Source organism: Schistocerca cancellata, chromosome 6, assembly GCF_023864275.1.
Source record: "Schistocerca cancellata isolate TAMUIC-IGC-003103 chromosome 6, iqSchCanc2.1, whole genome shotgun sequence".
In the NCBI taxonomy this organism is placed as follows: domain Eukaryota; kingdom Metazoa; phylum Arthropoda; class Insecta; order Orthoptera; family Acrididae; genus Schistocerca; species Schistocerca cancellata.
Window position 1 is genome coordinate 494,751,040 of NC_064631.1, and position 72,089 is coordinate 494,823,128.

Here is a 72,089-nt window from a genome sequence, read left to right on the forward strand (position 1 = left end):
GTATACTATCTTCTTCTATGAATCTTGAACCAAGTGTTAACTATGATTAAGTTGTGCTCTACCAAGCGGCTTCCTCTTTCGTTTCTTACCCCCAATGCATATTCACCTACTACATTTCTTTCTCTCCCTTTTCCTACTGACGGATTCCAGTCACCCAAGAATATTAAATTTTCGTCTCCCTTAACTATCTGAATAATTTCTTTTATTTCATAATACATTTCTTTAATTTCTTCGTCATCTGCAGAGATAGTTGGCATATAAACTTGTACTACTGTGGTAGGCGTGTTCTTCGTATCTACAGTATCTTGGTCACAATAATGCATTCACTATGCTGTTTGTAGTAGCTTACCCACATTCCTATTTTTCTATTCATTATTAAACCTACTGCAGCATTACCCCTATTTGAATTTGTGTTTATAACCCTGTAGTCACCTGACCAGAACACTTGTTGCTTCTGCCACCGAACTTCACTAATTCCCACTGTATCTAACTTCAACCTGTCCATTTCCCTTTTTAAATTTCTAACCTACCTGCCCGATTAAGGGATCTGACATTCCACACTCCGATCCGTAGAATGCCAGATTTTCTTCTCTGATAACGACATCCTCTTCAGTATTCCCTGCCCGGAGATCCAAATGGGGGACTATTTTACCTCTAGAATATTTTACCCAAGAGGACGCCTTCATCATTTATCCATACAGTAAAGCTGCATGCCCTCGGGAAATATTATGGCTGTAGTTTCCCCTTGCTTTCAGCTGTTCGCAGTACCACACAGCAAGGCCATTTTGGTTAGTGTTACAAGGCCAGATCAGTCAATCATCCAGACTGTAGCCCCTGCATCAACTGGAAAGGCATCTGCCCCTCTTCAAGAACCACATGTTTGTCTGGCCTCTCAACAGATACCACGCCGTTGTGGCTGCACCTACGGTTCAGCTATCTGTATCGCTGAGGCACGCAAGCCTGCCCACCAACAGCAAGGTCCAAGGCTCATGGGAGTGCCCGAGTGATATGTGATCCTTATGCGAGTGACATGGCAACTAAAATAAGAATAAAAGGTTATATACATAATTCGATAAAAAAGGGGAACATGAAACAGTGTAAGGGGAGAAAATGGAGGTAAAAACTGACATAGAGACTTTCATGTGGCACAGTCAAAAAAGTCACCATTAAGTTAAAAAACACAGTTGGCGATTCTTAAAACATAGAGAAGCCACTGAATGGACATGCACAGGTTAAAAGTCGGCCACAGTATTAAAAACACTCCAGAACAACACACTTAAAACCCACTTGTAGCACACACGACGAAGAATAAAACTGCCAGGAGGGACCTGTCGAGAGAAAGGTCAGAGAGGATGGAAAAGAAGGGGAGAGCAAGGAGCACCAGGGGAAGCGGTGGGATGAAGAGAGTAGGGGCGTTGGTGGGTACACGATGAGACAGGACACATATGGGGTGGGAGATGAAGAGGGAAGACAGGGCAGGAGGGAATGCAGAGACACTGAAAGGGGGCACAAGACAGGGAGGGGGAGTAGGAAAGGGAAGCTTCTCAGGAGGAGAGAGGGGAGGAGAGGGAGAACTATGTAGGAGGTAGGAAGATGGGGTTAGAGTTGGTCAGAAGGGTAGATGTCAGGGTGAAGCTCATCATCTGGGAGCAAAAGGAGATAGAGTGTGTGGAGATGGAGAGAGGGTGGGACACAATGGTAAAGCCATGGCAACTGGTTGGGGTTGGAGAGGATGTGAGGGGGATCAAGGTGGCGAACAATATATAGTGTGCGGATGTGTTCAAAGAAAAGGAGAAGGTGGGGGAAGGGGATGAGGTCGTAGAGGATGCGTGTGGGGGATGGAAGGCGGATGTGGAAGGCCAGACGGAGCGCATGGTGAGCTTTGACTTCGATGGTAAGGAGATGGGGAGTCCAGGTGAGGTGGCAGTCGAGTGTGGGGCAAAGGTATTTGAGGGTAGGAGTGAGGTGGATAGGATGGCCATAAATGGTGAGATACAAATCATGGAGGCGGAAGTAGCAGGTGGTGCAGCCTATGATGATCGCCTGAGTCTTGGAGGGATTGATACGGGGGAACAACTGGCTGCCCCAAGCGGTGAATTGGTCAAGGTGGGTTTAGAGGGTATGTTGGGATCGTTGAAGGGTAGGATAAAGGGCTAGGAAGGCGGTGTCATCAGCAAACTGGAGAAGATGAACTGGTGGGGGAGGTTTGGGCATATCAGCAGTGTACAGGAGATAGAGGAGAGGGGAAAGGACAGAACCTTGGGGCACGCCGGCAGGGGGATAGAAAGTACAGGAATTGGAATTGAGGATATTCACATAGGAGGGACGATGGGAGAGTAAGGAAGCTACAAGACGGACCAAGTTGAAGGGGAGAGCATAGGTCTGAAGTTTGAAGAGGAGTCCAGGATGCCAAACATGGTAATAGGCATTCTGGAGATCAAGGGAAAAAAAGATAGCGGAACGACGGGAGTTAAGTTGGGCAGAAAGAGGATTGGTAAGGTTAAGAAGCTGGTCGTCGGCAGAGAAGGAAGGCCGGAAGCCACATTGGGTAAGGGGAAGGAGGTGTTGCTGATTAAGGTGGCGGTGAATATGGTGAGAGGATGGCCTCGAAGACCTTACTGAACACGGAGGTGAGGCAGATGGGACGATAGGAAGAGGTATGAGAGAGTGGTTAGTTAGGTTTTGGGAACAGCAGGACATGGGAAGTCTTCCACAGGTTGGGGTAAAATCCAGTGGAAAGGAGGACATTGTTCAGGGTAGCAAGGACAGACAGGAAGGATGGGGGGGATTCCTTGAGGTTGCAGTAGGTGATGACCTCATGACCAGGGGCGGTGTTGTGTTTGGAGTGGGGGACGAGTGTGATATCTTGTGCAGCGATGGGAGTGTTATTGTCTGAGGGGGGTTACCGATACAAGTACTGGAAGTTAGGGGCGATCGGGGGGACAGAGGTGTCAGTGCATCAGTGCAGTCAAGGACAGTGGGGAAAATGTAGTACTCAAAATGGGGATCGTCAGGATTGGAGAAGACCTTGGATAGGTGGGAAGCAAAATGGTTAGCCTTACTGAGGTTGTCAGGAAAGGATGTCATGGAGGATGGGGTAATGCGGGATGGGATGGCTGCCAGTACAGTGGTGGAAAGCTGACCAGTACTTGGAGGAGTTGACAAGGAGGGTGGAATAGAGGTGCATGCATGTCTGGCGCCAGTCCTGGGGTTTCTTTGCTGTAAGGAGGTTCCGGATGTGTCGCTGTAATTGCCAGTGGCGGATGAGAGTATCCCCGTCACGGGTGCAGAGGAAGGAGCGGTGAGTCTGCAGGATTCACGCAGGAGGACGGCCTGTGGAGGAAGCATAGGGCGGTGAGGGTGGATGGGTTTGGTAGGGACATGAGCCTCCACAGCATCAGTTGTAGTCTTCTGAAGGAAGGAAGAGGCATGGGTGATGTCATCAGGATGGTGAAAGGTGAGGGGCTGGCTTTTGATCTGTGAGGCAATGGATTCCCAGTAGGCATCCCAATTGGCATGGTGGTAGTCATGGACACACTCTGGAGGGGCAGCTGGGTGGGTGGCAGCAGAAGTGGGATGGTTAGAGGAGATGGTGAGAAGGACAGGGAGATGGTCACAACTGATGGGATAGAGGACATCAAAGGTGATGCGACCAAGGAGGTTGGGGGAAGTGAGGATAACATCTGGGGTGGACTTACTTTCAGGATGGGTGTGCTGTGGAAGAGGAACAAGGTCATCTTGGAGGGGTGCAAGGAACTGATGCCACCACCGAAGGGTGGCAGGTTCATGGCTGTGGATGTTGAGGTCAGCGGCGATCACATAGGTGGAGAAGGTACAGTCAACATGGGAAATGAAGTCAAAGGGGAAAGGAGCTGCAGGGCGGATATAGATAGTGGCATAGGTGATGGTGAGGGAGGGAAAAAATAGGCTGAGGAGAAGGTGTTCGTTTGGGTCATTGAAGATGGGTTGTGGCCCAACAGGGAAATGCCTGTGTTGGCCTATAGTGACCCCACCTTGGGCTAGGGGAAGGGGATTGTCAGTGCGGTGAAGGAGATCGGGGGGAGGTGCAGACATCATGGTGGGGTTGGAGGAAGCTTTCATTAATGATGAAGGAGTCAACCTGGTGCTGGGAGAGGGTATGCATGAAGAGGTATTTGTTTGCAGGGAGGGAGCGAATGTTGAGGTAGAGGAGGCGATACTGTTGACGTGGCAGGAGGTTGGTGGTGGGAAAAATGCGGGAGGGTGTTGAGGCGGGTGAAGTTAAAGTGAGCCTGGTTGAGGGAGTACGTGGCATAGGTGTTAAAGTGGAAAACAGAGCAGGCGGCAAGGGAAATCTGCTGGAGTGTGTGGGGTTGCTGGAAGGGGTGGATGTTTTGCAGAATGATGGTGAGGAACCGGATGATGTCTTATGTTGTAGTTGGAATTGTTAGAGTGGATGGTTGGGTCGATAGGGTGAACGGGGACAGTGAGTTCAGGGTTGGTGGGAGGGGGCTTCGCTTTGCATTTGGACGAATAGGTGGGGTGAGGTTCATTGCAGGTGTTGCACGAAGGGGGAGGGGAGGCGAGGTTGTGACACTGTTTAAGGAAGTGGGAGGCTTTACAATGGGGGCAGGTGGGTGGGTTCTTGCAGTTTTGGGTGAGGTGGTCATTGTACAGAAGACAGTGCTGACAGCGGTAGGACAGAGGAGGGGAACGGGACGGGTCAACACGGTAGCGGGGGTTGAATATCAGAGCTACCTGCGTGAGGAGGTGGTAAATGGAGGAGGCGGACTCTGTAAATATATGCATGAGGAAAGTAGAGCCAGAAGAGTTGTAAATACGCCGGGCGAAGCGGACTTCCAGGGCGTGGTGGGCGTTCAGTTCCGCCAACACCTCAGCCTCTGTGACCACAGGGCTGAGTTTAGTGATGATGGCAGTGAGGGTCGGCGGACGACGAGGCGGTTGGGGCTGATGAGGAGAGGAGGATGTAAGGAATGGGGTGAGGGATGCATGGGGCCCAAAGGTGATGCGGGGAAGGTACTGGAGGAGATCAGTATGGAAAGATGGAGACTTGATGAGAACAGAATCTTGGCGAGGGATAAGTTGGGGATGGGTGAACTAGGGATGTACTTCTGGATTTCAAGGGTTAGGGTGTGGGCATCCAGGAACTTCGGATCAGGGTTGGCTACGACGAAGGTATACAGGGAGGGGGCTGGAGAGGAGGGAGGTGGGGTGGTATCCATAGCGGGGTCAGTGGGAGGTGGGGCAGGCCATGGCTTTTTGGATGAGTGAGTTGAGGAGAAGTCGCCACTGAGGTGTTTGGAAGATTTTTTTTGCGGGTGTTGCCTGGGAGCATGGATGAGGGACTGGATGGATGGGGAGGTGGTGGGAGGCAGCGCCCTCCTGTGAGGCAGTAGCAACAGATGAGAGGGCAGGGCGCTCTGTGGCGGCGCCTGTGGCGCAGCGGGCGGTGACTCGGGCAGGGGAAGCAGCGGTAGTTGCAGGGGGGAGAGGGGGGAAAGTCGTCTCGATGGGCGACAGGAGCGGTAGGGGGGTGGGAGCAGGAGCAGGGGCTGGAGCAGCAGCAGGTGCAGGAGCAGGGGTAGGAGCAGGAGTGACATACAGGTGGGGATACAGTGATGAGGACGAGATAGATGGGGAGGAGACTGTGGGTAGGGGAGGTGGATGAGACGGGTTAATCCCAGAGGAAGCACTCTATGATGTTACAGTGGGAGCAGGAGAAGGGGAGGTGTAGGCAGGCAAGCCCCACGGGCGACAGAGACGCCGAAGCACAAAGTGAATTATAAGAAGGGGTTGCGACGGGCACTGGGGGGCGGCGGCGAGAACACGGAGACGGCGGCGGCAAGCAACGGGAGGCGGCGACCAGGCAGCGGCGGCGGCGGCGGTGGCGGCGGTAGCGCCGGCGACCGGACGGCTGGCAGCAGTGACGGCGTGCAGCAGTGACGGCGGGCAGACGGGCAACAACACGAGAGGCACGGTTGGGGCTCTTCCACATCGTAGATACATTCTGAGAGTAGCCCAGACAGTGCGAGGCCTCGATGAGGAAGTGAGGGTATCCAACCATCCAATCGCTAACTCCCGTCGTCCGACTACAAGTACTTAAGAATTCTTTTTCCCTGAATCACCTGAGTACAAACGACAGCTCTGCTGATACACTGCCCTTTTATACCATACGTACATGATATTACCACCATCTGTATAAATGCATTCCCTAACACGTGAATTTTGTCTTCTCAGTGTATTCTGTAAATCAGGGGTGGGAAAACGTTGCACGCGGCTCATGAGCGCACAGCGCTGCATGTCTGCTGCTCGGGGGCAATCGTCGACCGGGCAAGTAGCGACAGCCGGCAGGTTGCGGTAGTGTATTACCAGGCAATGCTGCGGACGTTGATGCGGATCTATCACTACGTAGTGAACGTTGTATTTCAAGAACAGGAAAATTCAGAGTGAATCAAGGAAACGGAGAAGTGGAGATTTGCTATCTTTTAAAAATGAATGGGAAAATAATATTTTCTTTGTGTAAGAACGTGAAAATTCGAAATATTTAATATGTGGCAATATTCGTGCCGGTCAGCGGAAGTTAAGTATTGTACACCATTACAATAAATTTCACAAGGACGAGTACGGCCTCCAGCGGTAATTCGTTAGAATACCGCCCTTCGATTTGTGCTTTCACGGTACCAATGGAAGTGATAGGTGTTCCAGGTGCCAGCCAGCCAGCCAGCCAGCCAGCCCGTCGACGTGCAGCGGTCCAGCCAGCGTCGGTCCTCGCCAGCAGCGGTCACCGCCAGCAGCGGTCTACGCCAGCAGCCAGCGGCGTCCCCGCCAGCGACACGCAGCGGTCTTCACCGGCCCCAGCCAGCATCCAGCGGCTACCAGCGGTCCCCGCCGCCAGCGGTCCCCGCCGCCAGCGGCCAGCAATGGTCCTAGCTGCCCTCACCAGCCGCCAGCAGCAGCAGCAGCAACAGCAGCAGCAGAGGCGTCCCTGCCAGCCAGCCAGCCAGCCAGCCAGCCAGCGGCAGCAGAGTGGGGCTTAGGCCCCAGTCTCCTTCGTCCTTCTCCGTCCATTTCTCCTCTGTGTCTCTCGTCGCCCTGCCCGTCTCTCGTTTGCTCCTTTGTCTTGTACTGTGGTTTTTTCCCCTTATCATAATGTCAATCCCCACCACCTCTTCTACAGCCACCACCACTGCCCCTCCGCTGCTGCCACCACTATCACGTGGTGTGCCGCTAAACCCCCCCTCAGTCAATCCCACCACTCCTCACTCTCTCTTCTCCCTCCCTATTTGTTGCCCCGTCCCCGGCTCCTCCCTCCCGCACCTCCTCTGATCCTTTCCCTCCACTCCCTCCCTCTGCTCCTGCCATTTCTGCGGCCCCCGTCAGGGTGGTCGCCCAGTGGGCTACGGCCCACGCTCCACTCTCCCCTTCACCTTCGTCATCGTCATCGTCCTCGTCATCGTCTTCACCGTCACCTTCGCCATCGCCCTCACTGTCTCCGGCGCCGCCTCCAGCCCCGGGACCTGCCACTCCCCGCCACATTCCAGTTGTTCCCAACCCCCACACCTCCTCCGCCACCGTCAAGCGCCCCAGTGGCACCCCTGCCTCCTCTGCTCCCAAAAAGGCTCCGCCTCGTCACCCTTCCCCCACCCATACCCATGATGCCATTGATGTCTCCCCGCCTCTCCCTGCCCCCTCGTCTCCTCCTCTACCCCCTCCTCCTACCGCTACATCCTCTCCCGTCCTGATCCCTCCCTCCTTGAAGCCAAGAACCTTACCCTCTTCCTTCGCCAGCATTGTCCTGGTGCCCCCATCTCCCTCCTCACTCCTCGCCGTGATTCGGTGCTCATTTCCTCCCCCAGCCCTACCCTCCACACATGTCACCCGCTTTGGCCCTCATGCCTCCCTCACCCCTGCACCTTCCCCACCTCCCTACCGCGAACCCCAACCCCCGCATCGCCCACCGACCCTCACCGCCGTGATCACTCGGCTCAGTCCGGCGATCACGGAGGAGGAGGTGTTGGCGGAGCTTCAGGCCCATCCCCATCTAGAGGTGCGTGTGGTTCGTCGCATCCACAACGCTGCCGGCCCCACCCACCTTATGCGGGTTTTTTCTGAGCACGCCCCCTCCTTAGACCGTCTCCTGCAGGAGGGTGCCATCCTTTTTAACCAACGTTACAAAGTCGACCCCTCCCGTTCTCCTCCTCAATCCCTCCGCTGCCAAAGGTGCTTGCGGTATAATGCGCACCCAACATCTGAGTGCCGCGAGGCTCCCACCTGCCTGCACTGTAGGCAAGCCCTCTTTTTACGGCAGTGCCCCAATCTTCAGTCCCCCCCTCCTGTAATACCTGTAACCTCCCTCCTCCCACCTACTCCCAGAAGTGTAAGGCCCGACCCCATCCTACCACTCCTGAACTCACCGTTCCTGTCCGCCCTCTGGAGGCCCCCACCCCTCCTGGCAACTCCCTTCGCCCACCCCCTACCGCTGAGGACATCATCAGATTCCTCACCATCGTCCTTCAGAATGTCCATCCTTTTCAGCGCCCGCACACCCTCCAACAGATCTCCCTCGCCGCCCGTTCCGTTTTCCAGCTCAAAATGTACGCCACCTACTCCAACAACCAGGCCCATTTCACCTTCTCCCGTCTTGACACCCTCGTTTAAATCCCTATCATGGCGCAACAGCACCGTATCCTTTTCAACAACATACGCTCCCTTCCCGCCCACAAGAACCTCTTCCTGCACACCCTTGCCACCCACCGCATGGATGCCTTCCTCCTCAATGAAACCTTCCTACAACCCCACCACACAGTCCACACTTCGCCCTACCTCCTCCACCGCTCCGATAATCCCCTCCTCATTGCGCGTGGCGGAGTTGCCATTGGGCACGACCGCCAGATCCCTGTTCGGCTCCAACTTCTCCTTCCCGACACCACCAAACACCTGATCCTTAGTCTCTTCTTCCCCAGCCTTACCGTTACCTGCGCCACTATGTATGTCCGCCCGAACGCTCCTATTCCCTTCGACTTCCTCTCCCACATTGACCGTACCTTCTCCTCCTACGTGATCGCCACCGACCTCAACATCCATAGTCGTTCCGCTGCCCAGTTACAGCGGTGGCATCGGTTCCTCTCCACCCTTCAAGGCGACCTCATCCCCATCCCCCAGCACACCCAACCTGACTCCAACTCCACTCCCGATGTTATTCTCTCCTCCCCCAACCTCCTTGGTCGCATAACGGTGGATGTGCTGGAGCCTATTGGTAGTGACCATCTCCCTGTCCTCCTCACCGTTTCAGACGGAATTCGCCCCCGACCCGACCCTCGTAATGACTCTCCCCCTAAGTACGTCCATGACTATTCCCATGGCAACTGGACTGCCTACCGGGATACCCTCTCCACCCAGGTCGATAGCCACCCTTTCACCTACCACCACCCTGATGATGTCACCCATGCTGCCTCCTTTCTCCAGCAGACCTTGTCTGAGGCCGTGGAGGCCCACGTCCCTACTGTCGCCATCCACCCCCACCGTCCTACCTTACCCCCACAGGCCGTCCTCCTTCTCCGTGAATCCTGCCGTCTCTACCATGCCTTCCTCCACCCGCGTGACCCAGACACACTATGACGCCACCGGCAACTCCAGTGACACATTCGTAATTTGCTCGTGGCTAAGAAATGCCAGGACTGGCGACAGACATGCACCCGTTTAAATACTACCCTGCCTATCAACTCGTGCAAGTTCTGGTCAGCCTTCCGTCACCTTACCGGAACTAAACCCTCCCCCTACTATCCTCTTCTCCATGATGATAACCCCTTCCCTGACACCCTCAGTAAGGTCAATCACTTTGCCTCCTACCTCTCCGATGTATTTTCCATCCCCGATGATCCCCAGTTCGATTACTCCCTCTTCCCGGATGTCAGCGATCGAACTGACACCTCTGTCCCTCCCCTTGCTCCTGGTTTCCAGTACTTGGACAACAATGCACACATGGAACTCAATGCCCCTAACACTACACACGATCTCATTGCTACACTCCGCACAAAACGCACCACCGCTCCTGGTCACGATCATGTCACCTATCGTCACCTTCGTGAAGCTCCTGTTTCTTTCCTCTCCACCCTGGCCAGGCTCTACAGTGTAGTCCTGTCTACCGGTTACTACCCCGACCTCTGAAAAACCTCCCGTATCCTCATGTTCCTAAAACCTGGCCAACCGCCATCCGCTGTCTCCTCCTACCGTCCCATCAGCCCTACCTCAGTCTTCAGCAAGGTCCTGGAATCTATCCTCACCCGACGCATCCACCAGCATCTCCGCCAGCACCACCTCCTTCCCGTTACCTAGTGTGGCTTTCGGCCGTCCTTCTCTTCCGACGACCTTCTCCTTCACCTCACTCATCTCCTTTCCGACCAGCTTAATCCCCGTCGCTCCGCAATCTTCCTCTCCCTGGACCTCGAACGAGCTTATGACCGTGTATGGCATTCCGGTCTCCTCTTCAAGCTCCAAACCTTCGCCCTTCCCATCAACTACGTCTGTCTGATCGGCTTCTTTCTCTCCCGCCGTCCTTCCTATGTCACCATCCATAGCACAGACCCCTACACCTTTTTCCCCTCTGCCGGTGTGCCCCAAGGCTCCCCCCTCTCCCCCCTTGTGTACCTTTTGTACACGGCGGACATGCCGCAGCCGTCACCCCCCCGTCCACCTTCTCTAGTTTGCCGATGACACCGCCTTCCTTGCCCTTGCCCCCACCCTGCAGCGCTCCCAACGCCTTCTCCAATCCCATCTTGACCGGTTCACTGCTTGGTGCAGCCAGTGGTTGCTCAAGGTCAATCCTTCCAAACCCCAGGCGATCATTGTAGGCAAAACGACCCCTTCCTTCCGCCTCCTTGATTTATATCTCACCATCTACGGCCGTCCTATCGCCCTCACACCCACCCTTAAGTACCTTGGCGTCACACTCGACCGTCGCCACTCCTGGACTCCCCACCTCCGGACAATCCAAGCCAAGGCATGCTCCCGCCTCAGTCTCCTCAAGCTCCTGTCTGGCCGTACGTGGGGTCTGGACCCCTTCACCATCCTCCACACCTATAAATCCCTCATCCGCCCTATCCTTTGTTATGCCCATCCGGCTTGGGTCTCCACCCCCCCTACCTTTTACAAATCCCTCCAAATCCTTGAACGCCATGCTCTCCGCCTCGCCTATCGCATCTGTCTCCTGTCCCCCACATGGATCCTCTTCGATCTCATCCCCTTCCCCCACCTTCTCCTTTTCCCTGAAAGGATACAGATCCTGTACACCTCCCGTAAACTCGATCCTCCTCACCTGCTCGTCTCCCTGATCCTCTCCCACCCCCACCCGCTGCCACACCTGTATTCCCAAGTCCCACCTGGTCTCCATCTCTCCACCCTCCTTACCCTCTCCCGAGGTGGCTTCCGCCAGCTCCCCCTCCCTGATGATGTCCTCCTCCCTTCCATTTACCCCTCCTATCAACTTTGATCCTCCCCCCCACTTCCTGTTTCCTTTCCTTTAGGCACCCTCCCTCCTCTTTCCATTTTCCCCCGTCCCCCTTCCTTCGCCCCTCTTCCCTCAGGCTTCCCCTCCCCCTTCCTCCCTCCCCCACTCACCCATGCCCATGGCATCTCTGCTCTCCCCTCTCCGTCTCCCACTCCCCTTCCTCATCCTCCTCTCTTGGCAGGTCCCTGGACTCGCACACGCTCAGTGAACATTCGCGCGCCGGAGATCATCGCCATTAGTGTCTCGTGTGTGTGCTTCGTTTTGTGTTTCGCGTTCTTTCGCAGTTACAACTCCACTCTTCACATGTGCCGTCGCCGTCCTCCGTGTTCTGTGCGCCGTGCCAACAAGTGTTAGTGTTTTTATCGTTCAGCATGAACGGCTTCATGTTTATTGTTTTTTGTCTCTACTTTTTTGGCCCGCCATTTTCATTGCATTGTCTATGTCGCCTCTTTGTCATATGATTGTACCACTTAAGACTGAAGAACGGCGTACTATGCTGCTGACAGCCCGCCTGTATGAGGTGCTAAAATTACAATAAAGAAAAAAAAAAAGGACGAGTACAACGACGAAGCTTAAGAAGAGCCATCTGACGATACTAGATGAATCCGACATAAGTTGCTGTTGCCACGAGAGATTTGCGACTTTCTTTGGCTCACTGATTTCAATTTTTCAACGACAACAATGATAGCCCAGCGGTACGTGCAAGTTACAAGATTGTGCTTAATATAGCGAGAGCTGGGAAACCGATTTCTGAAGCTGAGTTTAAAAAATGAGTGCATCAATGACACTGCTGATTTACTTTGCCCACTGAATGCAAATGAGTTTCGAGCTAGCACTTCAAAAAATGTGTGGGATATCTTAATGGACTTAACTGCTTTGGTCATCAGTCCCTAAGCTTACACTCTACTTAACCTAAATTATCCTAAGTGCAAACACGCACACCCATGCGCGAGAGAGGACTCTAACCTCCGCCGGGATCAGCCGCACAGTCCATGACTGCAGCGCCTCAGACCGCTCGGCTAATACCGCGCGGTGAGCTATTACTCTTTCTCGGCGGACTGTAAGTCGTCGTATAAGTGCCATGGCAGGTGACGTTTACCGTCAATTAAGGAGTGCAGTTCAGGAGTTTACTGCAGTTTCCATCGCACTTGATGAGTCCACAGATATTTCAGGCACCGCGCAGTTAGTGAATTATTTTCGCGGCGTGAAAACTGCTCTGCGCATAAAAGAGAATTCTTGAGATATGATATCTTTAAAAAGCACGACCAACGACGCGGACATGCTAAAAGACGTGGAAGAAGTTGTCGATTCGGCTGGCTTAAACTGGGAACGTTTGGTGTCAGTGACAACAGACGGAGCACCTGAAATGAAAGGGGAACAAATGGGGTTTGTTGGGTTCCTAAGAAAAAGCTACAGCGTACAAAAGAATCATTGTACAGCATCCACTGCATTTTAACCAAGAAGTGCTATGTGCAAAAGCAGCAAAACTGGGGGATGTCATGCAAGTGGTTATTCGGACAGTTAATTATTTAAGATACCACCTGCTTACACATAGACAGTTTCACACATATATAGCTGAAATTGGGGAAGAGTACGGTGACATACCATACCAATGTGAAGGCCACTTGCTTAGCCACGGTAACGTACGCAAAAGATTTTTTGAGCTGAGAATACCAGTGAATCCGATTTTAAGGGACAAAGGAAGGTACAATCCCAAGTTAGAAGATCCGGAGTGGGTTGCCGATCTTGCATTTTTAGTGCACATTACCGGACACAAGAATGCATGAATTTTGAATTTTAATGATCATATCTACAGTGATGAAAGTTCTTTATCACTCTTGTACAAAACTGGCATATCCTTAAATTAATTTCGTTATGTGTATCCAAATCACTAAATTCGCAGCTGCAACTGAAATATCCGTAAGATAACAGACCAACAGTCTGAAGGACTGGTCGGTTATAAGACCAAGACCTTGCTAGTTCATGCATAGCACGGACGGTAATTTCAAGAACGGGACGAGAGATTCTACATTTACATGATTACTCTGCAATTCGTAATTAAGTCCGTGGCAAAGAGTTCATCGAACGAGCTTCAAGCTATTTCTCGACAGTTCCACTCTCTAACGGCGCGAGGGAAAAACGACCACTCAAATCTTCCGGTGCGAGCACTGATTTCTCTTATTGTATTACGATGGTCAGTGTTCCGTCTGCAGGTGGACACCTACAGAATATTTTTGCAAGAGGAGGAGAAAGTTTTCTAAGTGGAATTTCGTGACAATATCATGCCACAACGAAAAACGCCTTTCTTTTAATGATTGCCACCTCATTCCACGTATCAAGTACGTTATACTCTTTCGCCTATTTCCCAATAATACAAAACGATCTGCCCTCATGTGAACTTTGTCGACTTCATTCGCGAAGCCCATCCGACAAGGATCGCACACCGTATAGCAGTACTCCAGACGAAAGCAGCCACGCGTTGCGTAAGCACTCTCTTTAGTAGACATTTTTCTCTTCCTATGTCTTCTGCCAATGAGTCGTAGCCTTTGGTTTACTCTCCCAACAACATTATCTTCGTGATCGTTGCAATTTAAGTTACTAGTAATTGTAATCCTTAAGTATTTAGCTGAATTTACAGTCTTTAAGATTGTGTGATTTATGGTACAATCGAATTTTAGCTTATTTCTCTTAGTATTCATGTGGAGGACTTCACACTTTTCTTTATTTAGAGCCAACGCCCACTTTTCGCACCATACAAATATCGTACCTAAATAATTTTGTAATTGGTTTTGACTATCTCATGACGTTTAAGGACGGTAAATGACAGCATAACTTGCAGGCCATCATAGAGGGCTCCTCAAATTGTCTCCTGTGTCGTTTATGTATTTGAGTAACAGCAGAGGGCCCCCATAACACTTCCTCGGGCAACGCCAGAAAATACCTTTATTTTATTCTATGCCTTTCCCTCAGTTACTATGAACACTAGCGCTTCTGACATGGACTCACGGATCCTGTCGCAAAGCTGAGGGGATACTCCGCAGCCAATGTATTTGATCTGAAATTACTTGTGAGGAACAGTGTCAAAAGTCTTCTGGAAATTTAGAAATAAGTAATCGATTTCACATGCCCTGCTGATAGTGTTTATTACTTCGCGAGAATAGAGAACTAGTTGTGTATCACAGAACGATATTTTCTGAATCCGTGCTAAAGGCCAATTAATATTTTTCTTTGAGGTCATTCATAATGATGGAATACAGTGTACGTTCCAAAACCTTACACCAAAGGGACGGTATTAATATATGTCTGTAATTCAGCAGATTACTCCTGTTTCCGTATTTAAGTGGCGTGCAACTTTCCAGTCTTTAGGTACGGATCTTTCGATGAGCGAGTGGTTGTACCCTGTTTGATTCTTAAGCATGGAGCTATTGTATCAGCATACTCTCGAAAGAACCTGCCTGGTGTACAGTCTGGACCTGAGGCCTTGGCCTTTTTCAGTGATTTAAGTTGCTCCGCTGCACCGAGGACATCTGCTTCTAAGTTACTCCCACGGGCAGTTCTTCTAGATTCGAAGTCTAGAATGTTTTACTTCGTCTTTGATGAAGCTTCGGAAAACTGTGTTTAGTAAGTCTGATTTAGTGGCACTGTCATCACTAATATCACCATTATTATCAAGCAGAGAAGGCATTTGTAAGTAGGCTGTTTAGGTTCTTATATTGGTAACGCCACGTAGTGCTCTGTATGAAAATCACTGGCTGTGCTGTATGCAGTCTGTGGCTGGTTGGCATTGTTGGAATATTCCCTAATGTAGTGTTGGGCAGTTGGATGTGAACAGCGCGTAGTGTTGCGCTGTTGGAGGTGATGGAGGTGAGCCGCCAGCAGTGGTGGACGTGGGGAGTGAGATGGCGGAGCTTTTAGAGCGGATGATTTGGACGTGTGTCCATCGGAGAGAGTAAGACTGGATCACATGAACTGATATATATACAGTGTGAGTCACCTAACGTTACCGCTGGATATATTTCGTAAACCACATCAAATACTGACTAACCGATTCCACAGACCGAACGTGAGAAGAGGGGCTAGTGTAATTGGTTAATACAAACCATACAAAAATGCACGGAACTATGTTTTTTAACACAAACCTATTTTTTTTTAAATGGAACCACGTTAGTTTTGTTAGCACATCTGAACATATAAACAAATACGTAATCAGTGCCGTTTGTTGCATTGCAAATGTTAATTACAACCGGAGATATTGTAACCTAAAGTTGACGATTGAGTACCACTCTTCCGCTGTTCGATCGTGTGTATCGGAGAGCACCGAATTACGTAGGGATCCAAAGGTCACCGCTTTCACCCGTTTCATGTGTCGCTACATCAGCAATTACATGGTGATGACTTTAATCATCGAGTGCAATTCTGTCAATGGGCACTAACAGAGAATGCGTTGCAGTTCTACCTGTTTACCGATGAAGCGGGTTTCACAAACCACGGGGCAGTGAATCTACGGAACATGTATTACTGGTCCGTGGACAATCCTCGCTGGTTCAGACAGGCAGAGCGACAGCGACCGTGGACTGTAAATGTATGGTGCGGAATCATTGGCGACCACCTCATTGGTCCTCACTTAATTGCAGGGGCCCAAACAGCTGCAGCATACATCGCGTTTCTACAGAATGATCTGCCGACGTTGCTCGAAAATGTCCCACTGGAAACGCGTCGATGTATGTGGTATCAGCATGATGGTGCACCTGCACATTCCGCAATTAACACTAGGCTGACCCTTGACAGGATATTCGACGGGCTTTTCATAGGACGTGGAGGACGCATAAATTGGCCAACCCGTTCTCCTGATCTTACACCTCTGGACTTCTTTCTGTGGGGTACGCTAAAGGATAATGTGTGCCGTGATGTGCCTACAACCCCAGAGAATATGAAACAACGAATTGTGGCAGCCTGCGGCGACATTACACCAGATGTACTGCGGCGTGTACGACATTCATTACGCCAGATATTGCAATTGTTTGCAGCAAATGATGGCCACCACATTGAACATCTATTGGCCTGACATGTCGGGACACACTCTATTCCACTCTGTAATAGAAAACGGAAACCACGTGTGTACGTGTACCTCACCGCTCATGGTAATGCACATGTGCGTCAGTGAAAAAGACCAATAAAAAGGTGTTAGCATGTGGACGTTATGTGCTGTTCCAGTCTCTTCTGTACCTAAGGTCCATCACCGTTCACTTTGGATCCCTAGGTAATTCGGTGCTCTCCGATACACACGATCGAACAGCGGAGGAGTGGTACTCAAGCGTCAACTTTAGGTTACAATATCTCCGGATGTAATTAACATTTTACAATGCAACAAACGGCACTGATTATGTATTTGTATATATATTCAGATGTGCTAACAAAACTAACAGGGTATGATTTAAAAAAACGTATGTTTGTGTTAAAAAACAGACTTCCGCGCATTTTTTTATGGTTTGTATTAACCAATTACACTAGCCCTCTCCTCAAGTTCGGTCTGTGGAATCGATTCGTCAGTATTTGATGCGGTTTACGAAATATATCCAGCGGTAATGTTAGGTGACTCACCCTGTATATACGAGGTGCATTTAAGTTCTAAGGCCTCCGATTTTTTTTTCTAATTAACTACTCACCCGAAATCGATGAAACTGGCGTTACTTCTCGACGTAATCGCCCTGCAGACGTACACATTTTTCACAACGCTGACGCCATGATTCCGTGGCAGCGGCGAAGGCTTCTTTAGGAGTCTGTTTTGACCACTGGAAAATCGCTGAGGCAATAGCAGCACGGCTGGTGAATGTGCGGCCACGGAGAGTGTCTTTCATTGTTGGAAAAAGCTAAAAGTCACCAGGAGCCAGGTCAGGTAAGTAGGGAGCATGAGGAATCACTTCAAAGTTGTTATCACGAAGAAACTGTTGCGTAACGTTAGCTCGATGTGCGGGTGCGTTGTCTTGGTGAAACAGCACACGCGCAGCCCTTCCCGGACGTTTTTGTTGCAGTGCAGGAAGGAATTTGTTCTTCAAATCATTTTCGTAGGATGCACCTGTTACCGTAGTGCCCTTTGGAAAGCAATGGGTAAGGATTACGCCCTAGCTGTCCCAGAACATGGACCCCATCATATTTTCAGCACTGGCGGTTACCCGAAATTTTTTTGGTGGCGGTGAATCTGTGTGCTTCCATTGAGCTGACTGGCGCTTTGTTTCTGGATTGAAAAATGGCATCCACGTCTCATCCATTGTCACAATCGACGAAAAGAAAGTCCCATTCATCCTGTTGTTGTGCGTCAACATTGCTTGGCAACATGCAACACGGGCAGCCATGTGGTCGTCCGTCAGCTTTCGTGGCACCCACCTGGATGACACTTTTCGCATTTTCAGGTCGTCATGCAGGATTGTGTGCACAGAACCCACAGAAATGCCAACTCTGGAGGCAATCTGTTCAACAGTCATTCGGCGATCCCCCAGAAAAATTCTCTCCACTTTCTCGATCATGTCGTCAGACCGGCTTGTGTGAGCCCAAGGTTGTTTCGGTTTGTTGTCACACGATGTTCTGCCTACATTAAACTGTCGCACCCACGAACGCACTTTCGACACATCCATAACTCCATCATCACATGTCTCCTTCAACTGTGGATGAATTTCAATTGGTTTCACACCACGCAAATTCAGAAACCGAATGATTGCACACTGTTCAAGTAAGGAAAACGTCGACATTTTAAGTACTTAAAACAGTTCTCATTCTCGCCGCTGGCGGTAAAATTCCATCTGCCGTACGATGCTGCTATCTCTGGGACGTATTGACAATGAACGCGGCCTCATTTTAAAACAATGCGCATGTTTCTATCTCTCTCCAGTCCGGAGACAAAAAATCGGAGGCATTAGAACTTGAATGCACCTCGTATATATAATGACTCTTGAACACTATTAAGGTGAATACATTGTTTGTTCTCTGTCAAAATCTTTCATTTGCTAACTATGCCTATCAGTAGTTAGTGCCTCCAGTAGTTAGAATCTTTTATTTAGCTGGCAGTATTGGCGCTCGCTGTATTGCAGTAGTTCGAGTAACGAAGATTTTTTGTGAGGTAAGTGATTCATGAAAGGTATAGGTTATTGTTAGTCAGGGCCATTCTTTTGTGGGGATTATTGAAAGTCAGATTGCGTTGCGCTAAAAAATATTGTGTGTAAGTTTAGTGATGATCAGAATAAGTAAAGAGAGAAATGTCTGAGTACGTTCAGTTTTGCTCAGCTGTTTGAAAATCAAATAACGTTAATGGTTTACAAGCTCAGTAATTCATTAATTTTTTCAAGGGGACATTTCATATTGAGTGCCTCTTGCGCTGGTTTACTTTACATTCGAGCATAACTTCTTTGGGTTATCTGTGAGATTTCGATACAGAGTTTAGTTGTTGAAACTACTAAGGACATCTCGCATGAACGTATGCGCTAAATTTCGAGCTTCTGAGAAACTCCGTTTATCTTGTGCTTTGGTTTTGGGGGGTGATTTTGCATTCTTTTAAACTTGGCAAGCCTTTTTCGTTGCTTCTACAACGGTGTACTGACCCATTTTGTGTACAATTGGGGATCAGTACCACCTCTTATTAATTTATTTGGTATGTATGTCTTGAATGCCGTCAATACTATTTCTTCGAAATCAGACCAACTTTGGTCTACGCTTACATAGTAGACCGGAAGGAGTGGAGACGGTCTCATAGAAAGGCGTCAAGGGAATCTTTATCGCTTTTCGTAAATACCTGTGCCGTTCTGTTGTTTTTGGTAGGTCAGGGTGATACAGTATTGAGTCTCGCTACAACAACCTTGTGGTTAGGAGCCCTTGTATCCGTCATGGTGCTCCCTATTAGCCCAGAATTACATCTTGCTAAAAGGTCAAGTTTGCTTTCAGAACCATTTACACTTCGAAACTTGGCTGGCTCTGAGCACTATGGGACTTAACATCTATGGTCATCAGTCCCCTAGAACTTAGAACTACTTAAACCTAACTAACCTAAGGACAGCACACAAAAACCAGCCATCACGAGGCAGAGAAAATCCCTGACCCCGCCGGGAATCGAACCCGGGAACCCGGGCGTGGGAAGCGAGAACGCTACCGCACGACCACGAGATGCGGGCATTTACACTTCGAGTGGGCTCATGAACTAACGGTATCAAGCGAGGTAACGAGATGGTAAAAGGTACCAATAATTAATTTATTACGGTTGTCATGTATAACCTCTACCCATAGAAAGTCACAGGAACAATCCGCTTCAATTTCGCTACAAGACAGACTTCTTCTGGAAGTAGTAAGCAATTCACCACCGACTGTACTTCATACATCCTTTAGGCTGAATTTAATTCCGCCTTTTGTCAGATTTTCGTACCTGTTACAGTTGGAGCATCAGTGCTTTGTATTAGCACTTGCTGCTCTGGCTCTTTCCTAACATAGCTACGACAGTTTTCAACTGCAACAGCGAGTGCTACCAAGTCTACCTTCTTGTGTTTTTCATGCACCCTTTTGGAGCGTCATCCTTCTTTAGTCTCACGACGGTTTCTAACCCAAAAATCCAGCTAGTCTCAACATAGTCCCCGCTAACTGTGTAGGCGCTTCATGTGTTCCCCTGACCTATGAAGCGGAATCAGGAAACCCACCAGTCGATGGCCCGATTGGAAGAATATGCGGCCTACATGGCTACAACTGTTTTAGCATTTGATTCAAAGGCTCCACACGGCTCTGTATCAAAGTATCATAGTCAGTTCTGTCAGTGATGCTACACATGGTGAGCTCCACCTTCATATTGCAAGCAAAACGCAGTTTTTACCACTTTAACCAGCTTCCCGAAATCAGAGGGAATCGCTTATTATCCTAAGCGATACACATCGTTGGTACTAACATCAACAGCCATCTGCAGTCTGCTGTGCTGTTCATCGCACCCCGGAAGCACCCTTTCCACATGATTGTTGGTGAGCGGCCTTCGGCTGGGTTTTAATATCAATTACATTAATCTTCTTCTCTTTCTCTTAAGGCATCAGATTATTATGCTTTCGAACGGTCCCTCCAGCCCACTTTGCATTAAATGTTTTAAGATAAGACCTTCTGCCTTTAGAATGGAACTCCTCTTATTGCTTAATATGCGACCTCCAGCCTAGTTCCATTAAAATTAAATTGCCAAGGCGTTCAGTCGATTCGATTGAAGATTTAGAAAATATTCCTCGGTCAAAACCCCAAAAGAACATTGTATTTCAATTTTGCTTAAGCATTGTTTCTCAGATTTTGAATGTGGCCTTCGGCCGATTTAAGGTTAACCAAAGCAGCTCGAATAAAGTTTTCAGTGTTTTGCATCCTTGTTGTAACATTGTGTGTTGACATACAAAGATTGTACGTTGAGTGCAACCGGCAGGAACTCATTTTGGCCTCTTTCCACAACCTAATCGTCTCTGTCCTGCTAGCCCAGGCATTTCAAATGAAAAAGGCACAACAAACTCAAAACAACAATTAACCTAGGGCAGAGCGTCATATAAAAGCTTGCTATAGCTGTCACAACTCTTACACGAAAGTGAGCTTGTAATAATGGTACATACAGTGTAGTCAATAAGACAGTTATGATGTACCAATAATGTTACCAGATAGAAGGAATACTGAAGCTACTTGCAAATACTACAAAGGATAAAAACCTTTCACAAGTGTCAAAATAATTTAGATCTCGTACTCAGAACGTATTTGTAACAACTAAATTAATCAGAAAAAGCAAGAGGAAACCAGATCGATGCAAGCACTGTAGCAGGAAATGGTACATTTACATATGATATGACTATAGTTACAGCAACATATGTGTTTCACTGAGTACAAGAGCACGACACCACTGAATAAACGATACGCCACATCCAGAAAAAGCAGCAACTTTGTTTCAAGACTGCGCCTGCGCTCTGTAATCATTAACCGCTCAAGCATTGACGACAGTCATATGTACACAGAAATAAATATGTTCTCCTCTATGAGCGCAATGCTGATCGTGTCGGGAACATAATTAACAACTTGTATAAGAAATTTGAACAGGTGACAAGCACGCTCTCACAGCTAAAGATACTGCCACAAGTTGTACCATCTAATAAGTAAGAGAAGATACAGTTCCACAGCACACAGAGGTTACTGTGTCGTAGTTCTACTGCTAGGCCAGCTCACACCTCTTACTGGCTGTCACCCAAGCCACGTCTGCCCAGGCATGCTGTGAAACTCATTCAAGCCGGTCGTTCACGGTTGACTCCTACTGCCCTGTGATGTCCCCTGTTCTGCGGTGCCCAGCGTTCTCGCCTGCAGCTTTCAGAATCCTCTCTCCTTGACTCCGGAGTGCGTTGCTGAAGTGATGCCCCCGATTCCAGCGGCGTCGCGTTGCATCATAGGCGCCACCACGGCTCTAGCTTTGGGGCGTTTGAACTTGACGCACTCTATGACATTTAGTGAGGTCTGAAATAATAATTTGTATTCATATCGCATCTGCAACTATTTAGAAAGAGGTTTTATTTCTTTCACCGACAACATATGGTTGTTAAAATTTAGTTTCACGGCAAATAGTTAATTTTTTAAGGTATTCCGCTGCCTTCAATTACAGACAGTATGCTTACCTGAACATGTGTAAAGTTTACAATAATCTGCAGTTGCACGTGTATAAACTGGACACGTACAGCAATGATTAGCCCACAAGTATGGAACTATGATCTGGAAATATCAGTTATATGCTTTTAGTGTCGTTTCAGTGCTAGACAATACAAACAACAAAGCGTAGCAGAGCTAATAGCAGAATTCTATCCTTTTGTAGATAAACGTGTATGACTTTTAAGGAAACAGAAAAGGAAAAGCGAGCTCATAATATCTTTCTCTTCAAAAGGGTCTAGAATTTACATTTCTGATAGAAACGGTGGCAAAGTATATTGTAGATCAAGTGTAGGAAATAGTATTTTTCTACCATATTAGACTCCACCGCGATGTTACACATACTATATCGAACAGCTGTGTTTTGTTTAAAACATTAATCAGTAGATGGAATTTTTATGGAAAGGTTTATCTGTTTTGTACCAAATTCAGGTCGTGAACCAGAATAACTAACTGATTTAGTTATAAATTTACGAAGTAAATTTGGACATTCTCTTAGAAAGGCCAGTCATACGACAATGCATGCTGTATGGCTTGTACTAACTCAAGCGTCCAAGCTTGAATAAAACAAATTGCTCCGCTTGCTGTGTATATTCCGTGCGCAGCTCACTCGGTTACCTCAGTAGGAGCGTGTGAAGCAGAACATTGTCCTCAAGCGCGACTTTCTTGCAACAAATTGACACTTTGTTCTCTTATTCGACGAGCCAATTGGAATGCTTTGCTGTCAAAACTAAATAGTTCATTCTTCATAAAACAACCATCAGAGACACGCTGGTCAGGGCGTCACGATGCCTGCTATAGTCTCGATGTTAACATGGTAGAAGTAATACTAGCTTTCCGAGTTATCGAGGATGACGAAACCCAGAAGGATTCACTAAGAAGTGAGGTGACGAAACCCAGAAAGATCCACTAAGAATTGAGGTGACTTGAATTTCGAGCAGTATGCCGAGTCTCGAAACTATGATAATGGCAACCTCTTGGTTAGCAATACTGAAGAGATTTAATGCTACAAATAAACTGTTGCAGTGTTGATACCGATACTGGATCTGTAATGCTGTTGTACGATTCCTTACTTGGAGACTTTCGAGAGACTCGATCGATGAATCGTATGGAAACCCTGGCATGGAAAAGAGTAAGATAAATATGTACAAAACAGACACAAAACGGGAAAAAGTCAAGTAAACTGAAAGTGGACGACACATCTGGGTTTGATATTACCTTTGTGAGAAAGGAAGATTTTCCAGATGGATACGTTTCTGGTCATTGCAGGGAGATTGGTATTTGAATTCAAGAAAAGAAAAAAGTCATTGAGGTACTTTTACAGCTGTAATTTTTCCTGACTGAGGCAACACTGATCTGTTGAAAAGTGGTAGAAAACTGCAAAGTAGTGCAAACACGATTTGGAAGAATTCTTGAGTTAGGGGGAGGGGGCAAATAGCCCAGTACCAAAATGCTACAATAAAGTCTAGGTACATGGGATGCTACTTCATTTATTAACACCATCAAGAATGAGGAATACGCATTTTCACAGCCTACCTTATATGAGAGCCAACATGAACGTATCAATCATAGCAACGTTTACTAAATCTGATAATAGCCCCTCGAGCGCCATAATATACACAAGGCAGTTCACAATATCTGATTCTATGTTGCGTAAGTTCAAATCGTAGCATTTTTAGAACTAAACATTAGGTTGCTTTCTGAATTTAAACTAGCATTTGTGATCTGTTCTTGTTCACTGTAAGGATGGCATTACTAGACTGGTACAAACTCGGCAAAACTAGCTTTCACTCACATAGGATAAAACTAACATTTAGTAAAGTGAGCAATGAGAGCTTGTAATGTGACAACGTGCCATTTAGTGAAGGCCAAGCATAGTCAAGGCGCAACGATAGAGAAAGTGGACACTTATGCCATCTGTGGGCCAGAATTGAAGGCAAAGCGGAATTGCTTCCGCCTGGTGGCAGCTAAATTCAAGAACGCTATGCAGGAGACAGTGTCTGGCTTGTGTTGCACTCTGACAGCGAAATAACAAAAGAATTCAACTAAATAATATTGTTACGTGTAGTAAAAATATAAATGTAATATTACTTTAATATATGAAAATGACTGTGATTGAATATTGTAATGCTATGGTATGTTTAATTGTAATTATAGAACTTGGCTTAATGTAAAATAATATTTAGTTGTGGGAGGAATCCCTGAGAATGAGAACAGTGTACAGGCTGGTGCGTAATATTGGTGGTAGAAGTAAGTTGGCTTAGCTCTGAGGCAGAACAAGTGTTAAGTGGCGTAAAAGTGACTGCCGGTGTGTGCTACAGCAACGTTGCTAACAGACCATTTAGAAGTGAGCTGAAAACAGATATGGACTTCGTTTATCGTATGGTTACAAGCTAAAAGGACACTAATTCTTATAAGAAGCGGTATTTCGGCGGAGGTGGATTGTGAGCGGCAAAATAGTACGGTTTCCCGCTCTGGGGTACATGGCACTGCATGGTGCGATGCTGCGTTAATTGCAACGAGTTGCTTGTGCCAACGGCGAGGTGTGAAGGAACCAGTAGCTGCATCCAATGGAGTATTGTGATCTCAATAACTGATGAGGTCCATTTGTGAGCGTACTTCTGTAACAACGAACTAGAAGTTATCTTACAGGAGTATTACTATGAACAGTTGTGGTTATACCGACACCATTACCAGTACATTTATATTCTGTGAATCAGTTTGTGTAATAGTCAAACCAAGTTCTCTACAGTGTGTAAAGTTTGGAGGAAATAATAATTTTGTAGTTTCAGTTGCATGCCCTGAGTGTAATCAATTATATGAAGGATACAGCTCATTATTACCCCATATCCAGTGATTTCTATGTGCTGCAACATCATTGAAAAGTATTGGTGCGTGAGTATCGGCGTAGCTATATTGCAAGAGAAAATAGTCGGAATTAATGCCAAAATTGCCAGCAGAATGCGCTTCATGCAACGGATAGCAGATGCCAGGTACAATGTCACCTTAATTACTATCCAGCTCGATGTGGTCGCTCTTCAGTACATTGGCATAGTCAAAAATTACTCGGATCCGTCCGAGCAACGTAATTCTCAATTAGTGTTTTCAGTAACTATATTGACAAGCAGATCTATATTGTTCTTTAATTAAGCGTTCAAGGAAATTGCTGCCACCACCGTACACATTGTGTCTTCAGCACAATGCAAGCTCAGTAACATTAAATTCAGTAATTACAATTTGTGTAGTTTACAATAACCTAAAGCGTGTTCAAGTGTTTATCATGTGTGTTTATGTATTGTGAAACGATTTCAGGCTGTGGTATTGTTTTAAATGAATAATGTCCTCCTGTTAGGCAATATCAAACATACAGAATTAAGTGCTCCCTCTTCAGTCACTTCAAAGAGATTATCGGTGCTACTAATAATCAAATATAGACGTAAAAGTAAGTTGTTTACGCGCCATTATCATTATCTATTCCAAAAATTCCGTGTAGTAGTTGTATCACCATAGGATGCCTATTGAAACGTATTACATGCGAGACACGCTTTCCGGAAGTCCGATGCTGTATGGTCTAATAATAATACAGTTAATTTGGGTAGTGGCATCGCAAGTTTCAATGATGATTTCAAAGTAGAAAGTCTCACAGACAAACAAAAACTGAACAAATCCAAAATTATTGTATGAGGAACGCTTCGTAATACGTTCAACTAATTAGAAACTAAAGTTCAGTTCATCGAACTGAAGGAAAATCCTATGAACATATCGGAGCCCTCTGTCCACACATTCTGGGGCCGTAATTGCACCAAACCTGAGAATGACACAGAAGAAGCCGAAACACTGAACATATTTTGCAAATATTATTTCACACTGTAAGATAGCATTGTAGCACCTCCTTCAAATCGTCGCAAAAACGATAAAATGGGTGAAGCTGAAAGAAGTGAGCATGGGACAGAAAATCAACTGAAATCACACAGCAGATGGAAACCCACTGGACCCGACAGGAAACAAATACGATCCTACATAGAGTGTACAAAAGAACCAGCCCTTCTTCTAGCAGTAGTGTACAGTAGGTCTCTTGAGAAGCAAAGAATCCTTGATGTTAGGGAAAAAAGAATAGGTAATTCCTGTTTTCCCCCAAGGATCGTCGAACATACGGACAGAGCTTTAAGCCTACATCTCCGACATTAATCTGTTGTAGAATTTTGAAACGTGTTTTATGCTCTGGTATTATGACACTTTTGGAGGCGGGAAAGCTTCTTTGTAGGAGTCAACAAGCCTTCGGAAAAAAACGATCGTGTGAGACAAGCTCGCTGTTGGTTCACGAGAATCCGAAAGCAGTAGACTCCCGTGCCCAGATTCACTTCCGAAAGCCGTTCAATACAGTTCCGTATCGCCGTCTAATGGACAAACTACAAGCGTGCGGAATATCAGACCTACTGTGAGATATTATTTTAAACGGAGGAGTTCTTCAAGCAAACCCCAAAGGAGTGTTGTATGTCTATTACTTTTCACAACAAATATAAATGATATAACAGACAACATCGAACGCCCGCTGAGGCTTGTCTATGTGATGATGTTCAATACAGAGATATCGCAACAGTAGGATAATGTAGCAAAACGCACAAAGATCTGATAAGTTTCGACTCTGGGTGCAGGGTGTTGTAACTGACCATCAACATATAAAAAATTAACATACTGCATATACATAGACATAACGACCAATTGTTTTATGTCTATACAGTTTTATGAAATCTCTTGCATCCTTAAAATATCCAGCAGTATGTGTACGAACAGATTTAAAGTGAAACGACCACATAAAACTAATCGCAGGAAATATAGTTGCAAGACTGAGAGTTATTGGAAGAATCCTCAGTAAAAATAGTCTGCGAAGACAGGAGGTTGATTACAAAACACTCGTTCGACCAATACCTGAATACTATACGTATCAGGTACGATTGGTAGAGTAAGTGCACGAGGTCCCAAGAAGAGGAGCGCGTTTCGTTAAGGAACACTAAAGCATCGCGGGGATGATATCCAGCTCCAGTAGCAGCAGGTGCAATGGAGGCGTCCAGCGTCGCGGTGTGCTTTGCTGTTCAGTTCCCGAGTGCGTACATTCCTAGAAGTGTCAAAAGATAGATATAATTTTGCTGCTTGTATCTCGTGAAAAGACCGTTTAGGCAAGAGGTGAGAGATCCGGCCCCCTCGGTGGCTTAACGGAAATCCTTGTACCCGTCAACCATTCACGACTGGAGTAGGAAATTATGCAGTTGATATTGGTACACAAAGTACTCTCCGTCGCACACCGGAATGTGGCTTACAGCGTACAGATACAGGTGTAAATGTGCGCACTTCGACATTATATAACAAACGACCCGAAATATAGGACAAACACCGTACTTGGAACAATGTGAAAACGTTACATGTTGATCGTGAAGAATGTTGCGTTTTAAAAATGCCTCTTTTTGCCAGTACCTTAAGACCTTTTCGAATAAAACCACACTCAGTTACCATAAAACCACTGCCACTGATAACGCTGCACATGTCATGCGGATCTCTGGTTAACGCCATTTCCGATTTTAGTGGTTTTTGAAACTCAACGCCATTGCAATTCCTGCTTTAAACAAATATAACAAGCACTTGGGACGCCCTTTTTTATGGTTACTTCGCTTATTCGCTTTGCCTCTTCTTTCTGATACACGAAAGAAAAGAAAGAACATTCGGATTGAACGTTCCTCCTGCGACAAGATTGCTGTATATATAACAAAAACCGATATAAACTCGGCATCACATGTTAAAGCACTGGGACAAGCTTGGTATTATTTACTTTACGAGACAAATGCTGAGAAACATTCAGACATGAGATGATACAAGCGGAACTCTGTGAAAGAAGGTCGAATCTGCATTTTATCCAGACGTCGGTTGATGCAGTTGTCAGATTATACGGCACGTAAGGTAATTATTGCTGGGACTGAAAAAGTCAGAATTTTGCGTACAAGCCAGAGAACAGTGACATGACAACGGTGAAAGAAGAATGTTGTAAAACAAAGGGGCGATGCGGAAACAAAGAGCTCGCCATCCAGGCCCTGCCTTTTCACAGTTTTCAGCTATTTGTACGCTAACGGTTCTGTGAGCTTTGTACGCTCAGTGATTGTGAAACACGACCGTGTTATTAAATGATAAGCCGCAGAGTGACATGGCAGCGTAAATACCAGCCGTTGCGATGAAATTGCGTACGCACTGTAGAATTGATACGATAGAGAATGGCGCGACAAAAATTTCTGTGATCTCTTTGGAAAAGAAGGCAAATATGTCAAGTCACATAGATTTAAAATAGTTACTATGACACAAAAGGGTATTATTATTTTTAATAATATCAGCACTTGATCGGCTTATATACCCGCGACTCAGTTGCTCAACAGTGAAAATTATCCTTCACGTCACTACTTCCGCAAAGGAACAGCAAGAATTACCAACAAACGACGGTGCTTTGTTCTAGATATGCTGCAAGACACAGAACCTGTCCTCGACGTTCTGAAGAAATTTATCCGCTTTTACAATGTTTGGGCAATCTATGGAGTCTAAAGAGTTTCACTGTACAGCATACTTTACAAAGAGGTTTACAAAGTAGGACACGAAGAGGTGAGCTTGATAGCAGCAATCTCGATTTCTTTGATGCAAACCGTTAGGTATTCAGTTTAGTGTACTGTGACGAATCATATGCTGGTTATGAACTCTTGCAATAAAATCGTAATTCTCTCTTTTTAATCTTTTAAATTATTGAAGCTAAATTCCTTATCCCTCGATAACGGTTGTGATTTTGACAAAAAAAGAATATTCAGGAACTTTTGAACACATAGTGAGGCAATGCTGGGACGTGACGTCTCACTGAAATCATGCTGTCCTATACATCTGTTTCCTCGGCGTATTTCTCTTTCATTTATGCGTTTGTTAATTATTCGCCATCTATAATTCAGGTCGAAAAATTAACGATGACGTTACACGTTCTTCCTGCGCCAGAATACCTTTACAGATATAGAGTGGCGTAACACTTAACTTATTCAGAAAGATTTGATTGTACATCAAAGTTCTTAGGGTCCTCCTGAATCTCAGTGGACATTGTCCCAGTCGTTTCGGAAGAAAAAACTTCGGCTTCGCCGGAATGATGATTCAGCCAATGAGCTGGAGTAATGTATTGAACACAGGACAATATGCACAGTCCTTATCATTCATAATCCAAGGTTCCGTTCTTTCATATATGCAGAAACATAATTATCCCGTTCCCTGCAGTGTACTATACTGGAATTCCTTTATTATAGTAGTAGTAGTAGCTTTATTCATCCGTAGATCTCCTTCTACAAGGATATAGGAAGTGAAAAAGTATTTGCAAGTTTAGACCAATTTAAAATAAGCTAATTCGTATACACATACATTTACAGACCTCCAATTAGAGACTATTATTAGATTTTTTTTACAAATTACTTATTAAACAATGTAATGCCACGCTGTTCACTCTTATGTCACTATCATTCACGGCACACACTATACACACATTGTTTCATAACCCTTCCCTCACAACAACCACAAACACACACACACACTGGTGATCTCTGGGCTATTTTATATGCTACAACTTCCCATTTGCTATCCTGAAAAACTGAGTCAACATCCCTCTATACTGAGTGAGATGTGAGCTCAGAAAGAGGAAAATGTATTAGTATTATGCAATGCATAGCTTAGGGGTATGTTTTTCTAGAAAAGAAAAAAAGAAGCAAAAAATATAGTGTGAAGGTGTTATATGGATTGTCGGATGTTTTATAATCATTATTATTATTTATTTTCATAACACTTTTTTTTAGAAAACCCCCACTCTATCTCATATAAGCAATCCTTCAATGTGTAAAATGTATTGCATATTAGGTAGTTTTTAGCTGCTTTTTTAAATAAGAGTATTTTTATAATTCCTTTTATATCTTTTGGTAATTTATTGTACAGTTTTATTCCTTGGTAGGAAATGCTGTTCGGAGTTTTATGATTATTTTTTCCTGGCAAATAGTTATGGACAGAGCTGTTTGTGCAGCAATTACCAATGTTATTTTTGACGTGTGTAGATGACTGATAAATGTATTCACAAGGAGCAGGTTAAAACCCCCATTGTTTTCAACAGATATTTACAATGAGCTCGATTACCGTTTTTGGTTGTGATACTTATTGTTCTTTTCTGCATTTTGAAAATTGTGTTCATATCTTGTGCATCTTTTCCCCAAAAAAGAATGTCATAGCTAAGAAGTGAGTGTACATATGAAAAGTATGTAACTAAATGACACTGCATGGTACACACCGAAGATAGGACTCTAAGGGCATAACATGCTGATGACATTCTGCTTGTGTGTTCACACCACTTCAACTGAAAATCAATATTCGGTCGCAGAAATTTTGCGTTTATTACACTGTCTATACACGTGCCATCTACGTTTAATTTAACACTGTCATATTCCCTCTTCAAACTTACACTTTGCTTTCAGCTGTTCATCTGTTTCCGACAATTCGTCAAGCAGACATCGAAATCGCATCCTGCCAGAGTTTACTCAATCATACGAAACCGAACGATCTCATACTAAAAGAACATATTTTTGGAAACTCATTACTCATTGAGTTTCGTCCACCTTCCTCGAGCGCATCAATGGAGTCGTTGAGTGGTTCGAAACCTGTAAGACAATGTTGGTTTGAAAACACCTGCATGCGGTGGAGAACTGTCATATAGTATTGTTCAGACTACGCGGAAGGAGGCCATCTGATACAGTGATACTAACGTGTCGACTATACATCTTATAATAATATAGACCGAAAAAATTGTATTCTTTGGCGTTTACAATAAGCTGAACAGATTATGAAGTTGTAGAAAATGGTAGCTCATGACTCCACCCAGACTACCACTTTCGATCGATTATATCTACGCCAGAGGATACAACAGATACAGGATTTGCAAACAAAGAGCTAATGAAAAGCAGTGATAACAACTTGTACCAACGCAAACTGTTTTTGACAATGTCTGAAAGACTGAAAGCGGTGCAGACTACTTTCTTGTTGTTTTAATATAAGATTAGGGCTTCCTTATCTTTTATTATTAGTTTACTGGCTTATTCCTGTGCTGTAATCTTTACTTCGGAGTAGCACTCGCACCACACATCGTCAATATTTTGTTGTTTTTTCTTTCCAGCCTCTCTCTTCTCCTACACTTTGTGCTTTCTATGGCTACCGGATACCATGGAAATACTTCCCTTCGTTTTAACATATGTTCTATAAACATGCACATTGCAGTCGGTCTTTTGCACATATTTGTCTATTTGATTTGTTGCTTCATCAAAGAAGTTAATTTTCAACTATCATATGCACCACCACATTTCAACCGCTCGAACTTATTTCCCACTTTCAATAGGTTATAATTCACATACGTACAAACGAGTGTTCCAGAGCACATTATTAATATCTTTTTTCATAAATGAAAGGAAACATTTGGTATCAGTGGGCATCTTTTAGCGAACAACATTGGTTTTGCTGCCGGAAATTCTTCAGATTGTATGGCCATGAAAATCTTCTTTCCCTGGCGTTTCGTCCAAGGCTACGTTGGACATCTTCGCAGGTTCAAAATGGTTCAAATGGCTCTGAGCACTATGGGACTTAACATCTGTGGTCATCAGTTCCCTAGAACTTAGAACTACGTAAACCTAACTAACCTAAGGACATCACACACATCCATGCCCGAGGCAGAATTCGAACCTGCAACCGTAGCAGTCGCGCGGTTCCGGACTGAGCGCCTAGAACCGCACGGCCACACCGGCCGGCACTTCGCAGGTGCTCCTGGTTGTGCTGAGTCTTGCCGGTTGACGAGTCGGACGTCGAAGAACGGCCTATATGTCGAGGAGAGTGGGCGTAGTTCAAATTTCACGTGATAGCATAGATAAACCTTGTCAGTGATAAAATGTAACTTTCGATAATAGTACGTAAGAAGATAAAAACACCTCAACGATTCTGTAGTCCATGTATCGCTGAGTTTCATAGCTTCTTCTTTCCTGTTAAAATTATCCCCCAGTTGATATATTTCGATGGCTTCCCTATATAGCCGTAGATAATAGTTCGTTATAGTACATAAGATTTCAGTTTCCGAAAATTTTACCACGTGATCACCCGTCTGAAGAGAATGTTCCGCAACAGCTGACTTGTCTGTTTTCCCTAGTCGGCAGAGAGTTTTTATGTTCCTTCAATCGTATGCTCACACATCTCTTTGTAGTTCCAATGTAGACTCTACCACATGTACACTGAATCTAGTATACACCACTTGCAGAAAGAGGGGGACGTTTAACCTTAACGGAACAAAGTGCTTGGCCTCGGTTTCTTTAAAATCTTGCTGATTTCATCCGTTACTTTTTTGATGAAACCGTGTTCTTCCATCGCTGGGTCCTATCGTTGTCCTTAGGTCTCCTGTTAATCGGTCGCAGAACTCCATTTATTTCCTTACTGGAGTACCCAATCTTCACAAAAGCCTGCTTTAGATGTTTTAACTGGGCGTCCAGGTAATCCGGCGCACAAATCCTTTTAGCTCTGGCCACTATACTTCAAAATACACCTCTATTCGGTTGTGGATGCTGATTGGAATCCTTATGCAAGTATCTGTCGGTATGTGTAACCTTCCGAAAGGCTTTATGTTTCAAGCTGCCATCAGTCTGTCCCATAACGAAGACACACAAGAAGGATATTTCATTGTCTTTCTCCATTTCCATGGTAACCTGGATTTAAGGATTTTTGCTATTCAAATAAAAAAAAACATTTCCACTAAAGCTTTTTTGCCGTGTGGGCAAACCACAAATGTATCATCAACGTATCGATACCATGGACATGGTACCTTATTCGTCTTTTCCAGAGCTAATTGTTCGAATTTTCCCATGTAGAAATTGGCTATCGTAGGACTCAATGGGTTACCCATGGCCACACCATCAACCTGCTCATAAAACTCATCCTCCCACTGGAAGTGACTGGAGGTAGACAGGTTCTGAAAAGAGCAGTCAAATCTGCTTGGGAAACATCCGCTATGTAAGGCATAACTTCGTTAAGCGTAATCATCTTAAATAAAGACACTATGTCAAAACTCACGAGAATATCCTCAGTAGCCAAAGTTACTCCCTTCAGTTTCACAATGAAATGACATGAGTCTTTTACATAAGAATCAGTTCCGTCAATATGTGGCTGTACTGCCAATAACTGCATGGAAAAAATCGAACAATTAACTCTGGAAAAAGCGAATAAGATACCATGTCGATGGTATCGATACGTGTATGATACATTTGTGGTTTGGTCACTTGGCAAAAAAACCTTTAGAGGAATGTCGTTTGTTATTTAAATGGTATAAAATCCAGTTTACCATGGAAATGGAGAAAGACAATGAATTATCCTTCTTGGATATCTCCATTATCTGACAGACTGATGGCAGCTTGAAACATAAAGCCTTTCGGAAAGCTACACATACCGACAGATACTTGCAAAAGAATTCCAATCATCATCAATAACCGAATAGATGTGTAATTGAAAGTTTAGTGAACAGAGCTAAAAGGATTTGTGCGCCGGATTACCTGGACGCCGAGTTAAAACATCTAAAGCAGGCTTTTGAGAGGAATGGGTACACCAGTAAGGAATTAAATGGAGTTTTGCGACCGAATAACAGGAGGCTTAAGGACAACGATAGAACACAGAAATGGAAGAACATGGTTTCTCTACCCTTCATCAAAAAAGTAACGGATGAAATCGGCAAGATTTTAAGGAAACAGAGCGTTCGAGCGATTTTCAGCCCGACTAAGAAAATAGGCCAAGCACTTAGTTCCGTTAAGGATAAACGTCCCCCTCTGTCTGCAAGTGGAGTATACAAGATTCTGTGTACATGTGTTCAACTACAAAGAGAAGTGCGAATACACGGTTGAAGGAACATAAAAGTCTTGGCCGACTAGGGAAAACAGACAAGTCAGTCGTGGCGGAACATGCTCTTCAGTCGGGTGATCACGTAGTAAGATTTTCGGGAACTGAAGTTTTATGTACTCTGACGAACTACGTTTCACGGCTATATAGAGAAGCCATCGAAATATATCAACATGGGGATCATTTTAACAGAAAAGAAGAAGCTATGAAACTCAGCGATATATGGGCAATGGCGCTACAGAATTGTTGAGATGTTTTTCTTTGGCGTACTATGATCGATACTTATATTTTATCATTGACAAGGTTTATCTCTGCTGTCATGTGAAATCAGGACCACGCCCACTTTATACGATATTTAGGCCGTTCTTAGACGTCTGTTTCGTCAGGCAGCAAGTCTCAGCACAACCAGGAGCAACTGCGAAGGTGTCCAACGTAGCTTTGCGCGAAACGCCAGGGATAGAAGAGTTCCGTCGACCATTGACATGCAACCCGGAAGAATTCCCGACAGCTGACACATCCGGTCGTGAAACCCTTCATTGTATGAACACTGTTTTTGCCTGTTCTTCTTATGTCCTCCTTCTTTGTTTCGTCTTGCATTATTTCGTTTCAGCGTTCACAAAATTACCTTGTCGCCTGTGTTTCGTGGTGCCAAACCACAATGTTAGTGTGCGCTTAGCAGAAATTGCATTTCGATACTTCTCATAACATTCGTTGTTCATTCCATTCAGCAAGTCGTATAGCTGGTACTCACTGTTACAGAGAGTACTAATGTCATCTATGAATCTTGTCATCGATATCCTTGCCCCCTTAATTTTAAAAGTTTTTGAACTTTCATTGCTATTGTTCCCTCTTGGTTCTTGTACGTGCAGCACGTTACCCATAATAACTACTCTTCAAAGAATACGAAATATCTTGCATGTTTTATATTGACGAATACAGTTTCTATGTGGTTTTTACCTCGTTGCTTGGTGGCCACTTCCTCCAGCGGTTTTCGAAATTTCAAAGGAATGTTATATACCACCTAAGTACCTTTTATCCGCTAGTCTTGTGAAGCTATTTCGAACCTCCAACTCCGATGCGTGATCCCTTTTGCTTTCTAAATGAACATGTCAGCCAACAATTTAGGGCCTTACAATAGGCCCTCAGTGAATTACTTCGACTTTTCCGCTCCCTCCTCTACATTTCTCTTTCCTCACTTAGAGTTGGCATGTTGGCGCCTTACTTTCTATTTCACCGAAAGTGTCCTTCAGAGTAACTTTCATTTTCGATTTATTCTTCTCGTTTCCTGCAGATATGATTCTTTCATTGCGTTTGCTTTGATTTCATCCACGAGTGAAGTATATTACAATGCTTGTTTCTTAACCTGAAGATTTTTCAATGTTCTTAATTCGCCGATCAATTCTGTTTTATCAGGTACCCAAGGTTTCTTCACGGTTTATAACACCACTGTCTGCTACTACTATACCATAACCTCAAAGCTGAAGGCAGTTCGTATAGTGAAATTATTCTTAATCAAGTAATTATAGTATGAAGAAGCAGAACAGTGTTCCCTCTGAGAGGAATTTTGTTATGTTGACCGTGTTGTACCTAATGGAGGTGGCTTATCAGAAGTGAAAGTCAGAATTACGTAAATATTCAAACACTAATAAACAACATTTAATCTATCCACACTGTTCAAAGGATAAAGAAAACGGTCGCCAGCCTAATTGGGCAAGAGAATGATTGACATTCCTGTAAAAAAAATAGTTATGAGTAACTATAACGGACAAACACAACTTATACTTTGCCACGCTCGAGTGCAATGAACTCTGGAACTCTGGCACCTGAATACAGTGTGTTCAGGTTATGGTTGAAGTTAATAGATCAGAACAAACTATTGGCATAAATATAACAGATAACAATACACACTATTACTTACAGGGCTTATTCAAACTGAATGGTCTTTATAACATTACTATTAATATTCACTCTTGAATTATAAATTGGAGACAGGTTCAGTATTACTTTTCAAACATTTTCCTAGCTGACATAAGACTTTAAATGTAGTTCACCGCAAAATTATCAACTAGTTACGGGTTAAGTCTCTCTCAGCTAAATACTTTTCTATTTAGAATGAAATTTAAATGGAATTCACTAACAGATTACTTCTCACTGTCATTTGAATAAAGAAGTTACAGTTTTCATAAATAGTTGTCTTTCTATTAATCGATATGTAGCATGAGCACAATAGACAAACTATAGATCCTGTTACATTAATATGCACTTTTAATTCACAAGGGGAGTCCAATATTGTACAGGAGTTCACTTGAATAGGAAGCGTAACTGAAGCTTGCTATAATTAAGTAACTTTGTACATTTGAACTACTTTCAGTGGAGAGGGGGGGGGGAGGCTTAATCTTGACCACCGTAGCAGAGCAAACTAAACACACTTTCAATACACTAAAGAAACGATCCCTTAACAAGTATGTACATGTAACCTTCAACAGTATTAGTTTTCAACTCTTACTGCAATAGAACACAACTTGACATATCTGTAAGCAACTGACTCACCTTCTGCGATTTACAACAGGTAGCAATGTGATCATTTACTAAGCAAAATTTTATAAGTCTCAGTTTTAAGAACTTTTAATTTTGAAGTTGGCAACAACATTTTAATAAGCAGTTTTAATAGAAAAATTATTTTAAGAAAACGTCATGTACTTTAGCTCACTCTCTTGCAACATTAACTTTAACTTTCCTTCAATAAAGGACACTCGGAAGCACTTTAGCGTGGAAGGGACCCCAAGTGAATATGTGACTGAGGATAAATCGCGGTAGGTACAAGAGTTCACTTAAAAATTACCTTGTATTTGAGTACATCCAATGAGCTGATCCTTCACTGTACATTACTATAGTGTTCCATTACACTGATTGAGCAATCTGGCGGCGATTGCATGTTGGTAGGTGGATTTGCAAGTACAATTGCTGCACTCTGTCATTTCCTGGTGGCGATGATAGATACCAATTTCAGAATAGTTCTAGCTCTTTATCCATCCATCCGAGGCACTGGAAAGCGTCAGGAAAAACTCTCTCGGAACCAGCACAATATACAGCTTTCACATGAGCAGTTAATAGTTGGGTAGGTCGTCCCCGAATGACTCTTGGTTCCACCTTTTCTACGTAGGCCAACCACAATTTGCGTGCGCTACACAGTTCCGTTCCCGAGGGGAACCACAACACCTTTTACATACAAAATAACTAAGAACCCTAAGTGAAGGTCAGCAGTTTACATAACAGCAACCAAACATATTAAATAAAACAGAACATCTGCACATATTGACATTTCTACACAAAATTATTTAAATAAAATTATTAAATTTTAAAGATAACCAAAGAGATTATATGAGGAAGACAAAAGATCATTACAGAGATTATACTTCATTGCAGTTTCGAATTAATCGTACACTAATTGCAGAAGATCAACGATAGGGTGTTGAACAAAATAGAAAGCTAAATGAATCAACAAAAGGTATGTAATGTCTAAGCTATGGTGTTACAGGTTACTTTCCTTGTATCGGTATTTCATTGCCAAGTATTTACACTCTTCTTCAACTGAATTGGTGACTGGAGTATTCATTATTGCATTATCTACTGCCTGAAAGACAAAAATGTGCACTTAAACATTCCTTAATGCGTCTGCGAGACCGTTAGGGAGGTTGGGGTACCGAATGCCGACCATAAAAGAGAACGTTAAAAATGACTAAATTTGTTAATTGTTTTTATTTAAATTAAGAGAACACCTTTAGCAACTTCAACACACTTTCAGCTACATGTACTACCTAGAAGGTGGGCGGGGATGGGGTATAACTTCCGCACTTGTTAAAAATTAATGGTGTTAATTTCTTCAGTTGTTATTGACTTCTATTCACAAAATACTTTTTGAAGAGATACTGACCTGTAAGTAAAGTCAGAAATCTGAAAATAGTGAATATGAGACTCACCGGGGAAAGTAATGTCTTCTATCGGAACATAAGTTTTTTGTTAAGGTTACCTGAAAACTTTAAAACATTTATGGAATCAGCTAGAAAAATTCATTCGAATCAATATATAGTTTCTTTTCAAAACTCAAAAGTATAAAGTAACTGACTGTATTATAATATTTTCAAAAAGGATGCACCACCAAAGTAACCCCCACCCCCTCTGCCCTTGGTATTTCAAAGGTTAATGAACACATCCTTTATTCCTACTCATGCGACTGCACTTAACAACAATTTTTAACTTGGTACCAGTTTTTCGTTTATTTATAAACTTATTTTTTCCAGGTTAGCAGTTTATTTATTTATTAGGAATTCGCTCGTGGAGTATAAGGACTTGTGCAGGAAAAATGATTTTACGTTATGTGTAAAACATGCATTGATACCTGTCAGACGTTTATTGTTATGGGGCAAATTTACTTGCTGTCCAGCTTTAATAACCGATAATGAAGTTTATTTTTCCTTCAGGTGTGTTGCTTCTCCAGAAGAACCATTTAATCTTATTTTTGCTATTATATTTAGTAAGCGATTGTTACAAACATTTGAAACTTCTGAATCATCAGTGACAACATTGCCATTTTTGTAGTGGTGTCTTGTGTACTGACTGGTTGTCCTGTCTCCCACTTGACAATATCCCTTATACTTTTAATATTATTATCTGCAGTTGGAATTTCTGTCAGGAAGTACATCTTGGTATTTTAAGGACCTTACTTAAAATATATAGTGATATTGTAGTTTGCAAGCAATGTTGAAACTTGAATTACATTGACCTTTATATAAATTATCCTCTTCCTCTTACAAGAGATTTTAATTCCATAGATATCCATTGCCTACATGCTCTTTATTTATATATATGCATATATATATATATATATATATATATATATATATATGAAAAAAGCAGTATTTGATCAATGCATTCTTCCTGTGATGACGTACGGATGCGAGACATGGACACTGAACTCATTCACAAAAGGGAAACTTAGGACAGCACAGAGAGCCATGGAGAGATCAATGCTGGGCTATACAAGAAAGGACAGGAAAAGGGCAGATGACATCCGGTCTGTGACGAAGGTTAATGACATATTAGAGAGAGTAGGTTCCTTGAAATGACAGTGGGCTGGCCACGTCGCAAGAAGAAAAGACAACAGATGGACGAAGCTAGTACTAGAGTGGAGTCCGAGAGAGCACCGGAGGCCTAGAGGAAGACCACCAGACAGATGGGACAAAGACATCAAGAAGATCGCTGGTAACACCTGGCAGCGAACTGCCCAAGACCGTCCCACTTGGAGAAGACTTCTGAAAGCCTACCTGAATCCACATCATCTAATGATTGAATTGGCTGATGATGATATATACACTCCTGGAAATTGAAATAAGAACACCGTGAATTCATTGTCCCAGGAAGGGGAAACTTTATTGACACATTCCTGGGGTCAGATAGATCACATGATCACACTGACAGAACCACAGGCACATAGACACAGGCAACAGAGCATGCACAATGTCGGCACCAGTACAGTGTATATCCACCTTTCGCAGCAATGCAGGCTGCTATTCTCCCATGGAGACGATCGTCGAGATGCTGGATGTAGTCCTGTGGAACGGCTTGCCATGCCATTTCCACCTGGCGCCTCAGTTGGACCAGCGTTCGTGCTGGACGTGCAGACCGCGTGAGACGACGCTTCATCCAGTCCCAAACATGCTCAATGGGGGACAGATCCGGAGATCTTGGTGGCCTGGGCAGTTGACTTACACTTTCTAGAGCACGTTGGGTGGCACGGGATACATGCGGACGTGCATTGTCCTGTTGGAACAGCAAGTTCCCTTGCCGGTCTAGGAATGGTAGAACGATGGGTTCGATGACGGTTTGGATGTACCGTGCACTATTCAGTGTCCCCTCGACAATCACCAGTGGTGTACGGCCAGTGTAGGAGATCGCTCCCCACACCATGATGCCGGGTGTTGGCCCTGTGTGCCTCGGTCGTATGCAGTCCTGATTGTGGCGCTCACCTGCACGGCGCCAAACACGCATACGACCATCATTGGCACCAAGGCAGAAGCGACTCTCATCGCTGAAGACGACACGTCTCCAATCGTCCCTCCATTCACGCCTGTCGCGACTCCACTGGAGGCGGGCTGCACGATGTTGGGGCGTGAGCGGAAGACGGCCTAACGGTGTGCGGGACCGTAGCCCAGCTTCATGGAGACGGTTGCGAATGGTCCTCGCCGATACCCCAGGAGCAACAGTGTCCCTAATTTGCTGGGAAGTGGCGGTGCGGTCCCCTACGGCACTGCGTAGGATCCTACGGTCTTGGCGTGCATCCGTGCGTCGCTGCGGTCCGGTCCCAGGTCGACGGGCACGTGCACCTTCCGCCGACCACTGGCGACAACATCGATGTACTGTGGAGACCTCACGGCCCACGTGTTGAGCAATTCGGCGGTACGTCCACCCGGCCTCCCGCATGCCCACTATACGCCCTCGCTCAAAGTCCGTCAACTGCACATACGGTTCACGTCCACGCTGTCGCGGCATGCTACCAGTGTTAAAGACTGCGATGGAGCTCCGTATGCCACGGCAAACTGGCTGACACTGACGGCGGCGGTGCACAAATGCTGCGCAGCTAGCGCCATTCGACGGCCAACACCGCGGTTCCTGGTGTGTCCGCTGTGCCGTGCGTGTGATCATTGCCTGTACAGCCCTCTCGCAGTGTCCGGAGCAAGTATGGTGGGTCTGACACACCGGTGTCAATGTGTTCTTTTTTCCGTTTCCAGGAGTATATATATATATATATATATATATATATATATATATATATATATATATATATATATATATACCTTGTCACATACCACCTCTTTAACTTACTCCAAAAGCATCGTATCCTGTATACACTAATAAATATTTTTGCTTGTAAAAAACTCGCTCAGGGTTGCTAGATGACATATTCTTTATTTCCATTAACTGTGTTTCACACACAGACCGACCATTAACAACTGGGTTAGGGCTGAGCAGTGTCTGGGGAATGTTATAAATCAGTGTCCCTCTATCTTCCTGCACAGGCTATCGCATTTAGAATCAGACTGCCTAATAATTATTATATTTCATTTTCCGTGTCTGCATCTTTCAAGAAATCCACATCGAATAATGGTTCAAATGCCTCTGAGCACTGTGAGATTTAACTTCTGAGGTCAGCAGTCCCATAGAACTTAGAGCTACTTAAACCTAACTAACCTCAGGACACCACACACATCCATACCCGAGGCAGGATTCGAACCTGCGACCGTAGCGGTCGCGCGGCTCCAGACTGTCGCGCTTAGAACAGCTCGGCCACTCCGGCCGGCAATCCACATTGAAATCTCCACAAACTACAAACTGATTCTTCGTGTCTTTGAGATAGCTCAATAATGTATCTAGGTTTCTCATAAGTGTTTAAAGTTTCCTTGAGGCGATTATCTAGGAACCATTGTGCAGTAACTCACAAGACAATGGTTGAATGTTGTGATGTAGCTAGAACTATTTGTTTCAACAATTGTTGACTTTGTGTTCAATCTTTTACGTATGTTGCAAGTCCACTCATTTTCCGTGTCAGCCCTACAGGAAAATAATGCCAGTATACTCGTATATTCCATGATATTTCATTTTTCCATCAATTTAATTCAATGGTTTTCAGACAGGCGCAGAATTTTCGACATCATCAAGACCTATAAGAAACTCATCTATCTGGCTCTTCAACCCCCTAATATTTTGAGAATCGAATTAGTTTTAGTTTTCTGGGAAAATAGGCTATGGTCTAGTCTGCATTAATTACCTCCAGTATAGTCTGTTTGCAACCTGAATCTAACTTCTAAAATGTGTCCCTTTTGTTCTAGTAATCAAAGAAATTTTGTCTTGTGTGCTTGTGGCCGCCCTGTAATTTCTCAAGGTGCTCATATAATCTTTCCCTCTCACTTCTATTCAGGTGCAGGCAAATGGTTTGTGTATCTCCATTTCCAAATTGTAGAAACAGATATGGTACAGATGAAAGACATTGTTGCACTCAAAAGCAATCCAATCATCTCTTTGTTAAAATGGCCAACAGCTGTGTTAAGTCAGGGCTGGCCAGGGCACTGTAAAACATGCAGGAACTCCCCACGAGCGTGTGCTCTTGATATACCTATTTCCCCCAACTCACGGTTAATACTATTTTCTAAGTTGCTAGCCAGTTTCCTGTTTCTCCTAGTTCTATTTTTCTTGACGCATCAGTCTTCTGATTAGTTTTATATTGCCTGCCACAAATTCCTCACCTGTGCCACCCTCTTCGTCTCAGAGTAGTTCTTGCTAAGTACTTTCTCAATAATATTTGCGGGACTTATCATAATCTTTGTCTGCCTTTAAAGTTTTTACCCTCTACTGCTACCTCTAGTACCATGGAAGTTATTCCCTGAAGTGTGAACACTTGTTCTATCATCATGTCCCTTTTTCTTGTTAGTCTTCTCCATATAGTCCTTTCCTCCTCGCTTCTGTAGAGAACATCCTCACGTCTCACCTTATCATTCCTCCTAATTTTCAACATTCTCCTGTAGCACCAGGTCTCAAATGCTTATATTCTCTTCTGTTCCGGTTTTTCAACAGTCCGTGTCTCAATGCCATATAATGCTGCGCTCCATGGTACTTTCTCGGAAGTCTGTTCCTCAAATTAACACCTACGTTTCATACTAGTACACTTCTCTTGGACAGGAATATACTTTTAGCGAGTGCTAGTGTGCTTTTGATGTTCTTCTTGCTCCATCTGTCATGGGTTATTTTGCTGCCTTGGTAGAGAATTCCTTAACTTCATCTACTTCGTGATCACCAATTATGATGTTAAGTTTCTCGCTGTTCTCATTACTTTCGTCTTTCCTCGATTTAGTCTTATCCACATTCTGTACTCATTACATTGTTCATTCCATTCAACAGATCCCGTAGTTCGCCTACTATAAGCACCTTGGCCTCTCCTGTGGTTCTCCTACTATAAGCACCTTATCCTCTGCATTTAAGTATCTACAGAAGGCCCCAATGTTCCCCATCCCTTGACTAAACTTGGTGCTAGGTTTCACGATGCTAATAACTTGTTATTCTACCCACAGCTTCTCCTGTAACATTTGGCCAACACCTCTTCCGTGACTGCTACCTGTCGATTGGACTGTTTTCTTCCTGCTCCAATTTTCTGCCCACATATAGTAAATTTGAAGCCATTTCTACGAGTCTGTTGTACTCTACTCTTCTCAAAAATTGGTTGAGGGACCTCTCCCACCACAGGTAAGAAGTCAAATCGGCGGCTAACTGGATTTTGAATTGTGATTTACGAGGTTTTCTCCTTTTTGCTCATTACTTACACAAACTCTTTTCCTCTTCAACCAAACAAATACTAAAAACGTAATATCAAATTCTGCCTTAATGGCACCCCAAGTCTTTCTTCCCTTTTCCATGATTCTCTTGTCTCGACTGCGTAACGTAAACTCCATGGGACAGTCTCCTGTGACACTGTACTAGCGTTCTCGTTACAGTCAACCCCCACTGGAACATCGACCCACAGTCCTGTCATATTTCTCTCATACTAACTAACCTAGGTCATCATATACATTAGTCATACGTAACGCTTTTACAGCAAAGTGAAAAGCACTACTACACACTTACGCCACTGAAAAGTAATAATAAGTCAATCCTGTGTGTCAGCGAGTTGTGCAGCTAATCTCAAGGCACCCGCGTTGTCGCAGAAAGTAAGTTTTTGCTAGCAGAAGACATGAAATTAATTAAATCAAAACATCACGATATTTTATAACAACAGTCGTAAACAGCAATATAATTAATTTGTAATAACACGTAAACGGTGGACAGACATTAAAAGAAAAATATAAACGCTACACAGATATTCACTAAATGTAAGTTTTAAGTCAGAGAAGGTAGGAAACGAACGCAAAACTCGAGAAGGAACGGTATTTGTAAAAGCAGTATTAAACAGACACTTACCGAAATTTATTAAAAGCGCTGTTGTTTATTCGTTAACACTAAACGGCGGGCGGAATTTACACCTATTCATGAATGCATTTACAACCTAGTACCGAATTTCGTAATACTGACTTACCATGAGGTAACCTAGCTGGTATCTTTCTGCGCTTTCAGTCTTTTTTCTAGCCTACAGTCCCTTTTCTGATACTGGAACAGTGTAAAGGGTGTTCAAAGAAATTGTTGAATACTTTGAGAGGCGGCAGTAAGCGAAACAAGAAAAATAAGTTCAATAAACAAAGATCCGGAAACGCATACATCAGAAATAAGCACCTATTTATAAGAAGGACTGCGCGACGCTTGGTTGCGGATATTAGAACAGTTGTTGCATCGGTGCTCCGTCAAATGTGTCGAGAGGATATTGTGATGTCTTGTTGTACTCTGCTTTCCTTTAGGTGGACTGTAGTCAGCTGTGTGGTTGGAGTCGTGGTGTAGGTTACATTAGTTTTCGTCGTGTCTTTGTGCCTTATTGTACACTACTGTCAGCCCTGTGTGCGCATCATGGTGTTTTACCTTCTTCCAGTCGCGGATTCACTTATGTTTTTACTGCTATTGCGCTGTTTGTATGTACACATGCTGTAGTACATCTATTTCGCTCTTCCACCAGTTCTTAGCGATGGAAGACTACCACTCGACAAGTGAAATGACGAGTGTCATTTTCTGCTATGGTGCAGCAAATGGCCGTACCCAGTGAGCCTCTCCCTTCTACGACAATCGAGTGTACATCAAAGGGTGTGTCATTCCTTACGCCGGAGGGCACAGGTGTGCATTCTTAAGAATGGACGCCACTTTGATCACCCGTAAACACGTGTTTATCGCAGAACGTATGCATTTCTGGATCCATGTTTATTGGACTTATTTTTCTTTTGAGTACTATCACCTCTCAAAGTATTCGAAACTTTTATTGAACAATCTGCATTTACTTTTATTTGTTGCAATTTATTTTACAATATAAGGAAACTACCGGTTCTCTCTTTCCTATTATCAACTGCATTTTCTCCTTCAATCCTACCAATTACTCTTTTCCCTCTTATAGCGTTTCTACTCCCAAGGATAATTAAGCATCGTATCTGCCTTAACACGTGATGTCACCAGTTCAGTGAACTCATATACTCTCTCTAACTCTTCACGCTACGCCTGTGACGTCGGACTATATGCATCAACTATTGCCATTACTGTTGGTCTGATGTCGACTCTGATAAGCAATGTTCATAACAATTCATCCTGTGACCTAACTTCCACGTCGTAATAAATCGTACTCCCATTACACCATTTTCTTCTGTTATTTCTTTTATCCCACTTTCGTCTGACATAAAATACATCTTCTTCCGTGTAATTATCCTGTCTCTGTGTATTAACTAGAGTGAACCGTTGCAGTTCACTTTGCAGCTTTTGTAACTTTGTGACCACCTTCGTTACACGCACCAACTCATAGATTCGTATGGTTTCTATGTTTTCCCAACCATTTTCTCAAGAATACACCATATTATCAGGCGCGTCCCAAAGCTTCTAATGAGAGGAAAACCAGGAATGTTTTGCCACTGGAGCCATCACCATGACTTTCTTTTTTCAATGACAGGATGTAGGATAGACTTCTTGTGGACGTAATTTATGTGTCTTTAATGACGTACTTTCTATTGCTTTCGTATTATTACGACAATATTAAAACCGGTTTCCACCTGGGCTGTGAACATTTGTCAGTAATTAGTATGTGGTATATTACGAGTGGTATGATTCGGCCTAAATGAGCCGGCTAAATATATGAAAAATCCTGTAATGTTTTATAAGTTCTTCCAGTACCGCAAGCTCGATATTTGAACCTGTAGCAATTTCGTGATACATGCAAAATCTATTGCAAAATGTCAATAAGCATATTATATTCCATCGAAACAAATTTCCAACATGTACTTACTTTTATGAACGATGGTCCATTTTGCAAAAACAACAGCACAAGTTTTATACGTCAGGAAGAGAGGTTTCTGGAATCTCAATATCCGGGAAAGTATTTGTATTTACAAAATCGGAAAGTGTATGATCCAGATTAGTCAACTCTGTAGGTGATATTCGGTTGCATCACGGGATAGTCCAAATACTTAAAGCTACAAAGCAGCAAATAAAAAGTAACCCTGGCAAAACATGTAATGAAATTTTTACTTTAAGTCACGTACAGCCCTTTTACATCAGTTGCGTAACAGACTGAGAAACGAGAAACGAAAGAACCGGGAGATGACTGGAGCACTATTTTTATCGTTTCGCAGAAAGAAACAGGGAAAATATGTTAATTTTTAGGGAAAAATTTTGATGTTAACAGAACGACTGGTTTAGATTTGGATTTGAAATCCTAGAAGAACTCTGTTAGCGTTCAGTGACCAGGGTAACTTGCATCAGAGATGGTAGGTAACAATAGAGAAGGGATTTACAAATCTCTCTTTGTTATGTAGCATACTACACGGCTCAGTCACATTATTGTGACCCCCTCCTATGTTCTACGTCAATGTGCAATAATCACACACAGATGGCTGTTGGCAGTGTAAGTAGGCTGTTCATGTTTTCTTATTGGAAACGTTACGTAGCGCTCCGTATGAAAATCACTGGCTGTGCTGTGTACAGTCTGTGGCTAGTTTGCATTGTTGTCTGCCATTGTAGTGTTAGGCAACCGGATGTTAACAGCGCGTAGCGTTGCGCAGTTGGAGGTGAGCCGCCAGCAGTGGTGGATGTGGGGAGAGAGATGGCGGAGTTTTGAAATTTGTAAGACTGTATATCATGAACTGCAATACACATTATGACTTTTGAACACTGTTGAGGTAAATACATTGTTTGTTCTCTATCAAAATCTTTCATTTGCTAAGTATGCCTATTAGCAGTTAGTGCCTTCAGTAGTTTGAATCTTTTATTTAGCTGGCAGAAGTGGCGCTCGCTGTATTGCAGTAGTTCAAGTAACGAAGATTTTTGGTGAGGTAAGTGATTTGTGAAAGGTATAGGTTAATGTTAGTCAGGGCCATTCTTTTGTAGGGATTTTTGAAAGTCAGATTGCGTTGCGCTAAAAATATTGTGTGTCAGTTTAAACACAGTCATGTATAATTGTTCTAAGGGGACGTTTCATATGTGGACCCTGCCGGTATACCTCGCTGGAATCTTCTGATTTATTCTTGTAGTTTGTGTAATTAGTGTAGATTTTGTTTATTGCTAGCACGTAATTGTAGAGAGAATCTCCTTTGTAGTTGCAGCCTTTCACTGTTGTACAGTAAAACAGGTGTGGCACGCATGTAAATTTGCACCAAGTATTTCACAGCTGCGCTTGCAATTAACGAGTTATTATTTTCAGTGCTATGTTAATGTGTTTTCTTATTTTTGCTCTTCAGATTGTGTTTTTCTGTGTTGTCGTGTGAAATATTGTGACAATAATGGCGTGTGTAAAACGTAATACTAGGCTCCAAAGTAAACTGAGAAATGACAGTGAAGACGAAAGCAGTGTGTTAGCGCCACCATGTAATGAATTAAACAAATATTCAAAGTAGTAATTTGGTAATTATGCATAGGGAAATGGAGCGGGCTGCAAATAATGGTGTACGCAGTGAAACAATTAGTGAACAGGGAAGCATTATCGATCGATCGGTCGGCAACAGCTCGCCTCAGGATTCCGAAATGACAGGACACAATCTTGCAAATACTGTAGATTCAGATATTGCGTCCTCACCATTTTCTGAAATAAATCAAGACACATTTTCTTCTTTTCAAAATGCGAATATTGCCGGTTCAAATGCAATGCCGAATAGCACTGGGGAACATGTTTCAGACACCAGTGAACTGTTATTACAGTTAATGCAACAAATAGGACAAAGGCAACAAAAGTTAGACACAACGCTTGAACAAAGTCAGAAGCAAATGGGACAAAATCTTCAAAAGTTGGACACAATTGAACAAAATCTTCAAAAATTAGATACAATGGAACAACACCAGAGACAAACACAGCAACAGTTAGACACAATGGAACAAAGTCAGAGACAAACACAGTCATGTATAATTGTTCTAAGGGGACGTTTCAGCAGCACTAGCAGTGGTGGATATAAGACGGTTTTCTGGTGTGAGTGGGGGGACCCGGTAAACTACGTAACGCGAAAATGGAACGATTTATCGGATGTCCAGAAGTGCATAATAATCGGCTTTCGGTTTGGCAGAAGTATTTCCAAAACTGTGTGTGTGATGTCATGGTTAAAATATAGCTTGCTGTGCCGTACGGCGCCATCCAAAAGCGGCGCCGAGGCAATTGTGGTGCAGCCACGAGCGATAGGTGCCAAGGGTGAACGATGTCTGCAGTGATGTGTACAGCCAGTACACGTACTACTGTTGAGCAACGGATGAAGTGGGAGGCTAGTAATAGTGTCTCTTAACGACCGCCTCCTCAGGAAGTGTCTGGATAGTGCACCCATTTTGACTGCTGTGCATCGGCGTCAAAGCCTGGAATTTGCACGCCAGCACCGAAGTTGGACGTCTATTGGGTGGCGACAGGTGGCCTTTTCAGATGCATCACGTTTTATGATCCATCGACGTGAGATCTCTGAAGGCGAACAACCTGCAACAGTCGTCTGAAGTCCCAGACCGAAGGAAAGACCGTTATGGTCTGGGGCTTAGTTTCGTGGGGTTCTCAGCGTGATTTCATCATTCTTGAAGGCACGATGTATCAACACGAATATGCAGTTCTCTTTTCCTCGGCATGATGGCATCTACCAGCAGGACAATGCGACGTATCTCACAGCTCACAGTGTACGTGCGTAGTTCGAGGAGGACGAGGATGAGTTTAGCCAACTCCCTTTGCCACCAGACTCCCTAAGTTTAAATCCAGTCTAGAATCTGTGGCACCACCACTATCTGCCTGTTCACGCCATTGGTGCTCAACCGAGATACGTGACACAGCTGCCCACGGCACTGGAGTCAGCGTGGTTCTGTATCCCTGTTGGTACCTTCCTAAATATCCACGTCTCGCACCAGTCCTCACTGGGAAAGGTGGTTAATCTTTTGACAGATCATCACATTATTGTGGCTGAACATTGTGGGTAACTCAGAACTTGTGTTCCGAGTGTGATGCTTAACCTCTAATGCAGGGTACTGGGTTGTTTGTGCAGTGAGGAGCCGTTGAAGTAGCTTGCTTGCAGCAACCATACTAACTAGGCGTAAGGAACACTGCTGTGTTCATATAGACGTAAATAGGCGATGTAATGCACACATGCATTCATGGGTAGTACCAACAGGTAACATTTTTCACCAATGGGAATGCTGGACGACTACGCAGTAAGAAATACTCAGCTAAACTAGTGATTATACAAATTCACGCACCTCATCCATTTTTGTCAAAGAGGAATGAATCACAGAACATGGGTCCTTTTATGATGAAGTCATTTTATTTCGTACGACTTGCTACTATGGACGAGATATTAATTCACGGTCAGTCATACGAATTGTCTAATTGTTTTTGGATACATCTGGACATCATAGAGGCTAGTGAAAATATTACTTCAGTATTTTCTGCTCAGCTGAGACTCCCACCGAAAGTTACGTCGTCGTTCGTCACTGGTTTTTAACATAGTATTGGGGTACCAACGAGAAAAACAGGGGAAATTAGTTTTTGATAGTTCACTAAACTTATATGAGAATTCTTTGTATGTTATGTTCTAGACTTTGTGTCCCTCTTACAAATCTGATAGCTCACCATTCATGTGCTCGAGGATAGGGTCAGTATCTCCTGGCAAAAAAATTTAAATAAAGCAGGACGTTGTCGGTATGTAAAAGATATCTGCAGGACGACAAAATCTACGAGATGTCATTAACATGTAGGGAGTAAAGTAGTGTGCCTTTGCATTGAACCCTGTGGCTCTTCAGATAGAACTTCTTGCACAACGACATTCATTTACATTTTCCCCCAGACGACACTCTGCTGTAGGTTTCTCACGTAGCTTTCGAATCACTTCAGTGTAATATCTAAAAAATTTTGCTCTCGCATTCTCTGAACATAAATTGTGGGTCAAAGTTAATATTGTAGCCTTATAGCTGCCTGTTCTTCTGTTAGTTAATTAGTGTAGCGTTTGTGCTATGACTTCCATTCAGGGAATTCTTAGGTTCTACTTACGTATTTACCCAGCTGGACGTATTACGTTCCGCAAAATGAATGTAAATTTAGATCTTGATCGATGCTTCAGTCATGAAGAAGATCAGAAGATTCGGGCCTCATTTTCAGACGATGCTCGCATAATTTAATCAGTTCTGACCTCTGTTGTTGTTACCCTGGGGCCACGTGTCTCTTTACCATGTAGATGCTGTTGCTGCGGTTGCATCTAAGTGGGGCCCCGAACAGCTAATGGATTCTGCATAAGGACAATTAGAGCTCCGTGTTTGTGGGATGCAGACTAGCGAACTCCTTTGCCGCTGATTAATTCAAGCGATTACAAGCAATGTAAGCAACCACAGGCGGGTACTGCGGCTTGCGTATAATTAGTTAAACTGAGCGGGTCTACCCGTAGCCGTGTTGCACAGAGCAATTTAGACACCTCCCGCCGAACGAACTGTTACTCACAGTAATAGTAATTACCCGGACGCTGCGATATATGTAGATCACAAACTTAAACCTAGCAGATTATTGGAATAACATTAAAAAAATGTATACGATAAGCTATACAACGGGGTTTGATCCACTTACATTTTGACGCCCCAAGTTCGTGTATGTAACGAAGATAAGATTGCAAGTGTTCGATGACTTCTTTAAATGTTTGTATTGTTTGAATGATGAACCAGTCACCAAGGCAGTTAACATCGAAATTTGTCGTTGATAAATTTATACACCTTGGAAAGGTGAAATGAATAGGGCAGCTAGACCATGGAAGATGATGATACGAACGTTTAATCTCTACCACTGTGGGATAATGTACTCGTCAAAGGACGTGATTAGAAGACACTCTACAATGCAGTATGTGATCAAAAGAATCTTTACAGCTGGCTGAAAATGACTTAAAAGTTCGTGGCGCCCTCCATTGGTAATGCTGGAATTCAATATGGTTTGGCCCACCGTTAGCCTTGATGACAGCTTCCACTCTGGGTGCATACGTTCAATCTGGTGCTGGAAGGTTTCTTGGACAATGGCTGCCCCTTCTTCACGGAGTGCTGCACTGAGGATGTCGGTCGGCGAGGCCTGGTACGAAGTCGACGTTCCAAAACATCCCAAAGGTATTCTATTGGATTCAAGTCAGGACTCAGTGCAGGTCTGTCAGTTACAGGGATGTTACAGTCGTGTAGCCACTCCGCCACTCGCCGTGCATTATGAAAAGGTGTTCGATCGTGTAGAAAGATGCAATCGTCATCCGCGAATTGCTTTTCACAGTGGGAAGCAAGAAGGTACTTAAAACATCAATGTAGGCCTGTGCCATGACAGGGGCACGCAAAACAACAAAGTGTGCAAGACCCGTACATGAAAAACACGACCACAATATAGCACCACCGCCTCCGAATTTTACAGCTGGCACTATACACACATTCAGATGACGTTCACCGGGCATTCACCATACACACATCCTGCCATCGGATCACCCCATTGTGTACCGTGATTCGTCACTCCACACAACGTTGTTCCAATGTTCAATTATCCAATGTTTACGCTCTTTACACCAAGCGAGGCGTCGTTAGGCATTAACCGGCGTGATGTGTGGCTTATGAGCAGCCGCTCTACCAGGGAATCCAAGTTTTCTCACCTCCCGCCTAACTGTTATAGTACTTTCAGTGGATCCTGATGCAGTTCGGAATTCCTGTGTGATAGTTTGAATAGATATCTGCCTCTTACACATTAGGATCCTCTTCAATTGTTGGCGGTCTCTGTCAGTTCAAAAACCTGGCTCTGAGCACTATGGGACTTAACATCTGAGGTCATCAGTTCCCTAGAGCTTACAACTACTTAAACCTAACTAACCTAAGGACATGACACACATCCATGCCCAATGCAGGATTCGAACCTGCTACCGCAACGGTCGCGCGGTTCCAGACTGAATCGCCTAGAAGCGCTCGGCCACAGCGGCCGGCGTCTCTGCCAGTTAACAGACGAGGTCGCCTGTACACTTTTGTGCTGTAAGTATCCCTTCACATTTCCACTTCATTATCAAATCGGAAACAGTGGACCTAGGGAGGTTTGGGAATGTGGAGTTCTCGCATACAGACGTATGATACAAGTGACACCCAATAACCCGCCTACGTTGGAGGTCCGTGAGTTCCGCGGAGCGCCCGATCTGCTCTCTCACGATGTATAATGACTACTGAGGTCGGGGATATGGAGTACCTGTCAGTATGTGGCACCATAATGCATCTAATATGGGAAACGTATGTTTTTGGGGGTGTCCGGACACAGTTGATCATATAGTGTACATCAGTGGGACTAATAAGAATACTCATAATCTGTGTCCAGTTGTCCCTTTGTTACTCGTGAGGTTTAAAAGTACTGTAAGTAGTAATCTGTCAGAGACGTTGCTTTCGTATTCATGGGAATGATAGTCACCTTACCAAATCTTATGATGGAAGCAAGCCTTCTAGAACACGTAATATGTTTAGTAAATTAATTCACTGTCTCTTAGGCTTGACGTATCTGTAGAAATAAGAACACAATGGTACCTGGATAGTATGATGTTGAAATGTAAGTGTTAAAACTGGAGGAAAAATTATCCAAATTGTATAGAGTAGGAGTGTATACAGTAGGACGCAGGAAATATAACTGCATAAAACTAGATGACTGCAGTAAATGATCTGTTTGACAAGAATGGAATGGAAAAAAATAACACCTGTCAATCTCCTCTCGTACTGTACGAGAAATTTATATAAAATTATCACCAATAACGAAGACTAACAGTAGATCAGGCAAAAAACATCCAGGCTGTAGAAGTGTACCATTAACAATTTGCAAGCCCTGAAAGAAATTGTGGAGGAAGCCGTGACTCACATTTATCGAAGATTTTACTAGTAGACATTGCAAAACAAACGACTCATTAAACCTGTGATAGTATAGTGAAAGATATATATGTTGGTTTTAGAGCTTCCGCTAGACCTCATTTGGATAGGCATTCACAATGATGATATAACTCTGAAAATGCAGATAAAATAACTTCTGCATCGTTCAAAATTTTTCAACGTTTAATATACGTTGATAACTTGTACTGTATTTCAAGTCCTGAGTCTTTAGGCTTGGTTACAGAACCTATATTTACTATGTAATGAACGTAATAGTAAATTTATTTGTGCATGTATATAATTCATTGTAATTATAATGTAAATATTGTAAACTGCTGGGTAATAGCCATGGGAAGTTTACTTTTAATGTATCGATAGCAAAGACGAAATAGCAGTAGCTGAGCCGTTGTTTATCATTGAGTTTGGAGTGACTTTGCCGTACTCCGAGCAGAGAGGAAGCAGAGCATCTTGAGTCGTGAAAGAATCGGGAAGTGTTTGTTTCGCCTTCCCGCGTGACGGTGTGCAGCTATGATCGGACTATTGTAGGCGCAACCAGATGGTTGCCCGCGAGCATTGAGGGCACGGTAGGAGTGAGCAGGCGGAGGAAGCCGCAGTTCAAACTACTGTGTGTCCCACAACTATCCGTGGCTCTGGAAACGACTCGTGGTTCTCAGCCAGCAGCAGCAGCAGCGGCAGCTCAGCATTCTCGTCGGCTACATTCTTAGTCATCGCCACAGTGACAACATTGTACGACTGTTAATTGACTAAATGTATCTAACATTGTAGAGGCATTACCCAGTGGCCTTTCTTTCACAAAGTGTGACTAACTTGAATTTTAACGTGCAAGAGTTAAAAGTTGTAGGGCACCAGTGATCTATTTATGTTAGAAATTATTACCAAGAATGGACCCTTTCCTTTCGCATGCAATCACCGTGTCGCAAAAATATGAAAATTGTTTAACTAATTACTGTCTATTTTGATTGTTTGCTAATGACCAGTTTCAGTATAAATTTTCTGCTAATTAGCTGCTCATTTTTGTATTGCGTAACAGAGGCATAACTAGTTACCAGTTTTCAGCATTAACTTCATTCGCCTAAGGTAACGTAAGTTATTACTGGCAAAACTAATAACTAAAGATACAGCGCGAATTTTTTGTATTAAATATAGTACGTGGTACCCACCTCCCCGATTGTGTGGTTCGTGAGGGATTGTACTATATTGCACCCATTTCAAAATTGTTATCAGTATTTAGATTAGGTTTTAGAATAGATCCTTCCTTCAGAAAAGACTGTTGCACACTTTCCTCCTACTAAGCCGGCCGGTGTGGCCAAGCGGTTGTAGGCACGTCAGTCTGGAACCGAGCTACCGCTACGGTCGCAGGTTCGAATCGTGCCTCGGGCATGGATGTGTGTGATGTCCTTAAGGTTAGTTACGTTTAAGTTGTTGTAAGCTCTAGGAGACTCATGACCTCAAATGTTAAGTCCCAATATGCTCAGAGCCAATTTTGAACCTCCTACTAAACGGTGTAATTTTAGTTCGACAACTATAACCGTACTCACAATAAAATTTCATTCGGCATACACTATCACGGTCAATTACACTGCAATGCAGTAAGCCGATTAGGAAGTGGGAGGTTACACGTGACGACCGTGGCAGCACAGTATCAATCTGTTATTGTTATTCTCAGGAATATATATATTCTGCAGATTCGAAAAGAATTAAACCTTTTCGCTATGAATGAAGTGGCTCATGTAGGGCAATAGTAAGTGGTAGAAATAAGGCGCAAAATCCTTGGAACAAAGGGTAACGGTGGCAGCGGAACTCACTGTTGAGAAAACGGCCGCTAGCATCACAGGCGCTACCGCTGAAACACAGCAACAGAGAGAAATATAATTTCTGGCATTTGTAGATTGTAAGGAACACGGAATAAAAATGAAAAACCGAATCCATTGACGGCGTATATGAGGAAACCATTGAGAAATAGCCAGTAATATAAATGATATGTTGAGCATGTTGATAAGTACAATTAATGCTGAATTAGAATGAATTAATGCTAAAATTAATGCTTAGTCCAATCCAACCAAAGCTCAATCTGAATCAATTATTGCTCAGCCCCAATTAGGAAAGTGTAAAATGTATGCCTAATTAAGTAAAATGGATGATCAGTACAAAGCAATGAAGACTGTTAAGAATAACATTGGAGTTCTTAACACGATACCAGGAGAAAGCAAAAATTAAGTATTTGTAATGAATACTGTAACTGGTAATCTTAACTAGGACATGCTAGAGGTACAATCGAAAATAGGAAGCGTACATAGTCCTTTTTAGTCGGAAGAGGAGAGGATCGAATAGAAACTGGAACACACTGCTGATCCCATTTTTGAAAATGAAGGAACTGAAAAGGAGAGATAGCTCGAAAAGACGAGAGGCGAAAGTTTACGAATTTGCAATCTTTAATATTACACGTAGATACTAGAGTGAAAAAACAGCTCACTAAGTATGATGAGAAAAAGTGGGAAGCGGAAACGTTAGCGGCGACCACTTGCAAAGTAGCTACAAAAGTAACCTAACTAAAAAACACTATGTGTCATGCCACTGTCATAATACTGAAATCTTAGGGAAGGAGAAGCGTTTCGATTCCCTCAAAAAGCAGGGTGGGTCGCACGCTACCGGCTTCATTAAAAATAGCAAAAGTGCATGCCTCAATCGTGGACGGATAAGAGAAAAACCAACGCTGTAATCGACGTGTTAGCGGACGACGCTAAGCGATGGCGCTTTCGGTTATTTAAGAGTACATTCTTGAAAGAATATTGGTCAGAGCAGAAGCAGGAGAGTGTTTGGGGTGATTTCGCAGTGTCAAATCCTACGACGCTATCTCGCGCACCTCCATGAAAGAATTTTACGAAAACTGGATCCCCAAATTTCAATATCACCGTGGTCAACGGACTGAATCGGAGACTGCCTAGGACTTGTGGAAGAAGCTTCCAGATGATTGCAAGAGGTACATACAGTGAGCCCAAAAAGTAATCGTGTAGCTGCGTATCTTTAAGAAACGAAAGTCTGTGTAACACGAAAAATATAAGGAGCGAGTCATCTAAGTAGTAAATCGGTAAATCATTTTTGTTGAAAAGCTAGGAAAGAAATATATGCAAATCGATAGCTATGTTAACAGAATAGAAATTGTAGTTCAAGAGCTAGTTCTTAAACTATTCGTCCACCATTTGAACATGCTGAAATTCTTCGCGCCTTGATTAAACTATAACGCTTACCCACGGCACACACTGGAGTCAACCGTGCACGGCCCCACTCTATCTATCGCCCGTTGTCGATATAAACGGCTCCGGTGTAGCGCAATTATCGCCATGGGCTGTAAGGGTAGTGAGACGATGTTGATCGAAGGGGAACTGCGCTTACATAATGAGTGCAAATTTTCTTACTAGGTTGCTAAAGTAGTCGGTAGACCTAGGTCGACGGTTTAGTCGATAATAGATCGATTTTGCGCAACAAAATCATTAAGAAACCAACCACATACCGGACGCCATCACACTTTGAATGATACAGATGTGAGATTTATCATGAGGGAAATGAAGAAGAAACCCAAAATCAGTGCTCCTACGTGGACTGGGGTGGTAGAGTCTAGGGGAAAGATGGTATGTGCCAACATAATCACAAATACCTTCAAAACGTATGCGTATCACGGCTGGGTAGAGCTCAAAAACTTTTGGGTCAGTGAACAGAATCGAAAGAAACTTCTTCATTTAGTGATGGAAATTTAGATTCAAAAAGGAAGAATTCTGGAATAGAGAATATTTTCGGATGAGAGTAAATGTAACGTATTCGGGTCGGATGGCAGGCGAACGGTACGACATAAGAAGAATGCGGAGATGTTGCGATGCAATCTTGTGCCAGTGGTTAAACACAGTGTTGGTGTGGGGCTGTAAAAGTGCTGCAGGTGTAGGAAACTTACATTTCATAGAAGGTACAATGAATCACCATATATATATATATCAACATTTTAAAGAACAATCTGAATTCCAGCGCCGAAAAATCAGGCTGAGCCGTGTGAGGCTCGCGTTCATGCCGTTCATAGCTTGACAACCTTGTAATGGCGATAGTGGCATCCCGGCCGGCCGGTGTGGCCGTGCGGTTCTAGGCGCTTCAGTCTTCAACCGCGGTCGCAGGTTCGAATCCTGCCTCGGGCATGGATGTGCGTGATGTCCTTAGGGTAGTTAGGTTCAATTAGTTCTAAGTTCTAGGCGAATGATGACCTCAGAAGTTAAGTCGCATAGTGCTCAGAGCCAAATGGCGTCCCGTTTTCTTAGTGTGTTCACTGGCGCCACTACGTTTGATCGCCTTGTCTGTCCGTCAGTGGCAGATGCAGCGCTTATCGGTAGCGCGTACTGTGGTACCATCTTTGGAGCAGCCTCTAATATTTCCGAGTCGTAATGTGTCGAGGAGAGTTCAGTTGGGATGGAGCAGCAGTGAGATCTGGACGGCAAATACGCGCCGGACCGCTGGCGACACACACATGACTGTCCGACGGAAGGATGTGGTCGCGAGATTGCACGACCACGTCAAGGACCGGTTCAGCGAGTTTTGTGGATTGGACCTTGATATTCTCAGTAGTGCAACTTTCACTTGTGTGTGTGTGTGTGTGTGTGTGTGTGTGTGTGTGTGTCCGCCCGTCGAAATGACCTCATGACAATCAGTGGGTAGTAGAAAATTTATACTGGGATCTTTCCCGTGCCTGACTTGAGTGTGGACGACCGTTGGGTGGTCGTTCGGTCGGTCGTCGTAGTGGACAACGTGCATTTGGTACTCCGACCGCTTCTGGCTTCTCTGTGTTTCTGCCGACTCATAATTCATCCGTGTTGTTTCAGAGTGACTGGTTTTAGTACATTGTGGAACTGTCTTCGCGGATCCGTGTGTACCTTGTGTAGTTTTTAATGTGCAGTTCGTTATATGCTGTCTGCGTTCTGGTGTCGGTAGTTCGGCTTCGGATGGAGCAGCGAGGAGGTCCGCAACGCAGGGGCAGGCCGGGACCACTGGCAGCGTGCAGGCATTGTCGGGTCGAGGGTTTGTAGCCAACGACCGAACCCAGGACGGTTAAAGTAGAGTGAACCTAATCCAGTAGTGAAACCTCCACTTTGAGAACTCGCTATTGTTTTCATGTTACTGCTCCCAGGGTCGGTGAGACCAACCGCAACAAGTGGAGCCTGTCAGGTTGGTGGAAGTTATTAGCCGCCTTCTATTGGCTGTAATTAGCTTTTGAATTTTGTCTTATTATTTGGTGATGTGCCACCAGTGGTATCTTACTGCCTAGTGGCTGCTAACGCCCCAGTTACCTGCCCTGGAGGTTTGCGTATTTTTGCCGGAGTGTACTTTTGCTCGTCTTGGCGATGCTGTCTGGCATGACGTATAGTTCGACAGCCTCCTTGATTGCGGTGTAGATTGTGGTTTCTTTAGTCTACCTTGGTTGTAGTGGTTCCTTCCGCCTTTCGGTGTTTTAAACACCGGATTCTGAAGACGCAGTGCTGTCTATCACTTCGGCCTCGCTCGAATTTTTCCACCGTTGTATTGCTTATCACACGTTAGATGGATTTGATAAGAGGATTGATCGGCGTTTAAACTACCCCTAGTTTAAAGTCCTTGGCTGCCTGTCTCATCGCTTACGCGGCTGCAGGTACATTTCTTAGGTCAATCCAGGGAGCACTGTTTGTGGATCACTCGGTCTTACTTGGTCACGTTGTCGTAAGTGTTTAAAATTTACCCTAATGTTTTAATGTGTAACTACCTTCCTCACTTGTAATCAAGGCGTTCAGCCGTCACTATAACTTGTTACAGTTATTAAGATTGTTAAAAAGGTTTTTTAGTATTTTTAAGGTGTAATTGTCCACTTTGTTGGTAGTTCAGGCCTTCAAGACCTTCAGTAGCCTTAAAGTAAACCGAATTGTCGATCCTGTCTCTGTGACCACCACCAACGTAACGTCAACTGGCTGCAGCGTGGCAGCGGGCGAACGTGCTACCAGATGTGGAGCACTGCCTTCAGTCGGTTGACGCGTTACTGCCAACTCATAAAAAAGGCCAATCCCTGCACACTGTCTGACTGCCATTATCTTAACACCTGAAACAATAATAAGCCTAACAATACGATGCCACAGACACAATCGAATCAAGAGTGAAGGTGACCGCAACTAGGTTGGTAAGCACAAGCGTAACCACGCTCTGCTACCATTGAGATGCCTGTGTGTATTCCGAAATTGCTTGTGGCCTTCAGCCGATGAATAATCTTGAACGTTTTTAATGAGGCCTACAGCCCTCATTGTGTGTAACATTGCCTGTGGCCTTCAGCCGACAAACAATTTGCAGTTCTTTCGTAGGAAGGCCTTCAGCTGTCAGTGTAGTTAAATCTTTTAAAATGACTGTTGAGAGTTACTTAAAAAAAAAAAATTAAGTGCGTGTGTTTTCTATGCAACCAACAGTAACTGATTAGGCCCCGTCCACACCTTTCCTACTTTCCTTAAGTCCCTCGTCTCATAGGTCTGCAAAGAAATTACATTTTCAACAAGATAACGCCCCAAAGCATACGGCTCTAAATACATGCCTGTGGCCCCTGTACAACACCCCAAAACTAGTTGAAACCCCCCCTCAGAGCCCAGACACCAATCCTATTGAACACCTTTGGAATGTACTGGAAGATAGTATCAGGAGAAGACACATTTCTAACAAGAGAGACCGAAGAGAAGACGAAAGGCACAAAATTCTAGAATCTCTGACGGCAAACTCGGTCAAGTCGATACCCAGACGACTACAAGGAGTAAACCCCCCTAAATATTAATTTTTGCAATTCGAATCTTATTTTCAGATTGTAAATTAACAAAAATATGAGTGAACGAATACTGTTTGAAGTATCCCTTCAATAAACTCTCCATTTCGTCCAGTTTGCTATCCCTATGGATGTATTTATTTCCTTTTCCATCAATAAAAATGACTTACGAAGTTTCGTTGCATATGACTGGATGTTCACATTTTATGTTCCCTTCCTTTCACGTGACAAATACTTAGTTTTTTTAAATATAGTTACAACTAGACGAATACTTTTTGGACTCACTGTAGGCAGTAGCTAAAGGACAATTACTGTACTCTTAGAAAAGGTCGAAAACGAAGATAATTGGAGGAATAAACGTGAGAATTGTAAATTCCGTGTTAATTGCAACAATTACCGTCACAACAACCATGATAACCATGACAATAATGGTATTCCATCACCACGGTAATAAGAGCTCACACCACTATAGCAATAACAGTCATAGTTAGAACAACAATAGTAGAAATTGGTGAGGCCAGCATGAGGTGAGTATGGTACGTGCTTCTCAGTAGGCACGAGCAAAATCCTCAGTTGCGACAGCTGGATAGAAACGGGCCTGTCGTACTTAATCAGGGAAACCACTAGCCACGTTGATTTGGGGCCCATCGGGCGTGGAAAGATCTTGGCGGCCGAGAGTAAAGTCTAGGCGACGTCACTAAGACAGAGCTGAATGGACAAATAGGTGATCCAAGAATGTACGAGAAGACAGAGCGAGTAACGCACACGCGGTAACAATAATTGAATTTGAAACGGCTATCTACAAGGCATTCACTATACGTAATAAAGATGAAAACAGAGTACCGGTCTTTGAGGAAGAGGCCAACGTTGTAAAGACAACAATGACACCGCAGGCTTCAGTACAGTGTGATTCGCCGGCGGAATGAAAGAAGCCGATATCGGACGAAACTTCCGCAATCACGCAGGGCAGCGGGCAGCGCTAGGAGATGTTGCTATGCCGGTTCGGTCGGATGTACAACGAACTGAAGAATTACAGAGGATTATATGGGAGGCGTGACAATGGGGAGAGCGAACAATATTTGACGCTTCTCAACCGGCACGAAATTAGCTTATATGAAGGAACGGAAAGCTCTTTACCATAGAGAAAGACGACAGCCATCTTTCCGAAGGAAATTTAGGTGACTTTTACAGTTAGCGAATTAATGGTAATACAGGTTTCATTAATCGAAGAAATGATAAACAGTCTACAGTGTGGGGGTCAAAACGGATTCGACAACCACAGAACAGGGTGATAGATATTAAGAACGTCCAAGAGCAGAAAATCAAAAAAACACCAGATAAACCGCTACCGGTGTCAGAGCTGTACGGATTTTTCCAAAATTATCTTCTTGAGGATGATGGCTTGTTACTGCAAGGTCTGAAGGTATGCTGAGATTGTACTACTTTCAAGACGTAGAAGGACGAAAGAAGACAAAGAGTAGTTGTAAAAATATGGGTCGTTATCAAAGTGAGGACGAATGCTTGAAAACAGTGAAGACCAAGTATAAGGAAAATAGTAAAGACGGAGATAAGTTGAGAAAGTTTTGGAGGATGCACAACAATAATCTGTACAAACGCATAGATGAGCATAGTAACACTTGGCGGGTGTGTTGGCCCAACAAGCACATCTCTGAAATAATAGACTACTATCACTTAGCCTATGGTCATTGCAGAACAAAGAAATGGACAGAAAAATGGCTAACGTTGTGAATTTTAACGACATCTTAAAGAGAATGACGGACAGGATAAAGACTTGTGGTAAGTGTCATAGGGTGAAAGTGACCAACTGCATAAATCGTGGTCCTCTGAGGAGCATAAGAGATGACGATGTACTAGGTAATTTTGCTTACATATTAATAATTATGTGAGCCTTTCGAAGTTCTTTAAGTGATATCTGAAAGAAAGACAACAGCTAAGGCGGTTTATAACAAACATGCAAACAAATACTTTTTAAATATCGGCAAACTAAAAGCGATTTTGTACGATAATGGAGCACAGTTTACTTATAAATTCTGGAATGAAGGTATGGAAAGCAATGGGTTTGAAATAATAGACATCTCGGCCTACTACCCGGCTGGAAATCCAGCGGAACGATACATGCGTGAGCTGGGGAGACTTTGCCGAATGTATTGTCACCACAGTCACAGGGTTAAAATGGCTCTGAGCACTATGGGACTCAACTGCTGTGGTCATAAGTCCCCTAGAACTTATAACTACTTAAACCTAACTAACCTAAGGACATCACACACATCCATGCCCAAGGTAGGATTCGAACCTACGACCGTAGCGATCGATCTGCTCCAGACTGTAGCGCCTAGAACCGCACGGCCAGTCCGGCCGGCACAGTCACAGGGAGTAGGGCAAATTATATGTGCGATTTTGAAAAGATTGTGAATGATTTGGCTCATGAATGTACAGGATTCACTCCGGGGGAAATCCTATTAGATAATAAGTTTGGTGGAAGAGATGACTGAACCTCCTCTGCGAGTTAGTATTGTCATTGAGGTGAAGAAAGAACGTTTACGAGAGCTAATGAAAAAGAAAGACGAGGCGAGAATACGGCTTCATTACGCGAAAGCGCAGTTTGCTAAATTTTCAATTGGCGACTTCGTCCTCTTAAGGCGAACGAGAAATCGTGCATGATTGATAATTAGATTTCAGAATTTATATTTATTCACTTATAATGGACCATTCAAGGTTTATCTGTTTAGCCTTTACAAATAATGGCGTGCAGTTAGGTGTACATTACATTGTTGACTTGAAACTGTATCAGTCACGAACTGATTAATCTCAGAAAGAATTTCCAGAAAAACAGCTTAATTACACAGGCCAACGATGGAAAAACTTTTTTGCTGAAAATACCTTATTCTTATGTTTCTTAGGGTGGGAAATCCAAATATGATGCTTCAAAAACTGTACCACCCATCATTTCTTCACATTTCTTAGTTCAATTTATTAAATTATGCGATTTCTTAAAGAATTTAACAGCTTTTATATAGTTAAAATAATTTAAAATGAGGTGTAATGAATGAAGATGCCGCTGTGGCCGAGCGGTTCTAGGTGCTACAGTCCGGAACCGCGCGACTGCTACGGTCGCAGGTTCGAATCCTGCCTCGGGCATGGATGTGTGTGATCCTTAGGTTAGTTAGGCTTAATTAGTTCTGCGTTCTAGGGCACTGATGACCTAAGATGTTAAGTCCCATAGTGCTCAGAGCCACTTGAACCTTTTTTTAAATGGAGATGACGTTGGTAGCATAGCTGGAAAACATTTGCTGACAAAAAAAGTTTCCAGCTCTATCAGAAGATAAACTAAAAGAAGGCGTCTTTGTCGGACCTGACATTAGAAAATTGATGTTTGATGTTAACTTTGAATCCACAACGACCTTAAATGAGAAATAAGCATGGGTATCATTCAAGCAAGTCGTTAGAAAGTTCTTTGGACATGAAAAAGACCGAGAATATGTTTCTATTATAGATACACTGTTAAAGAAGTTTGAAACTTTAGGATGTTTAATGAGCCTGAAAGTTCACTTCTTGAACAGTCACCTTGATTACTTCCCGGACAATATTGGAGATGTAAGTGAGGAGCAAGGACAGCGATATTACGACGACATTAAAATGATGGAAAAATGCTACCAAGGCCGCTGGGACACCTACATGATGGGGGCTTACTTTTGGACACTTAACCGAGTAGTTCAGAAAACGACTCATCGTAGTAAAAGTTACACAAGGTGCTTCAAATGCAAAAGAGAAAGAAAATACAAACCGATTCCAGCTGACAAGTGAAACCTCTATTAACACATATCACTGCTTTAAGTAGCTTACTCTAAATACAAACCATGCTTATGTTGTAACAAAGCGTTTCATTAATTTCACCATTTACAGTATAGCATATGATTTTTGTGGTATATAATATAAAGCATATTGCTCGAAAACTACGGGTGATACAAAAACAACTAAGGCTATATTTGGATTCACCTCATAAAAATCTATAATGATCAGCTATCACGGTAAAAAAAGAAGATTTTCAAAAAATGTTTTTCGTTGACCTGTGTTAATATCACATTTTTCAAAGTTCATTCAAATTTATTTCTTGGAGCAGACCCTCATCAACGAATTTGCAGAAAATATAACTAGAAATTTAGCTTACAGAGTAAATGTTCTGGAAGCAACAGAAATGAAAAAAAAACCACAATCCATGACCAACTCAGGTAGATAATATGTTGCAAAAATCTTTCTACATACTACGTATTATATAAGAGAATACCACTGCTATCAAACAAATGTGAGGTCCGTGTATGTGTGTGAGTATGGACGGGCTCTTATAACGCTGCGCCTTCCTTTGTAAATATGCATGTGGAATGAATGCAACGCTTTTCTTCTCAGTACAAACAGTGTAAAGCTTTGTTGTATTTGTCATCTTGTGTCTTATCCTTTTACTTACTCTATTGAGTTCGTTTATCTTCTTTGCTCACCTTTTCTTGTACAGTACTCACATGAAATCTTCATATCAAATGTAAGGATGTTTTGAAACATGTAATTATGTTGTTTAAAATATATTATGGTACACTAAGATGTTTTAAGCTATAATGACACAGTGTTTTATGATAGTTACGTTAGCTCATTAATTATGGTAATTAATGAGAAGCTTGAGTGATTAACAAAATTTATGTAGAAAAACTGAACGCTTTTACACATCTACAATCCCTTCTTATTTCTTCGGGAATTTGCTGACTGTTTCCCTTCAAGATAAAACTTATTGAATCTTGGGCACATGTTGACTCCGAAAATTCAGATAAAATACCTTCTACACCAACCAAAAATTTTCGGCGTTTAATATCCGTTGCTAACTTGTATTGTACTTCTAATTCCGAATTTGTATCCTTTGTTACAGATATTATGTTTAATATGTAACGTATGTCATAGTGTATTTGTTCTAAATGGTTCAAATGGCTCTGAGCACTATGGTAGTTAACTTCTGAGATCATCAGTCCCCTAGAACTTAGAACTACTTAGACCTAACTAACCTAAGGACATCACACACATCCATGCCCATGGCAGGATTCGAACCTGTGACCATACCGGTCGCGCGGTTCCAGACTGTAGCGTCTAGAACCGCTTGGCCACTTCGGCCGGCTAGTGTATTTGTCCGTGAATGCATATAACTGATCGTAATTAGAATGTAAATATTGTAAACTGCTGGGTAGAAGCCCGGGGATCATTATTATTAATGTTTTGATAGCAACGACTTAATGGCAGTAGTTGTGCCGTTGTTTATCTTTGCTTTTGAAGAGACTCTGTCACGCTCCGAACAGAGAGGAAGCAGAGAAGCTTGAGCCATGAAAGATTGTGGAAGCGTTTGTTTGGCGCTCTCGCAGAAGCACTGTGCAACTATGACCGCCCCTGTGTAGGCGCACGTGATTCGTTAATCTGGCTAGTGTTGAGAGTACGGTAGGAGTGGACAGGCGGAGGAAGCCGCAATTCTCACTATTGCATGTACAATGATTATGCGTAGCACTGGAGACGACTCGTGGTCCTCAACCAGCAGCAGCAACAGTGGCCGTTCAGCATTGTCATCGGCTACACACTTCGTCGTCTGCAGAGTTCCAACACCGTGAGACTGTCAGTGGACAAAATATAACTAGCATTGTACAGGCATTACACAGTGGCATTTCTTTCTGAAGTATGACTAACTTGATTTCAGTGGTTCAAACTTGCAGGTCACCTGTGATGTCTTTCTCCTCAGACATTATTACCAAGCAGAGACCGAGCGAGGTGGCAAAGTGGTTAGACACTGGACTCGCATTCGGGAGGACGACGGTTCAATCCCGCGTCCGGCCATCCTGATTTAGGTTTTCCGTAATTTCCCTAAATCGCTCCAGGCAAATGCCGGGATGGTTCCTTTCAAAGGGCACGGCCGACTTCCTTCCCTGTCCTTCCCTAATCCGATGAGACCGATGACCTCGCTGTCTGGCCTCCTTCCCCAACAAACCAACCAACTAAGCAGAGACCCTTTCCTTTAGCATGCAGTCGCTGTATGCAGCAAAAATATGAAAATTGGTTGACTATTTACTGCCAGATTTGTCTGTTTGTTAATGACCAATTTCCGTTTAAATCTCCTGCTCAGTAGCTCTTCGTTCATGTATTGTATAACAGAGGCTTCAATTATTTGCAGTTTTGAGTATTAACTTCATTCGCTTAATGTAAAGTTTCCCTTGCAAAACTAATAACTAAAGATACAGCACAAATTAATATTGCTCATTTTCATTTACTCTGTCTTAAGGTTAGCGAGTGATATCAGCTGGCTGGGTGTGTATTTTATTTCACTAGGCATACATTACTTTGGTCAATTACATCGCAATCCAGTAGGCAGATTAGCAAATGGTAGGTTACAAAGAGATGAGTCACTCAAATAGGTCTTACTCCACTTAAGTATTCTCACCAGTTCTGTAAGAAGTACACAGCGTCTGAACCCATCAAACAATCTTCATGGCCTCACTGAAGCTGCCATATAGGAGTGGGACTCTTACTTCAAGATAAGCTTGATGGTCTCATCCAGAGCAAGGTTCACATCCACTTGTGGGCTGGATGTACTCATTACTGAAGACTGATAATCATTATGATGAGATACAGTTTTCATTGTTTTTGTTTTCTAGATGAACACTTTGGAGAGAGATTACTCTGTTTCATAATTATTTTTTATAACTAACCAAAGTCGTTCTTCTCTTGAGATGGAATTATCTTTATTTAGTTAATAATGTACTGATAAAATCTCAATGAGTGCGCTATAAGAAGTCACTGTAGTAAACTCTATGATATTGCAAACTTTTGTTGGGGTGTATATTTGCTGAGAAAGATTTTTTAAAGGAATCAGCTGAGAAAGAAAAGTTTGATATGTTAGTTCACTTGTTTTTAAGTAGTCGTTCCATGGTGCTGAGGCTATATATGGAAGTGGGAGAATGTGAGTGAATAACCTGTGACAGTGGTTCGTATGTGAGGATGGAATAAGGAATTACTTAGTGAATGAAGAGAAATGTGATATGTATAAGTGATGTGATATTGTGTATCGTGCAATGTTAGCAGAAGAAATTGCCAAGATGAAAGTATATACGAGTAACAACGTCATTGTGCCATCAAATAAGTGATGACTCGGTGGAATCCTGTTACTGTAACGTACCCAGGCTGTTCAGTGGACTGGACACGGGAAGTCACGTTTGGCCTTAAAGAATGTAGGTGTGGGAGCACTGTGAATAGGTATGTGGTAATGGATTAATAATTGCTTGATAAATGAAAAATATGTTGGAAGTTGAGAAATTTTGAAGGTAATTTATGAATTCGTGCACAACCTTTGGTGAACTTTAACTGATACCAATATCAGCAGACCTTGAACATCATTACATTCAAGGTCAATAAAAACAATTAGCATTACGTACTGCTGCTTCCAGTAGTGGGCGGTACCAGATAATCACAGCAACCATTGAAATTGTCGATCTGCCAATAAGTTTTTAAACACATGAGGCTCAATATCTTTAGCATATGTAAACCAGGTTCAGTAGGTGAATGCATTACATCCATTGTGATCAGTCTTGAGTGTGACAATTTCGATGCACAAACGCTCCTCCAGATATGGCGTTAATTATTCTTGTCTGCACCGAAGCTGATGATGCAGAATCTCAGCGGCGAGTGAAAAAATGAACAGATAGGAGTTGAATTTATGACCGTGGGAATAAATATTCCTTTCCTAATAACTTTTTTATAATTCTATTAATGAACAGTTAAAAATTCACATTTTTAACAGTGTTGGTACGACGGATCCAAGCATACGTCCATGCACTACCACCCCCCAAAAGAAAAGGGAGAAGATACGTGAATGAACAGATGGAAGAGCGTGTTTCTTACTTTGTTTCATACTGATGTTTAATGATATATCAAAACCTTATCCTTGTCAGCCAGAAAACTACTCGTTAATTTACTTCTGGCGGTTTCTTTGGTTTATAGTTCATTCAGTTTACATATATCGTAATATAAGGAAAGAAAAGAAAGAAAAATAATATAATTCTATACAATTACCCCCCCCCCCACTGTGCACCGAGGTCATACGGAAGTTTCCAGTGGCTGAGCTTATTTCCTCTCTGAGGTGTTTGATAATCCAGGACAGTTTGGGCACATCCTTTATTTTCGGCCATTGGAGTTATCCTGAATGGGTATCATTTTATATGTACATGTCAAATTCTTTTAACACATACATATATAAGTAACCGCATAGTCCCATTAGCGTCAGTCAGCACCAGCACAGTATTTAGCTTGCGAAGTATGCGCATACAGCTCAACGTCCGTTATAATCACACTTCGTGGTCACATGTCCAGTAAGAGGTCAGAGTGTCCATGTCGTGTATTTACAATGACTTTCACAGTACAAATTCGTGAATCTCGTTTCCAGCAGTGTGATCTTTAGCGAAATCTTTGAGCGGTGACATCTGACTTCCGTAGCATTGGCCCAAGAAATTTATTTCACCTCGTCGCTGTCACTAATTCAATGTAGAGACATTGATGAGCACAGAAAATTCATGATATACGATGTATTGCTGTTTTTAGTTTACCACACACACACCCATGTATTGTTGTAACACACGTACACTTAACGATTTGCAGCCATCTTTTGTGTGGTTTTGCGCTTTGTTTTTGAGCATCTGTCATACAATTGCATTACATAAAGTTTCTGTAGTGTCCTTTCCACATACTGTACACATAACATAATAAAATGTAAATACAATTACAAAACACATTTATCCAGTTCATTTGCTACCAATATGGTCTATATCATATTCTGTCCCCCTTTTATGTATGGGGTCATTAGTTGTCATTTAGTTTCAGTATATTTTGTCAGATTTCATTTTCGTTACATTATTCGATTCCCGTTATTGAGAGCACGTTTTACTTTTACACATGCATCATATAACATTCATACAATAATATATTCTGTTTTCATTTATGGCATAAATTGACACGCATTTAATTTCAGTTTACAGTGACTTCTTGTCGGAGTATATTTATCAATTGAAAAAGGATCAAGGAAGTAAACAATAGTCGGTTCAATAGATACTACGCGACGCTCAAATAACTACGCATGGTCTCACCTCTAGAATTCTCCAGGAAGGATCTACACACTACAGGGTTGTGGAAACTCCACGGGAAGTCATTTATGTCCTCATTACGTCTCGTTAATAGACTTAAATGTGATCCTCTGTGTATATAGTCCCTTAGCTTATCTTTGTGTGTGTGTATTGTGTAGACGATCGTAGTTGTGATATAGAAACTCCTTTTTTTTTTTTGTTGGATGCTCCAACACCTCCCACTGTGCCTATCTGGTGTGCACGGGCTTGTGGTTTGTTGACTAGGTTGCTCCCATTTGCGCATACACTTTGTCGCTCTGATACTAATTGCGTCGCAGTGAGTTGTTTATTACATGGTACGCTCCAGTGCCATTTACAAGTTCATTAATTTGTTTACAACCGGGCTACGCACAAGGTGATGTATTGTGTTTAGAATATCTTCGTCTCTAGACACATAAAAGTAAAACTCTTCCTTGTTACAGCCACTCACCATATCGTTTGCACATCTGATGTAGAAGAAAAATACCAAATAAAAATTCCTTAACAGCTAGCAACATTAATTCTGGAATGTGACTTCCAGCACCCTACATCAAAAACTAATATTCATGTGTACAACTTGGACGGTATAGAGCCCTTCTTTCGATATTTAGGATGAAGCGAATTTCGCGCACTCGGGCTTGGCAGTGCGATTCCTCACATGCCAGCGACAAAAAAGTGTCTGTCCCAAAACTTCGTCCAGCGAGTAAATCCGGCAGAAAAAGGACGTTAATGAGTGGCAATCTGGCAACACAGTAACCACATGTATGGTCACCACCTCTGCAAGCTCATATTGGTTGTGCTGTACAGTTGGTGCAGTGGGTAGAGTTTTGGGTTAGCTTGCATGAGGACGAAGGTGCGATCCTAGGTTAAGGTATATGTTTATTATTTGGTAAATGTAGTCTAGGTGGTACGGTATCTGGCATATTAATCGTCAACAGCGATTGCAGCAAGTCCTCTAGAAAACATTTGCACTTACTACAATCGTAGAAAAGGAAGATTGGTCAGCTTTGAAGGAAGCCCATTACACGTCGTGGGCGTGAATTTATTCGCACTTCATCTACTAGATGCGAAACCTGTTTTCTTTGTACCCTTCTCCGATGGTTACGTATATTAGTACCTACAATTATTCTTGCCGCCTTGAGGTCCATTAGATTTCGTTAGGATCTGTAGGACTATCAACTTGCTTTGAAAGTAATGCCCAAACTCTATTTGTTTGTGTTATTACCTCCTTGCCGTTGGTAGGGAGGCTTGCGTGCCTCAGCGACACAGATGGCCGTACCGCAGGTGCAACCACAACGGAGGGGTATCTGTTGAGAGACCAGACAAACGTGTGGTTCCTGAAGAGGGGCAGCAGCCTTTTCAGTAGTTACAGGGGCAACAGTCTGGATGATTAACTGATCTGGCCTTGTAACACTAACCAAAACGGCCTTGCTGTGCTGGTACTGCGAACGGCTGAAAGCAAGGGGAAACTACAGCCGTAATCTATCCCGAGGGCATGTGGCTTTACTGTATGGTTAAATGATGATGGCGTCCTCTTAGGTAAAATATTCCGGAGGTAAAATAGTCCCCCATTCGGATCTCTGGGGGGTGTCTACTCAGGAGGACGTCGTAATCAGGAGAAAGAAAACTGGTGTTCTACTGATCGGAGCGTGGAATGTCAGATCCCTTGATCGGGCAGGTAGGTTAGAAAATTTAAAAAGGGAAATGGATAGGTTGAAGTTGGATGTTGTTGTAATGGTCTTCAGTCCTGAGACTGGTTTGATGCAGCTCTCCATGCTACTCTATCATGTGCATGCTTCTTCATCTACCAGTACCTACTGCAACCTACATCCTTCTGAATGTGCTTAGTGTGTTCATTTCTTGGTCTCCCTCTACGATTCTTACACTCCACGCTGCCCTCCGATACTAAACTGGTGATCCCTTGAAACCTCAGAACATGTCCTACCAACCGATCCCTTCTTCTAGTCGTGCCAAAAACTACTCTTCTCCATAATCCTATTCAATACCTCCTCACTAATTATGTGATCTACCCATCTAATCTTCAGCATTCTTCTGTAGCACCACATTTCGAAAGCTTCTATTCACTTCTTGTTCAAACTATTTATCGTCCATGTTTCACTTGCATATATCGCTACACTCCATACAAATACTTTCAGAAACGACTTCCTGACATTTAAATCTATAATCGATGTTAACAAATTTCTCTTTTCCAGAAACGCTTTCCTTGCCATTGCCAGTTTACATTTTACATCCTCTCTACTTCGACCATCATCAGTTATTTTGTTCCCCAAATAGCAAAATCCTTTACTACTTTAAGTGTGTCATTTCCTAATCTAATTCCCTCAGCATCTCCCGACTTAATTCGACTGCGTTCCATTATACTTGTTTTGCTTTAGTTGACGTTCATCTTATATCTTCCTTTCAAGACACTATCCATTCGTTCAACTGCTCTTCCACGTCCTTGCTGTGTGTGAAAGAATTAGAATGTCATCGGCGAATCTCAAAGTTTTTATTTCTTCTCCATGGACTTTAATACCTACTCCGAATTTTTCTTTTGTTTCCTTTTCTGCTTGCTCAATATACATATTGAATCACATCGGGGAGAGGCTACAACCCTGTCTCACTCCCTTACCAACCACTGCTTCCCTTTCAAGCCCCTCGACACTTATAACTGCCATCTGGTTTCTGTACAAATTGTAAATAGCTTTTCGCTCGCTGTATTTTACCCCTGCAACCTTCAGAATTTGAAAGACAATATTCCAGTCAACATTGCCAAAAGGTTTCTCTAAGTCAACAAATGCTAGGAACGTAGGTTTGCCTTTCCTTAATCCAGCTTCTAAGTTTAGTAGTAGGGTCAGTATTGCCACACGTGTTCCGATATTTCTACGGAAACCAAACTGCTAGCTTAGAT